This window comes from Lygodium microphyllum, chromosome 22 (genome assembly GCF_053477565.2).
Source record: "Lygodium microphyllum isolate KBCC chromosome 22, Lygodium_microphyllum_v1.1.10, whole genome shotgun sequence".
Classification (NCBI taxonomy): domain Eukaryota; kingdom Viridiplantae; phylum Streptophyta; class Polypodiopsida; order Schizaeales; family Lygodiaceae; genus Lygodium; species Lygodium microphyllum.
This window is the reverse complement of record NC_141156.1, coordinates 101,040,141-101,112,229: the sequence shown is the minus strand read 5'-3', so window position 1 is coordinate 101,112,229 and position 72,089 is coordinate 101,040,141. Positions and strand designations below refer to the sequence as shown.

The 72,089-nt window shown below is 40.0% G+C and overlaps 1 protein-coding gene across 1 annotated transcript; it reads right to left on the bottom strand.

The window, feature by feature from the left end:
• Nucleotides 1-41,964: 41,964 nt before the first annotated feature.
• Nucleotides 41,965-43,787, bottom strand: LOC148017447 ((R)-mandelonitrile beta-glucosyltransferase-like). Its single transcript, XM_087663060.1, has 2 exons — nucleotides 43,174-43,787; nucleotides 41,965-43,032 (listed from the first exon to the last, which is right to left on the bottom strand). Exons 1-2 carry the CDS (start codon nucleotides 43,757-43,759, stop codon nucleotides 42,674-42,676), a joined length of 945 nt encoding a protein of 314 aa, XP_087519186.1. The 5' UTR covers nucleotides 43,760-43,787; the 3' UTR covers nucleotides 41,965-42,673.
• Between the last annotated feature and the right edge of the window lie 28,302 nt (nucleotides 43,788-72,089).

The following is a 72,089-nucleotide window of genomic DNA, read 5'->3' as shown; positions in this document are numbered from 1 at the left end:
GGAGACCAAAATGTTTTCTTACAGGTTTCTTCTTCTTCTTTCTCATACAATACAATGCATATAAAGTGTATATAGGATATAATATAAAGAAAAGTGGCCTATTAAGTCAAATAGTGCATAACTAACTATACTAATCGACTAGTAATATAAATATGCTAGTGAGGGCTGAAATGATGAACGGATTGCCTCTTACCCATCCAACCTCCAATCCTCACTAAGAGAACTAAAGAGGGGCACCACCTAGCCAAAGGGAGGATGGGCTAGGACATCCCTTTTCTCAAAGAGAATTAAGAGAACCAAGACACAAATTTACAAGAGAGAATATATGTGCTAGACACCATATTGGAATATAAGAGAGAGAGATGAGAAGAGAGGGAGACAAGAGGATAAGAGGTAGAAGAAGTTTGCCATTATGCTACATGGAATGAGAAGATGAGAAGAGAGGGAGATAATAGGAGAAGAGGTAGAAGAAGCTTGCCATTATGCTACATAATAAAAGAACTTACTCATAGCTTACCTCAAAGAGATGAGGATATTGTAGAGTGCTCTCATGGACTTGTCATTCTCCCTCCTCCCTCTTTTCTAAAAGAGAATCAAGAGAACCAAGACACAAATTTACAAGAGAGAATACATGTACTAGACACCATATTGGAATATAAGAGAGAGAGATGAGAGGAGAGGGAGACAAGAGGAGAAGAGGTAGAGGAAGCTTGCCTTATGCTAGATAATAAAAGAACTCACTCATAGCTTCCCTCAAAGAGATGAGGGTATTCTAGAATGCTCTCATGGACTTGTCATTGTCATTCTCCCTCTTCTTCTCTTTCTTCATTCTCCATGGGCTCTTTATATAGCCTTCATGAGGGATTAGATTAAGCTAATCTTCTTGATCAACATAATCCTAGATGATGTATGGCATCTTTGAAAATATGGAGCATAGTGAATGGGACAAGTCCCCACCTTGGTCATCATGCAAGAAGCCAAGGGTGGTGGTAGACAAAATAGATAAATGGAGCTAGATTACAAGAGGTGGGTGGCCAAAGCACATTATTATAATATATTTACAAGAAGGATAGAGTAGAAAGTTGGTGTGATGAAAGAGAGAAGAAAATTGCATGTAGCCAGCAGTCTGCGCCTTCGTAACTTCAAATCCGTGAGGAATTTGAAAAAAGTTTCTTCTGCAACTTTGTAGACCAGGTCGAAACCGATCGGCCCTCGCGAGAATTTTCTTGAAATTAGCTTTTTCTTGGGAGTTATTGAGATTATAAAAAAGGCTTCCAAAAGCTGCTTTGACTTTAGTATCCCATATGTATATAAATACATATAAGCATGTGACAAAAGGGGTCCATGCTTGTAAGCTTTTGTGCAAGATCCAAATGACACCATGATGTGGATATTGACTTGTGTGCAAGGGTGAGGTGTCCTCTAATGATGGTGATAGATTCCAAATCTTAGTGATGCAGACGGGGCCCATGTGTAGTTGGAGGCTAGTCCTTTGAAAAAATCTATGCATTCACTCAACTCCTAGGTGTAATCCATTTTCATCTTCACTAAGATAACCATCCCTTTGACCCTTTACATTGACATGCCTTCTAAGAACTTGTTCCTCCCATTTGCTAGAGTTATCATAATCGAGAAGCAATGTAGCATACCTAGTGCTTGAAGAGTAAACCCAGAGTGATATGGTAGGCTCTTGATAGGGGCTTTGGCCAAAATTTTGTGGTAGTAATCCGGGTTGTAAAAAACCCGGATCATTAGCCCTCCCCTTAGGCTAGAGGTATTCATGCCTCTAGCTTGATAATGATGGTCCAATAGAGCAAGGAGGACTGCACCCCCTCATTGGTGGCTCTTCATTGAATGACTGCTCCAAAGTGTTCATATTTCTTTGAAAATAAGGCTTCAGTCGCCATCCATTTACCCTTGTCTTGTGAACCTTCCCATCCATGTCACCTAGCTTATAGCTGCCATTTGGATATCTCCTTATGACCATGAATGGCCCTTCCCACTTGAACACAAGTTTAGCATCCTTTCTGTTATCAAAGCGATTATCATAACGTAGCACAAGTGATCCTTCCCTTATGTGTTTGCTAGCCAGCTTCTTATTAAAGGTCTTCCTCCTCTCTTCAGCCTGCATGGAATAGTGTTGGACTGCTGCTTCTCTATCTAACTCCAGCCTCTCTAGATCCAAGATCCTTTCCTCTAACTTCTTATCTTGATTCTTCTCTTGACTGGCTACTAAAACACGCAAACTGGCCAGTTCCACCTCTATAGGAAGCAAAGCTTCTTGGCCATAGACGAGATGAAATGGAGTATAGCCAAGCGAGGTTCTAAATGAAGTCCTGTAGGCCCAAAGAGCTGCACTCAATTTTTTATCCCAGTGCTTGGGGTGCATGTGTACCTGCTTGGTAATTATCTTACAAATTAGCCCATTTACTTTTTCGACCAAACCATTACACTGTGGATAGTAGGGAGTAGAATGCCTGTGCTTGATTTTTAGCCTTTCCATTAGCTCCCCTACTAGGTTTGCCCTAAAACCAGGACCCTGATCAGAGATAATTTCCAAAGGTGTGCCAAACCTGCAACAAATATTTTCAAACACAAATTTTCCCACTTCTTGGGCTGTGATCCTACTAGTTGCTGAAGCCTCTGCCCACCTCGTCATGTAGTCCACTCCCATTATGATGTATTCCTTGCCAGATTGAGTTCGTGGGAGTGGCCCTATTGCATCAATCCCCCATTTCTCAAATGGGCCATATGTAGTTATGGGATTTTGTTCCTCATGCACTAGCTTCCTTGGTCCGGCCTTTTGGCAATCGTCACAAGTGCGGCACCAATGTTGCACATCTCGATGTAGACTAGGCCACACAAAACCGGCTTGGAGAATCTTTCTGCTGGTTATTTCTTGAGCAAAATGTCCGCCACAAACCCCTTCATGGCAGCTGTTAATCACATCTATAATCTCCTTTGCTGTTGGCACCCTTCTAAGCACTGCATCCTTTCCTTTGCAATACAACACATCATTTATCAAGCGGTATTTAGTGGCCTTAGTAGCTAGCCACCTTTTCTCACTTTTACTCATATGTGTAGGTGCCTCACCTTGCTCAAGAAAATAAAGCACATCTTGTAGTTGAAACTTGCCTTGAAACAAGGGAAGCTTTACGGCAATGATGCCCACCATTGCCTCTTTCAATTTTTCAGCTGCTAGAGCATCTGCGTCGCCATTTGTCCGCCTTGGCACAAAATAGATTTGGGCTTCCTGTAGCTTTCTCATGAGAGTTTTAGCTTCCCTCATTTTCACTGCTAAGTTATCATTTTTACAAGCCCAGATTCCTTTCATTTGCTTAACAATGAGCATAGAATCCCCAAAAACATTAAGCCGAGTGATACCATGTGAGAGACACCACTTCAAACCTAAAAGCAAGGCTTGATATTCTGCTTCATTGTTAGAATGGACATCCTCCAAGCTGATACCTTCTCCATAAAGTTTGTCACCTATGGGACTGAACACCACTATTCCTGCTGCCGCTCTGTCTTTAATACGCTTGTAGGCTCCATCAAAGTAGAGGGCATGGGCATTCTCCACCCGTGGCGGCTCCTCAAGAGGAGGTGTCTCCTCTTTTACCTTTCCCTTCTCATTTTCCTTCTTTTGATGGCATCTATGGGTCAACAAATCAGCTAGGCAAGCTCGAGTAGAATCCTCCACCTTGAAGGTGTAGTCAAACTCTTGGAGTTGTATCACCCACTTAGCGATTCTAGCTGAAACATCCATGTGCTGTAAGGCATAGGGAAAATGCTCTTCTGTCGTGATCACTGTGAATGGCCTAGGGAGAAGATAAGGACGAAACTTCCTTACAGCAAACATTAGAGACAAAACCATCACCTCGACCATCTTGTACCCTCGTTCTGATGCTGTCATTACTCTACTAGAAAAGTAAACTGGTCTCATTAGGCCAGTTTTAGCATCCTTTTGTATTAGTGCTGCCCCTAGAGCATCTTCCCCAAAACTCGGGTTGACAAAAAACTCTTGATCCCAACAAGGCTGTAAAATTATAGGAAGGGTGCTAAGAGCCTTCTTCACCTCGTGAAAGCACCTTTCGCTTTCGTCACTCCACAGGAGCTCCTCGGAGTGGGTTAACTGTTGCAGTGGAAATATTAATTGGGAGAGGAGATGAATGAACCGCCCCATATATCGCACCTTCTGAATGAAAGAGGTTAGTTGCTTCACAGAAGATGGTGATGGCACTGCCAATAGGGCCTTAACTTTGTTTGGATCTGCTTCAATGCCCCTCTCACTTACGACATGCCCTAACAAAGTTACACTACTTTCGCCAATTCGACACTTCTCATGGTTTAATTGCCCCCCCATTTGTGCGAGTCGGTTGAAAGCTTCATCCACCTTCCCTAGATGTAGAGCCTTAGAACTATAAATACAAAAATCATCAATAAAGACCCTGATGGATTTCCCAAAATATGGCTGGAAGACATAATTCATGAATCGTTGGAAGGTAGCTGGGGCATTTGTTAATCCAAATGGCATTACTTTGTAAGCAAAACAACCCCAAGGTGTAATGAAGGTGGTCTTCTGTTGATCTTCCTCAGCTATTCGGATCTGGAAATAACCTGAATACCCATCACAAACAGTGTATCTCTCATGCCCGGCCACCTCGTTGAGTATTTCATCCTGAAAGGGAAGAGGAAAGTGATCTCTCTTAGTTGCAGCATTTAGCGGCTTGTAATCCACACAAATCCTCCATTTTCCATTCTTCTTGGGTATCACCACCACAGGTGAAACCCACTCTGAATCCCCTATTGGATAGATAAAGCCTGCCTTTAAAAGTCGTTGCACCTCAGTGAGTAGAGCGTTTTGTTGAACTACTCCCAATCGTCGTAGTCGCTGCACCACTGGCCGTGCTCCCTCTTTTAGATTAATGTGATGTTGTACTGCTGTCACACCTGTGATGTGTTCATAATCAGAAATAAAAAGTGCAGAGTGTTTTATCACCACTTCCATGTAGGTTGCCTTCTCCTCAACTGATAGATCCTTAGCCAACATTTTTTCTAACCCCTCCTTCTCGACCTTTGGAAGCTGCTGCGGAATTTCACTACTAGAAGGCCCTTTTAATGTAATCCCCATCACTTCTAGAGAGCTTTCTTCCTCCTCATTAGAAGACTCTCCCTCTGTCATAGATGACCAACCCTCGCTGGAACTCCATTCATCAGCGGTGGTTTCTAACACAAGATCCTCCTGTCGGCCCTCCTTCATGTTGTAGATAGTGCTCTTCCATTTTTTATGCAGCCCCTTTTGTGGCCTGAGCTCTAGAGCCCCTGTCTCCCAATCTTGTCTGGCTTTCATTCCCATTAGCCATGGTCGCCCAAGAATGAGCGGATAGCCATCCCCCTTCACTGGCATCACATACATGTCAAGCTCCAATTGCACTCCACACACCTTTACCTTGACTTTCTTTATAACTCCCAAACAATTTACTACCACATTGTTAGCCATTTTGGCCCCAAATTTAGTAGTTTCATTTACCTCTAATCCCAAACGATGCATCAACTTTTCCGTCATGACACAAATCTCTGCACCTCCATCCACATATGTCTTTGACACTCTCTGCCCATTGATTTCGGCTTCCACTAGAGGTACAATATCTTTCATCTTTCTAGCCTGGATTGCATTCACATGTCTATTCTTCATGGGTCTAATGCTTACCATCTTTGACCATTGTCGCCGCACTGTTGGAGATAGATGTAGTAATTGTGGCCATGAAATTTTTGGCCCTTGATTCCTCACATCAGCAAGCAAATCATAAGCTCTAGTACCTTTACCCAAGGGAAAATCATCTGGCTCAATGTGTCGGCGTGAGCGAGCCCTCCTCTTTTTACTGTTGCGTGTCTTTGCAGCCACTGATGACTCTGCCTCCTCTTCCATATTTTCAACCTCCTTTGGTGGTGTAGGCTCCATCTTCTCAATTCTCCGGGCTTTCTTCACCGGCATTGCTTCAACCTCTACTACTTTGTCATTTCCTTTGACATCACTCTCATCTAAACTAATTATCCTAACATCATGATTCTCTGGTGGTTGAACAGGCAAGGGCGGCACCTCTGCAAGTGGTCGAGGATGCTGGAGAACTTGAACCGGTGGTGGAGGCCTTGGATTCAGTGGAACAAACCTTTCCCTAGGTGGTGTCACTTGTTGTCCCCTCCTTCTTGATTGGAACCCATTTCCTGGAAAACGCCTAGGATGAGGGCAAAAGTACATACCATGGCCAGTCTCCCCACAATTATAGCAAACATACTCTCTTTCTTGTCTTCTTGGACCTCGATTGCCTTCATTTATGAGGGGAGGGGGCCGCACTCCTTGCACCAAATTTAATGAAAGGCTTTCGAGTTGATTAGTAATGCGTTGTAGGAGCTCTTGCTGTGGTATCTCTGGTTCAGGTGGGGCCTCTGCTATTTCTCTAGGCCTTTGCATGGTTGGTAAAACCTGTATGGGCTCAACTCCCCCCTTTAACTGGGCTTGATACTTCAATTTTCTATCTTTCTCTCTCGCATAAGTGACTGATTCTTCATAGGATGTGGGAAACTTTCCTTTGACTTTCTCCCTTAGTAGAGGATGGAGTCCGGCTAGAAAACAATCTTTCTTAAGGCAATCAGGTACTCTTTCTCCCTCGGCTAAAGATGTTGTCCATTTATCCCACAATTTTATAAACATGCCTTCATAGGTTTGGTACTCCCCTGCTATGGTTTGGCGAAGATCTAAGAGTTGTCTCCAAATATCTTCAGGTGGCTCTGTATCTTGGTACTTGTGCATGAATGCGGTCTTGAGATTCTCCCAATTACCCCTTGTAGCCTCTAGGAGAGCTTGATACCACACTCGAGCATCACCCTTTAGAACTAAAGGGAAGGCCCGTACTTTGGTTGCTTCGTCATCCCGGCCTGTGACTAGGAAGGCCATTTCTAAGTCATCCAAAAAGTCCAGAGATTTCTCCCCTTTGTGCCCAAAAAAACTTGGAAAAGCCATGATAGGAAGATGTTGGCCTAGCTCAATACAAAATAAAGATGAACACGTCTAGGCCCAAGTCATATCTTATTAAGGGTAGAATAAATGGATTTACAGATGCATTAATCTTAGCAAGACGACGAGGGCCCAATAAGCCCCTTATAATATTTTGAAACCTGATCTTTGTGCTAACGATTATATGCACGGTTTGTCTAGCAAGTGGACGGATAGGTCCGTACAAGTCCCTATGGTTCATGGGATACACTTAGAGTAGAATGAATATGTGCACATTAAAGGAGATGTTATAATCCAAAATAGGGAGTATTATGGGATCAGGTGACAACAAGATCTCTCTCAACCTCTCAGCTCCAAAATAGAAGACCAACCTTTGCTGAAAATGTATCTTTCTACTAATGCACACATCCACCCGAATGTTTTGAACCGATTGAAAGTTGTAGAAAGTAGGAGTAGTCATTTATGCATTAACTACAAATGTACACTACAAACTTTTATGAAGCGTGTCGTTGAAGCTATGGCCTCTTAGATCCCACCATTCGAGAGATGCGAAGGATTTGCTCACCACTAATTAGCGTAGCTTTTGTGTGACCATCATCAGCCTTGTAAAGTTCATAGGCTTTGATAGCTATCTTTTCAATTACTTTGAGTCTTCTTGCTAGTAGCAGTTGAAGCGCATCACCATATGTAGCCTCTCGCCAATACCGCACACCATTGATGTGTAACTCACCCTCCAAAAACTTGTTAATCCCCGAATTTGAAAGCGCCTTCACCACTTGAAGACGAAGCTCCGTAGGGAGTGTCTTTACACTAGACACCAAGCACTCAACACAATGCCTTGACGTAGAGACTTGATGAGAGCAAGATTTCTCATGAAGCAAAGAAGGATGTGTGTAATTAACTTGCTTTACCCGCATACGTGCCGTTTGTCGATAAAGGTCCTTCTTCTCTTGAGCTTCTTTTGGAGACCATTGCGGTACTCTTGAGCGGCGAATCCCTTGAATAGGGTTTGATGAAGATTCCTCCTTAGTGATTTCTTGACAAACACTCGTTGAAGAAGAGGACAACTCCTTAGATGTTTCTTTCTTCATGGAAGTTGTAGAGCATAGCTTGAGAACTCCTCAGCGGGGGCACCAAAAATGAGGGCTGAAATGATGAACGGATTGCCTCTTACCCATCCAACCTCCAATCCTCACTAAGAGAACTAAAGAGGGGCACCACCTAGCCAAAGGGAGGATGGGCTAGGACATCCCTTTTCTCAAAGAGAATTAAGAGAACCAAGACACAAATTTACAAGAGAGAATATATGTGCTAGACACCATATTGGAATATAAGAGAGAGAGATGAGAAGAGAGGGAGACAAGAGGAGAAGAGGTAGAAGAAGTTTGCCATTATGCTACATGGAATGAGAAGATGAGAAGAGAGGGAGATAATAGGAGAAGAGGTAGAAGAAGCTTGCCATTATGCTACATAATAAAAGAACTTACTCATAGCTTACCTCAAAGAGATGAGGATATTGTAGAGTGCTCTCATGGACTTGTTATTCTCCCTCCTCCCTCTTTTCTAAAAGAGAATCAAGAGAACCAAGACACAAATTTACAAGAGAGAATACATGTACTAGACACCATATTGGAATATAAGAGAGAGAGATGAGAGGAGAGGGAGACAAGAGGAGAAGAGGTAGAGGAAGCTTGCCTTATGCTAGATAATAAAAGAACTCACTCATAGCTTCCCTCAAAGAGATGAGGGTATTCTAGAATGCTCTCATGGACTTGTCATTGTCATTCTCCCTCTTCTTCTCTTTCTTCATTCTCCATGGGCTCTTTATATAGCCTTCATGAGGGATTAGATTAAGCTAATCTTCTTGATCAACATAATCCTAGATGATGTATGGCATCTTTGAAAATATGGAGCATAGTGAATGGGACAAGTCCCCACCTTGGTCATCATGCAAGAAGCCAAGGGTGGTGGTAGACAAAATAGATAAATGGAGCTAGATTACAAGAGGTGGGTGGCCAAAGCACATTATTATAATATATTTACAAGAAGGATAGAGTAGAAAGTTGGTGTGATGAAAGAGAGAAGAAAATTGCATGTAGCCAGCAGTCTGCGCCTTCGTAACTTCAAATCCGTGAGGAATTTGAAAAAAGTTTCTTCTGCAACTTTGTAGACCAGGTCGAAACCGATCGGCCCTCGCGAGAATTTTCTTGAAATTAGCTTTTTCTTGGGAGTTATTGAGATTATAAAAAAGGCTTCCAAAAGCTGCTTTGACTTTAGTATCCCATATGTATATAAATACATATAAGCATGTGACAAAAGGGGTCCATGCTTGTAAGCTTTTGTGCAAGATCCAAATGACACCATGATGTGGATATTGACTTGTGTGCAAGGGTGAGGTGTCCTCTAATGATGGTGATAGATTCCAAATCTTAGTGATGCAGACGGGGCCCATGTGTAGTTGGAGGCTAGTCCTTTGAAAAAATCTATGCATTCACTCAACTCCTAGGTGTAATCCATTTTCATCTTCACTAAGATAACCATCCCTTTGACCCTTTACATTGACATGCCTTCTAAGAACTTGTTCCTCCCATTTGCTAGAGTTATCATAATCGAGAAGCAATGTAGCATACCTAGTGCTTGAAGAGTAAACCCAGAGTGATATGGTAGGCTCTTGATAGGGGCTTTGGCCAAAATTTTGTGGTAGTAATCCGGGTTGTAAAAAACCCGGATCACTAGTTGTAGAGTAGATGCAACAAACTAAATATAATAAGTGATAAGCTAGTGGCCATGTCAAGATCATAATGATCACTGATATGCTAAGTGTAGACGTGTAGACTTATCTAGTCAGGCAATCGATCATGAATGTCTACACTTGTTGAGCATGCCATCTCAACATTTAGGGGTAACTTTACACCTCACTGGTTAGATGACATTTTCCATGTTCTTGAGCAAGGTCTATCGAAATGATCAAGTGAGAAAGCTTGACTCACATACCTCTTGATTAAGACTTGAACTTACCAATTAAAAAACATTAATCAATTGTATCATCTAGGGAAAGACAGTCCCCTTAGAATATGTATTTGTGAGCATAAATGTGAGGATGTGTTATAAGAATCACATGGTGGCATTGTTGGATGGCACTTTGACACAACTACCATAGTACAAAAAGTGCTTCAATTCTAGTTGTGGTGGCCCACTCTCTTTTAAGATGTGGCCATATTTGCCAAGCACTATGATGAGTGTTAGAACAGAAAGTTACCATGCAAAAATTTATGAACTCACATCAATATAATCACTTTCCAATCCTTTGAGAAGTGGGTTACCAATTTCATGGGACCCAACATCGCAACTACACAATACTCGCAAATAAAGCTCAATACATCATTGTAGATACGGACTATATGAATAAATGGGCTACAGCCACGACGACCTATAAGAATGATGCATAAATCACTATGTTAACCCCAGTTTGAGATGGACAAAAAGAAGTCCAAGAAAACTCCAAATGCGGACACAAAGGAAGAAGCAGGAAGGGAAATGGTCAAAAGCTCAAGGGCAGTCTCAAAATCTAAGTCAAGGGCAAAAGCACAATGTTAAATGTGAGGTGCCCATAAAACTTTTGTAAAAGAGCACCAGGCTCCCTCTTGTGCAAATTGTAAAGGGTAGACGGGCATAGGTAAAGAGAAAGGGCAACTAGAAGGGAATGGGAAAAGAGGATCTTGCCATAATGGCCAGTCATGTAAAAAAGGGGATGGGTGTCCAAAGGGATAAGGGCTTTGTATATAAACTCAAAAAGTGAATGAGAAGCTCATTCTTTGGTGTGTTGCAAAGCGGACTCTTCTCCTTCTCTTCTTCTTTTCTTCTTGCTTGCTTGTGTGCACTTGAGAGAGGGAGTGTGAGAGTGTGAGGAATCTTAAGCTCATCGACTAATGGATGAAGATACACGTCCATATTTTTAACTTTGTAGCGGCCGGAAACAAGCAAGCTAAGGATGAGATATCCTTTCTTCGTAGAAAGCCATGGAGGGATATTTTAGTTGACAAGGACTATAGGCCACACACTATAAGAAGTTGAATACAAACTGAATGGGTTCACGCCATCCATAGCAAAGCCCAAGTCGAAAATTCCTTGGTTCTCAGGTAAAGCCTGGAAAGGTAGAGGCAATGTGGCTCCATGCGCATGAATCCATTGATATTCATTGAATTCCATCTATGGATCTATTCTGCGCATGCCACGTTGTCAAGCTTGCCATGCCGGAGGCAGAAACATATGGTTTATGTAGGGGATAAGCGGAAAGTGTCTAAGAACTTTTTGAGGGATGGTTTTTCCTTCCAAGTCCTATCGATACCTGTGAGCACCACACTTTGGACATGTCTCCATAGTCTCGTATTCTCCTCGAAATAGTATGCAATCATTGATACATACATGGATGCTGTTGTAGTCCATGCCAAGCTTTCGTAAAACATGTCGCGTATCATCACAAGACTCAGGCATGGTATTTGTAATGGTAATATATGATACTTCAGTAACATGAAAAAAAATCATAAAACACCTTGAAAAATCACAATTGTTTTTTAATGATAGTTTTCAAAAGAAATCAATGAAGCGTACGTACAAGGTACCTAAACAACTCGGTCACACTCACATCACTCCACCCGTATTTTGCTTGCACACTTAGGAGTGCAACCAGTGTCTTCAGGTGAGATACTCGACACCCATTATATAATGGTACGGATGCTTCCTCTCTAAGTGGATCAGATGTCTCGACATCCATTGGCATCAATGCATCCATCATTGCCTCCATCTCAGGCTCCAAGATTGTAGGAAAGTATGTAAGGCTGCATGTCTCCTCTAGTATTGATGATATAGATTGGGTAGTACCTTCTAGGTGGTGGATTGGCTCAGACACTCCATCCATCGCACGCCCATCCATCGCATGCCCATGAACTCTTCCAATTGGCCGCAAAGGGTGCACTCCTCCTTGGGATGAGACCTCACCTCTTTGTAACAAATTTACCAGCCACACCCAATGTTTTTGTATATGATATTCAATTAGTTTGCAAATACAATGCATGATTGATCTGAGATTGATATACACTTTTCTTATTGTTTTATCAAAATCTGAGATTACCTAATCAATGATCTCTGATTGAAACTAGCCAAAGTGTTGTACGTGTTCTATAGACAATCAATGTTTTCGTCTGATTGCCAGCTTACATTGAGAGCAAGGACATGGGGCACGCTTATTAGGATATGCCTCATGATCTTGAATATCATGACCTTCATCATTTTCCATTTGGTCTACAATACAACAAAGAATTTATTTTCGTTATCATTATTTTTTTCTTTCTTAAATTGTTTGAGAAGGGACTTCTTCTCTTGTAACTCAACAAAATTAACATATGTAAAGTCTCCATCTACCCATAAATTAACGTTGTGGAGTGTTTCGTGTCTCGTGGTATTGCACCGGTCCTCATTGGACCTCGTCACCACCACCACCACCATCACCACTACTACTACTACTACTACTACTACTACTACTACTACTACTACTACAAACAAGAAAAGAAGAAGTTAAAGAACAAGATCTTACCCTCTCTTTGTTTTTTATCCATTCATTCTCTTCTCTCCCTCCATCTCTCTCTCTTTCTCTCTTTCTTTATTATGTTGTATGTTTATTCTCTTACTCTCTCGTTCCTTCCTTATTTTTCTCTCTTCCTCTTCCTCTCTCATTTCCTTTAACAAAACATCTCTCTCTCTCTCTCTCTCTCTCTCTCTCTCTCTCTCTCTCTCTCTCTCCGACTACTACTACTACTACTACTACTACTACTACTACTACAAATAAGAAAAGAATAAATTAAAGAACTCCTACTACTACAAATAAGAAAATAAGAAATTAAAGAACTACTACTACTACTACCACTACAAACAAGAAAAGAAGAAATTAAAGAACTACTACTACTACTACTACTACTACTACTACTACTACTACTACTACTACTACTACTACTACTACTACTACTACTACTACTACTACTACTACTACTACTACTACTACTACTACTACTACTACTACTACTACTACTACTACTACTACTACAAGAAAAGAAGAAATTAAAGAACATGATCTTATCCTCTCTTTGTTTTTTATCCATTCATTCTCCTCTCTTCCTCCCTCTCTCTCTCTTTCTCTCTTTCTTTATTATGTTTAATGTTTTTTCCCTCTCTCTCTCGTTCCTTCTTTCTTTTTCTCTCTTCCTCTCCCTCTCTCATTTCCTCTCTTTCTCTCTCAGTACACATCATTTTTAACAAAAACAAGAAAAAGAAAATGAGAAAAAAAAAACCAAGAGGGAACAATGCACTCACTGCAAAGGCTCGAGGATGGATTCGATGGCTCCTCTTCGTGACGGCAGCTCCTCTTCACCCTCCGTACACTTCCTCCTCTTCTTCACAAACAACGGTGGCGGCGGTGAGAAGCTCTCCTTCTCCCTCTTTCTCTCCCTCTCCCTCTCAAATGCAATATGGAGTTCGCTCTCCCTTTCACTCCCTCTTTCATTCGTTCGCACAAAATCCCACACTCGGGTTTTGGCCTGCTTTTTTTCACTTGAGTACCGATGCAAATAGTGATGCAAATAGCAATGCCACTAATTTGCATCCAAATTGGCCATTGCTGTTGCTTGTAGTTTTTACCATATCCCTCTAAATTGGAGCAACATTCTTCATTGAATAAACTCCTTCTAGAAGAAGACCTTCATGGGGTAAGATCATTGGAAGGCCCACACTTATTAACATATATAGTTACTTACATTTGTAAGCTTTCATGCTAGCCATTTGACTTGTATGCACTTGTTGAGCTCCAATACAATTCAAAAAAATTTGATTGGTGCCTTCCTTAAACTATCATGCCAAAAACCACTTCTTTAATAAACCATACCTTTTATCTATACAAAATAAAACCTATTTATATATTTATTTTTAAAAATAAAAAGTATTATAATTTTGTTAAATGGTGATTTCCTCAAATCATCATGCCAAAAATGACTTATTAGTGAACCTAGCCTTTTATATATACAAAATAAAACTCATTTATACGTTAATTTTATTAAAAAAATTAAAATACAAAAAAATAAAAACTGACACATACAAAAGGTGAACATGACATTACAACTAGGAAGCTATCTACTAACACTAAGAAAGGGGGAAACAAGAAACCAAATTATGTAAAAGTAATCAAATAACAATAAAATGAATTATAGCATATGATTACAAAATTGGAATTGCGCTAAGTCTATAATGTCATATTGATGACATTCAAGTTTTTTTTTGTTCGTATAATTGCCATGACTTTTTGTTGAATATACACAAATGACTAGCAACATTTTGATTCCACCCATAAGGCTGAGTGATCATGAATTTCCTACACCAATAGATTATCTTATAAACAAATACAAAATTAACTTTACCATATATCAATCCAATAAGTATGACTTACAATGCATGCCACATGGGGTCTAGAGAATCTCAAAGTTTGATCAAAAACTTTGCTGAGCTAATTAATCACAATGACATGGCCAAGAAACTATCAAACATTGTGGCTTACATCTCTATGTTAAAAGTTTGTGGCAAACCGACTCACTTGACCACATGTCTAACACTACAAGATATAGACATTATACCGACGTTTAAAGCGACGAAAATACAAACAACAAAATTTTTCCCCATCGTCGCAAAAAGCATCGTTATTAACGACGCCATAGAAACGTCGCTATTGGCGTCACTATCAGCATCGCAAATTGGCGTCGCTATCGCCAATAGCGACGCAACTAGTAAATTTGTGACGCGCATAGCGACGGTAATAGCGACGCGAGTAGTAAATTTGCAATGCTAATAGCGACGGTAACAAAGATTAAAATTTTTTTGTGGCAGGCCCTGCCACATATAGCACTATGTGCTGTACGAGAGCCATACAAAATAGTTTCTGCACTACTATATACAAAGCGCTTGCAAACAAAAAGAATGTATACTGAAATCATAAAACTGATACATGAAATAAATACATGATTGCATAAAGAGTGATTGGTACAATCATGACAGGATATCACTAATACATAGAAAATGTCTACATAGATCAGGCGACTAAAAAATAAAGGTGTGTGAGCTCCAAGGATCCAAGGGCGAGCTACAAATCCTCGTCCCCCGAAAGCTCGTCCCGCCACAAAAGAGCATCGAGGGGACTCTGCAGAAAAAGAAACAACATATCAATCCACCATACAATAATGCATTCAAATATCTCATGGTAACTACGGACAAGAAAGATGAGTGACTTAGAGGGCTGCCGCGTCTATACAATCGGTCGATCAATGCATTGAGACCATGCCTCTCTGCATATCGAGTCTCAAGGCATATCGGATCGCGATTTGTAATGAGGTGCTGCAAAGAAAACAAAATGCTAACTGTTAGAAACATGATTGTCAGTACAAAGAATATTTCAAAAAAATAAACAAGCAAAACAAAATAAAAACTTACAAAGTCCTCCAAATATGTCCTGTGGCCGCCACTCCCAAGATGATGGACCACTCCAGACTCGAGTCGTGCCCTCGCCGTCTCGCGCTGCTGACTCCAACGTCCTGGAGAATCTGTAGCTTCCTCCCTTAGTCGGCGCCAATCGCCTGCATCTAACCACTCAGGCTTTGCAGCCCCACTCTTGATTGCCTTGCGTGCGTCGGATCGTCTATGTGATATGTATGCATACATGCAATCCATCATCCAACCCGTAGAGAATCTATCTACTGCGGCTGGCACTGGAAACTCCTTGTGCAAGGATGCTACTATGTAGTCCTTGCTCCCCTCCGATATGTTCTTCCAATGATCCAGGACGTTGTGCCAAAAAACTTGTTGGCACAACTCTCTCATGCGAGCCATCACCCTCCTACCCTCATCATTCATGATGATGGCTCTTGACCTACTATCAACCAGATATCCATAACCCCTAGGAGTCTACCTAAGATGGGTCCTCTCCCATCTGCATCCACGCTCTTGGGCATATCGAGGAGACCCCTCTATATCTAGTGTACCGACGGGGGTAATCTCTCTCGGAGTGGCACCCAAAGGGGTGCCACCTGAGCTGACGGCTGCGCAAAAGCCAGAGTAACTAGAGTAGATGTCCCCACAGGTGTGACAAATCCTGGAGGTGATGCAGCTCCAGCTGAAGGATGAGACAGAGACACCACATCCGTGTCTCCACAGCAGCATCCCCCTGATCTCGATGCACTCCCTCCCTCTGGCCCAAGTCGTGAGCGTCGAGATCGTCTGCTTGAAGCTGAAGCATCCGATCGCACTGAAGTAGATCTAGCAAAGTGCCCTAACGAAGAACGAGACAGCTCTTGGTCTGCCATCTCTCTGAATCTCGCGAGCTGGTCTGGAGACATGCGTGCGAAGATGTCCTACAACTCCTCATCGCTCATCCCTCGACTCATCTTGAAAATGTCACCTGCACAGATTAAAAATGGTGTTAGAATAATCAATTTAAATTATACAAAGCATAGTAATATAAATCATTTTTAAAAAATCTCTCTTAAAATGCATACTTATGTACCTTTATAAGAGATTGATCAACGAATTGAGTAAGTGGATGCTCCAAGTATGAAGTATCCTATGGTCCCATGTTAATCTCCTGACACAACTCCGCATACACTGGAAGATTGATAGACATGTCACCACAAAAGAATGAGTCCGCCTCGTTCTCAAAAAATTCTTGGACTCCTGTATTTTCATCATTGTTAGCTGATGCTGGCTCCAAGCTTTCGACAGCCTCCACCCCTTGTAATATCGACCCCTCTATTTGCATATTATCTTCATCTATGCTCGGAACATCGCTTTGATCATATACTCTCGCACTTCGAGGAGTTAAAGATATAACATACCACCATCGAGGTTGTCGGGGGTTTGGATAGAAGATTACCTGTTCACAAACACGTACAAAGTGAGTTTAAACCATTATGACATAAACCATGTCGTAATACAATTAGCAAGAAAATGACTCCATGCACCTATTCACAATGGGCCCGCAATACAAAGGTGTCGCGCAAATCCGCCCATTTTTTTTCAGAATCTATTTCGAGAAATCTCGATGGACCTCGTCGAACTGTTGCTCCAGCTCCTCCAAGTACCACTTTGAACCACTGCACATCCAATAGTATCATGGAGAAGCTACGGTAATCCACCGTAATAATACTTTGCAAGCTCCCAAAATACTCCATCTCATCCACAACCGTGTTTGGATCCATTGCTCGTTGCCGGCTCTCTTGCTCGAGCCTTGCCATGACACCACAGTCCATTGTGGAGTGCATTTTGTCAATATGCTCCACGCGAAAATGCCATCCGCGCGACTACGCTGCACTATATATTTTGTAATGTACATTGAAACACTCAAATTAGATGTCGCATATAAAATTTAGATACGACAGATTCTAAACCCCTCATCGCAATTGGTCGTCTTTAGAAAATTCAAACCTGAGAGAACGCATCATACCCGTCGGAGTGCAGATAGACTTGATTACTTGCTTCACAATGCACTCTTCTTTAGTGGACAAAACCCAAGGAGCGCGAGGAAGCTGCACGCAACCATCAGCACTCAACTGCAGCCAAAGCACCTCCATCTTACCTACCTCCTTCAAATCCATTCGTGCCCCTATAGTGTCTCTCTTTCCTATGATGTGGTCCCATAGCAAGCTGCCCACATTCTTAAAAATATGCATGAGATCCAACAAGTGGTTGACCTATAAGTAGGTCCAATATGGCAACTCGTAGAAAACTGAGAACCGTCGCATTCCATTTGGATGTGATTCTGCGTAGACCATTTTCAGCTCATACCAGCTTGCGGCGTTCATACGTGTTGGAGGTCATCTAAGGAAACCTTCCCTGAGTTCATGATCCTCCGACAAGAAAGCGGCGTGTCCTTGATATACCATCTTCTTCATGGTTCGTGACCTTCGAGAGTCTATGGCTCACACAATGGACGTGCATGATAACTTGAGGTAACCAGACCTGTTCCGACACCACGACCTAGTGAATACTTGATTGAATGAGATAAAATATAGATATTACTAACAAGAACGGAGGCATGCTCACCTGAGCACTCTCCCAATCCCGAAAAGTCATGCATTGTCCACATGAGAATGGCTCGAATATTGGCTGACCATCGACTATCGCGCCTGCTCATATCTTGCACAGTGACCCCCTCCTCCCACAAAATCTTAAGTTCACGAAGATACACGTCCATATTTTTTACTTTGTAGCGGCCTAGGACAAGCAAGCTAAGGATGAGATGTCCTTTCTTCGTAGAAAGCCATGGAGGGATGTTGTAGTTAACAAGGACTATAGGCAACACACTGTAAGAAGTTGAGCGCAGACCGAATGGGTTCATGCCATCCATTGCGAGACCGAGCCAAAGATTCCTTGGCTCTCGCGCAAAGCCTGGGAAGGTAGAGTCAATGTGGATCCATGCGCGCGAATCCGCTGATATTCATTGAACTCCATCCGTGGATCTATTCTGCACATGCCACGTTGTCAAGCTCGCCATGCCGAACATACGAAACATGTGGTTTATGCAGGGGATGAGCGGAAAGTGTCTGAGAACTTTTTGAGGGATGGTTTGCCCTTGCAAGTCCTGTCGATACCTGTGAGCACCACACTTTGGACATGTCTCCATAGTCTCGTATTCTTCTCGAAACAGTATGCAATCGTTGATACATGCATGGATGTTATTGTAGTCCATGCCAAGCTTTCGTAAAACATGTCATGCATCATCACGAGACTCAGGCATGGTATTTGCAGGTGGTAATATATGATATTTCAATAACGTGAAAAAAATCATAAAACACCTTGAAAAAGCACAAATGTTTGTAATAATAGTGTCAAAAAAAAAATCAATGAAGCCTATGTGCAAGGTACCTGAATAACTCGGTCACACTCGTATCGCTCCACCCGTATTTTGCTTGCACACTTAAGAGTGCAAGCAATGACTTCAACCAAGATACTCCGCACCCATCATATAATGGTATGGATGCTTCCTCTCTAAGTAGATCATATGTCTTGACATCCATGGAAATCAATGCATCGATCATTGCCTCCATCTCAGGCTCCAAGATTGTAGGTAGGTTTGGAAGGTTGTCTGTCTCCTCTGGCATTGACGGTATAGATTGGCCTTGCGAGTGGTGGATTGGCTCCTGTACTCCATCCATCGCACGCCCACGAACTCTTTTAATTGGCCGCAAAGGGTGCACTCCCCCTTGGGACGAGACATCACCTCCCTAGATAGAAAATTTGCCAACAAGACCCAATCTTATTGTGTATGGTTTTCAATTAGCTTGCGAGTACAATGCATGATTAATATTAACTTCAAAATACCATTTGCTAAAAATCCACAATCGCTTGATCAATGATCTCAGATTGAAACTCGCCAAATCGTCGTACGTTTTCTATAGACAATCGGCATTTTCGTCTAATTGCCAACTTGCATATCACAATTAGATCCCCTACTTGGACATTATGAAGGATATGACCAATTTTAAGCCATCTTAAAGAGTCACCAATGTACCTGGCCCATGGTAAAGCACATTGCATACCATTATCGATAAGTCTATTATCGTGCATCTTAAATCTCCTAATTAGACTTTATAAAGTGTATGACTAATTTTTAGCCCTCTTAAGGAGTCGATGTAATGGTACCCATAAAAAAAAGCAAAGTGCATACCATTACCATAATCATGGATATGCTATCGTTCCAATATATACACACACAGGTGGACTACATCTTGAGTAGACAAAAGCTATCCATTTGAGTAGACATACATTTCCATAAAGCTATCCATTTGAGTATACATCTCTTTCTCTTTCTCTCCCTCTCTCTCCCTCTCCCTCTCTTTCTCTCGCATTTCCTCTCCCTCTCACAATATATCCTAACACTCTCCAAAAGCAAAAGGGAGAGGGAGAGAGAGAATGCACTCTCCCTCCCTCTCCCTCTCTTTCTCTTTCTCTCCTTCTCTCATTTCCTCCCCCTCCCTCTCCCTCTCCCTCTCTTTCTCTTTCTTTCCCTCTCTCTCCCTCTCCCTCTCCCTCTCCCTCTCTTTCTCTCTTTCTCTCTCATTTCCTCTCCTAAACAAGCAAAAGAGAAAGTGATTTAAACCTTAAACAAGCAAAAGGGAGAGGGAGAGGGAGAGAGAGAATGCACTCTCCCTCCCTCTCCCTCTCTCTCCCTCTCCCTCTCTCTCTCTCTTATTTCCTCTCCTAAACAAGAAAAATAGAAAGTGATTTAAACCTTAAACAAGCAAAAGGGAGAGGGAGAGAGAGAATGCACTCTCCCTCCCTCTCCCTCTCTCATTTCCTCCCCCTTCCTCTCCCTCTCCCTCTCTTTCTCTCTCATTTCCTCTCCTAAACAAGCAAAAGAGAAAGTGATTTAAACCTTAAACAAGAAAAAGAAGGAGAGAGGGAGACTCACAGTTGAGATATGGCGAGTGTGGGGCGGCTCCTCTTTGCGATGAAGGCTCCTCCTCTCCTTCCCGAACAACGGCGGCGGTGGCGGCGGCAAGTTTTCTTCCTCTCCTTCTCTCACGATGGTCGCTCTCTCCCTCACTCTCGCTCTCAAAACACAAAATGCAAAAATGTGAAATAAAGTCGCGCTCGGTTTCGGCCCACTTTTTTCCCTGTGGACCGTCGCTATTTGCGTCGCAAATAGCGACGCAAATACCCGCCGTGGCTACTAGCTCAAATCCTTGTAGTGTAAGATTCATTCATGATTATGAACCTAATTGTAAAACCAAGATTGCTAGTAGGTGAAGGGAAAACAAATAGTTAGCAAATTGATACTTACACCATAGCTTGTAGACCTTCCCTTAGGAATACAACATAAAGAAGGGGACTATAAAGCACCCATGAGAACTGCTATAGTTTTACAAAAATGGAAAAAACCACCTAATATCACTCAACATGGTTTATAATCAAGTGCCATTGAAAAGGAAGAGTTGCACATAGTTGTCCAAATCTTTCACCATATATTCACTTACAACAAACCTCACTCTTCCATATCATAGATCTTAAAGCATCTCATGGAAGTTATACTCACAGAAGAGATTGTGTCTAGAGATCTGAACAACCTTTAGATAGAGGGACTTCATGAGACTATCATCAAGGCCAAGAAAGTACTCACTCAGGTTCCTATTATGAGCTCCTCAAAGTTGATGGGAATGGCTACTAGCTTTGTGGCTGCAATCACTAAATTAATCAATGTATGATCAAGGATGTCAACTAAAGCATCACCTACCATAGGAATTATCACACCAACATGGAAGGCCATCACTCTAGGAGATACAACAAAAGAATTGTCACACTCAAGAGAATGTAGGAAACAAGCTAGAGAGAAAGGAAATCACCAAAGATAAGCTAGGGAGAAAGAAAAGGAGAAAAGACAAGCTAAGGAGAAAGTAAATAAGCAAAGAGAACAAGGTAAGAAAAGAGAGTAAGATAAATGGAAAAGAAAAAGTCAAACTTCTAGCATAGAACAAAGTAGTCAAAACATTAGGGGAGTTTTTAGGTCTCAAAAGTGCCTTTTAGGATGTAGAGAGAGTGTGTGCTTTAGACCAATGGAAGAAAAGCCTCTATAATAAAATTTCATTTTAAAAAAATATTTTACAAAATTTTATAAATATAATATTATTACTCATTTTTATTATGAACAACTATTTGTAGGCTCTTATAATTGTGGTTATGGCATCCTTTACATTAATTGGCATAGGGTCTCAACCACTTTACATAAATGACATATCTGAGATTGTATGGTATGACAATTGAATATAAATTGAAATCACCAAAAAACTTAGTGCTTGTCTTTTTTTCTCATTTTTTTAATTATTCTCATCTCTCTTCCTTGTTTGTGATAGCTTGTTCCTCTCTTTCCCTCTCTCTTTGCCATAGATATAAAATTTCAACCTTTAACAAGGTGACCAAGCTCCCAAATCAGATCCATGTTGATGTTTAATTCATTCCGAACATACGGAGGATGCATTCCTACTATCATTAGCAAAGGCAGATAGATCACTATGTAGCAAGAAAAACATAAGAAAAGAAAAATATGTAATGGCTCATTCGTCTATGTTTGGAAGGGTAGAGTTAGAGGTTTCAAACTTAATGCAATTGATATTGTGCATGGTTCATTGAGAGAAAAAATTTCCAAAGGAAGAAAACTGACATAGCTTGCAAAGAATGGAATATTACTTTATGATTATTCTTGTATTATCCCAATGTAGCATTGTGTTAGTAGCATGCAAATGAAAGACTCATGAGAGACCCATATTTTTGAATATAAAAAGGGGAACCAATGTAAGTTGTAAATTTTGAGAATAAATTGTTGTATAAAACATTGTAACAAGATTTTATCTCCCTTGCATGGAAATTGTATTGGTATTGAGTAGTAGTTAAGGCTAGAAATGTTTAAATATATCAACGTTAGAGTATGTCTACACACATGTAAGAAGGGAAGACCACTCATTTGTCTAAAAAGAGAGTTGGATGCCAAAGGGGGATAGGGAAACCCTAACCCAAATTTTCTTGTATAAAAAGAATAAAAGTGAATGAAAATGGATATTCATGTGTATGCAAACTTTGTGTACTTGACTTCTTGTCTTCTATTGAGAGAGAGAGAGAGAGAGAGAGAGAGAGAGAGAGAGAGAGAGAGTTTCAAAGAGTTTCCGTGTGTGTGTGTGTGTGTGTGTGTGTGGGACCATGTGGGTGAAGCCTCCATCTTTTTCTTAAGCACTCTCTCATACTTATGCTCATGCTCCTTTCTTGCATGCTAAGGCCACATAGGGTTGAGAACAAGAGGAGCATACTCTTGGATCTTGGAGTGTTGCAAAGTGCATCCTTCATGCTTGAGTTGCATCTTTCATTCTTGAGGGAAGATCATGAAAGCTTGCCATAAATAGATCTTGGTATGCATGAGATGTATGAGAGACTAGCTGATAGATAGCCATCATACTTTGTGGTTGAACCTCTTGAATGAATAAGAGGGTGTCAAAGTCTCATTGTGCTAAGCTCGTGGAGCACAACATTTTGGTTACATTGTAGGGACCAAGGACACACCAACCATGGGGTTGCTCGCATGCCTTATGTAGTAGAATAGGGGTGCATAAATACTAACTTCAAAACACTAGGCGTAATAGCTAGGACCCATGTTTGAATGATTGCAAAAGGGAAAAAAAATATTTGCTGTTAAGACGAATTTAGCAAGACTCATTGTGTTTATATGAATATGACCATTATAATGCATAAATTATTATCAATAGAAGGAATGAAAGATAGAGTTGTATGAGCATTGGAATTGCTTAACTCAATTTACATGTGAATCCAAAAAGTACTTGTTGAAAGATATATATATGTATTATGTGTGAAAGGGACAAGTTGAGCAATTTGACATGTTAAAAAATGTATAGCATGATTTCATGGTAAGGGTTTTAAAGAAAATATTAGCATACAAAGTGAGACACCCAAAAGAGCACATGGTGAATGGTTTTTGTATCAGTAATTGTCAACTAAGCTTGGTGTATCTTATTTGGTTAATATAAACTACTTTTCTTTGTCTAAATAATTCTAGATTTATTAAATAAATGTGTAGTGCACATGCATGTGATAATAATGTGATGTGCTAATATCTATTTACATGGGATAGCACATATTATATTTTCATACAATAGCATAATGGAACTCCATTATATAAACACATGATATATTTAGTTGTCATGACCAAGAACTAATGAGCCGCTTTACATGGATGGCTACTAGCTATGTATCATTGAAAAGGTTGATTAGACATGCCTCTACCACCATCTACAAGGGCTACATTATTATAATGGTCCACCTCCATGTTATTGGACCATCTTTCCCTTGATCCCTATCCAAGGCTCATGCCCACATTGTATTCACTTGATCTCTCATTGCAAGGCTACAGTACCTAGTCTCCATCTTCTATTTTTCGTTTATGAAGACCTACATGGAGTCTCAAAGGGTGTTGCACCTATTATAGCTAGTTCCTGAGGCGACATTGTTGTGCACAAGGTCTTGATGGGGTTACATTGAGATGTTTGCTTAGTGCATGCCATGTAAGGAGTGAAGAATGGAGAAGAGGAGGAAGTTGAGGAGGAAAGAGTGAAAGTGATAGATGAAAATGAGAAGGTTGGACTTTTAGCCCTTTAAAAACCTAAAATCGACTATGTATAATGTCATATACATAGTTCATTGTATGATTATAAAGCTATCACCTTTTATAATAATGCAACAAAACTTAATGTGCACACTTGTTAGGTGCCAAAGAGCATATATTTTAACTCTATCATGCAATAGGTGATATGAAAGAAAGCAAGGCACTAAATTTTTTTACAATAGTGTGAGTTTTGGTAACATGGAGTCAAGTCCCACTTAGCTCTAACATCTACTTGTAAATGCAAGGTCAAATTTGATGGACAATAGAATCATCTAGGTGCCCAAGAGGCAAAAGGGGCTGGAGCTCTTTAAGCCTATATATAAAGTCAAAAAGTTAATGAAAGAGATCGTTTGAGTGTGTGCCAACTTCTAAGTGAGTTCTCTTCTACCTACATTCTATTTCTTGAAGCTCTTATGTGTGCCATTGAAAGAGGGACTGCACATTTGATTTGAGAGCTTGCAAAAGAATGTTGTGCAACTCAGGTCATGGTCCATGCTCTACCATACTCCTCCATGAAGCATCCATCTCTATTAAATCGTACCTGCATGTTCTACTCAACCATTTGACCAACAGATAACAAATTCTTGGTGATTGATGGAACATGCAAGACATCATGCAATTTCTTTTTTTTGGCCATCAAGCATAACCAAAGAAACAATCCATCTGTGTGCTATGTCATGTTGAGAATCATCCCAAGTGCATATATACCCCTTAGCACTTGTTTTGAGCTCATCAAACCACTCACCATCTGGTGTCATGTGGTTTGAGGCACCATAGTCTATATACCAGATATCATCAAACTTTCCTTGTTGCTTTCCCTTGTTTTGTACATAAGTCATAGCAAATAGTCTCTCATCAATCTCAGGCTTTGCATGACTAGATGATGCATAGTGACCCTATTGTCTACCCTTACGATCAACCTACTTATTGTAGCACTCTTTTTCAATGTGGCCATGCTTGCCACAATAATTGGCAATCGTTATCCTTGTTTTCATTTTCATGATAGACTGAGTGTGCTAGGATCATGTGCCCCTAGATTGAGATCTCCCTCTCACAAGGGAGTATCCATTACCTCTACCAAGAAAATCCCTATTGACTCTGCCCATGCTGAGATGTATGCTATTGAGTTCCCTTAACACGACTGGAACCTTTCCCACGATGACTAGGGCCTCACTGATTAGAGTAAAAAATTGCATCTCTATTTTCAGAGATACTCAAGCTTGTAGTCAAACCCAATTTCACTTATTCATAGATAAGCAAGAGTACCAATTCATTAAAGTCACGTATTTCAACCTTGACTAAAATTGGCGTATCAAAAGACTTGTATTCAAGTCCTAGACCATTCAGGGTCACAGCCACCAAACCCTCATCATCTACCTTAGTCCCAATGGACACTAGTAGAGCTGATTTGCAATAGTCTTTATCTCAGTCACATAGTCCTAAATGGACTATCCTTTCCTTTCCATCATGTTAAACTTCTACCTCAACTATATCTTTCTAGCACTAGTGGTAGGAGTAGGTACATGTTGAATGCATGATGTAAAACTCTAGGGAAAAGATAGAGTGGTTGAGAAATGAACATGATAAGGGATCTCCCTTATGGATAGAACTAAGAGATAACATTTGAGTTTGAATCCAAGTGTAATCACTCAATTGTGGTAGGAGGCACTCAAATGTCTACAAGCTAAAGAGAAAATAGTTAAAAATCGAAAAAGAAAGTAAGTAAATGACATGAGAAATCTCTCTTTGAGAGGATTGAATGTTAGGGGGTGACCTGAGTAGGTGGGAATGTCATGATAACTACCTAGAGAGAGAGAGAGAGAGAGAGAGAGAGAAAGAGAGAGAGAGAGAGAGAGAGAGAGAGAGAGAGAGAGAGAGAGAGAGAGAGGGAGAGAGAGAGAGAATGCATGTGAGAGAGTGACTGCCTAAGTTGTAGAAGACCTAGTGATAGTGCACCTTGAAAAGGGAGGCTCAAGTGCCCATCAATAACTGCACTCAAATCAAATGAGAGGTGTATCTAAGTGCACATCCAAGTGTGCAATTGATCCTAGCATAGAGTAAGAATGGTAATCTCTAAGGGTGAAGCATTTTGAGAAGAGAACATAGGAGAGAGAGAGAGAGAGAGGGAGCCTAGAGAGGAAGATTAAAACAAGGCATAGGGGGCTTACTTGTGAGCCTAAGTTGGACCACCATGTGGAACCTCCATAGAGCATGATAGCATATGGATGCTTTTCTTCTCTCTAATTAGATCACAATAGTGAATGGTGTGAGAGGAAAAAAAGGCATAAGAGAGTAGAAGCAGCAGGTTAAGTAAGAGAGAGTAAGAGAGTGTGTGTCAAAGGAGAAAGGGAATTGCATCCAATGTGACTATTCAATAGTTTCCAAGACCATCCAAGTGTGAATCCGATCCAAGAGCCACTTAGAAGAGACATTCAAGGCACAACACAATAATCTAAGTGTGTGTTAGTCAAAGCAATATCGGATCTAAGTCCCTCAAGAGTTGATAGCCATCTAAGTCACTCACACTACAACATAAACGAGGCATAGACGTGCATGTTAGATGCGCAAAGTCGGGCGCGTCTATAAGTGCGTGTAAATAGACGCAAATTTTGCGTCTATATATCCGCGCAAATAGATGCCAATATAGACGCGCCAGCAGACACACAATTATTTAACCACCTAAAATTGCAATTCACATAATTAAAAACCAAAGTTAATAATTATTTAACCACCTGAAATTGATTCTTGAGCATGCACGTGTGCGCATGATAAAAACTATAGAATTAAGAATACACATTGAATCATTGAATTAAAACAATAGAGTTAATAATTACTTTTTCATTGCTCTCTAATGAATGGCAGTTCCTCCAGTTGACAAGGCTGATATAAGTAATTAGCGGCAAGCGATAGAAACCTTACAATTAGTAGCAAGCATTGCAATATGTATCTCGTAATTTCTCTACTTGAAGATGATAAAAAATACTTCCTTTTTATTATGGAAAATTCAATTTAGCTTTAAACTTGACTATTGATTCTTGAGTATGCACGTGTGCGCATGATAAAAACCATAGAATTAGGAATACACATTGAATCATTAAGCAAATAAAGTATGTTACAATGAATGATCCATCTCATCTTCAATGAGATCAGCCCTTGCTAAACTATCTACTTCTAGGTCTATGTTACCAAGAGGTAACGAAACAAATAAGTCTATTCCACTATCAGATGTGTTTCTATATTGCTCAATAACTTCATCAATATCATCGACAATCACATTATTTTCTTCTTTTGCATTTCCTTGAACATCCTCGCGAGGTTCATCTTGTACTATATCATGCATATCATCCTTTATGGTGTCATCATGCACATCATCATTAATTGTTGGATTGTCATCTGCTATCTCCATGTCGGTAATATTACCATATATTGGTTTTGAACGATTAGATATAGGGATGACATACCACCATCGGTTATTGTATACCATTGGATGATACACAACCTGCATTTGAAAAAAAAAGCAAGAAACTTAAATAGTTATTATATTGTGTATATGTATCACATGTATACATATTAAAAAATTAGCCTTTGCATATATACCTGCTCGCATTGTTGAGGTAGTACTAATGTGTCATTCTTGTTTTGGTAAAATTTTGTAGAGTCAATGATTACAAAACCACTTGGATGACGTTTGATTATGCAATGCTCACCATTTGTTACCACATCTTTAAACCACTTCACATCCAGTACATATATAAAGAATCGTCTGAAGTCAAGCTTCAGAATATCTTGGATCAAGGCACAATAACCTTCCATGGTACCATTGGCATCCTCGAAGTGAGCAAGGACACCACAATCTTGGGTATTTCTCTTTTCATCTATACGTTGAGTTCGAAGATGTTTACCCTCACACCAAAGTGCATTGAATAATGTGCACTAGTAGTAAAAGATAAAATATCAAACATGTCAATTATTTATATAAAATAAAACTCATAGAAACAAATTAATTGATAGTATGTCTCACCTTTGATAAGCAACCTCATGCATATTCCCACTCTTCTTGAGATATATTAATTTCCTCCTCTTTTTCCATTCTCTCCATTTCCTCATGTAACCAATCTATATCAATAGGACGTGGGAGCGCATTTAGATAATCTGAAAATGACACATTACATCCATATCTAGTGTGAAATTATTATCTTTCGCTTTTTCTTCTTGCCCTTTCTTCATTATATAGTGCCACCCATTTGCTCATTACATCATTATTGAGCACACAAAAACTATTTAACTTACGAAGTTCTTCTTTTGTTAGCACTTTACTCATTCCTTTTCCTTGAGATACTATAGAGGTCATCCTCAAGTCTTCATCATCTTTCCATAGTCGTGGTTAAGAGGGATCCACTTTAGCAAGATATTCAGAGATATAAACAAGGGATGATTGCACTAACCAACCCTCAACCATGCTTCCCTCAGGCCGTGCTTTTTGCCTCACAAAATCTTTCAAGGTTTTCATGAAGCGCTCAAGAAAAAACATCCATCTTACATGAACTGCCCCACAAAGTGCGATCTCATCAATCAAATGTACGAGTAAATGTAATTGACTAGTCAAAATGGATCGAGGAAAAATTTCCTCCACTAAACAAACCACCTCAACAGATAATACTCGAGCATCTTGCAATGTGTTTGGATCAATTTCCTTCAAGCTCACGTATCTGTCAAGATGTATTTGAGAATTATTTATTTTTGTGTAGAAATTCAAAGATATATAATGAAAAAATACAATATACACACCTCACAAGCTCTCCCATCTTGTAAATGGTATCACGTACATCTTTGGATACACAATGGGATATGCTAATAGGAAGTACGAACTGAGTGTAAACAATATTCATAGATCAAATGATTAGTTGAGAAAAAAGTCATCATACCCCAAAGTTTACACATAGTTACTCCACTAATTACTATATTCATGGTTAGAGATACCCTTACTTGAATCATTTTGTGCCAATCGTGGGACTTCAAACCAGATAGTTGCTCCACACCTCTTTTCTTTTTCTTTATGAAGGCTCCCTTGAGACATCTCATATATCCTGTGGGTGTTCGAAAGCTATATATTTGTTCCTTCACTATTTTTTCCTTGTTCTTTGACAACATCCAAGGTGCATGGGGTAGCTCAATCTTTCCTCTGGGTCCAATGCATGGCCAGGCTCGTCTCATGCGACCAATGTTACGTAAATCCTCCCTTACATTAACTAAATCACGAGCCCCTATCAAGTGATCCCATAATGTAGATACAACATTTTTGAATATGTGCATGGGGTCCAACAAGTGATTGATCTTGAGTTCAGTCTAGTACGGAAGACAAAAAAATATAGAGAACCTAACAAACAAACAATATATTATGTAAACAATTCATCATGCTAAATACTTTAAAGTCAATCGAGAGAAATGCACTTCTTACCGAGTGGAGGGTGCCTGTCGACATTAATCCATGCCGAGTGGAGGGTGGTTGTCGGCATTAATCCATCTCTCCTTCCAATCTCGAATGGTTAGAGATTGTGGAGTCATTCCATTAGTAGGGAGAACATATTTGGGATGGTCAATAGGAAGGAATCGATGATGATTGTCGTAGATAACCTTCTTTAAACGTGCCGGCCTAGAGGAAACTAGAGAGGGACCGCAAATAGGACATGCATGATATCCTGATGTGGTTAAACCTGAAAAAACAAGTGAATTAATAAAATGCAATTGATTCAAGTCTTGAATTTCAAATATAGAGTTATATATATGTACCTGAACACTCTCCATATCCTGGAAAGTCATGCATGGTCCACAACAACATGGCCTTCAATGTGAAAACTCTAGAGGATGCAGATGCACTTGTATCTTGCACCTCAATACCTTCCCATAACATTTCTAACTCTTCAATCAAAGGCTCTAAGTAAATGTCCATGTTTTTTACCTTTTGCTTTCCAGGAATCAGAAGGGACAACATTACATGTCCCTTTTTAATTGCCATGGATGGAGGAATATTATAGTTCACCAATACCACTGGCCATACACTGTATGATGTGCTTTTGATGCCAAATGGATTGATTCCATCCATACCTAAACCAAATCTCAAATTTCTTGGCTCTTCTTTGAAAACGGGCCACAAATATCTATATGTTGCCATGCCGGTGTGTCTGCAGGGATCCTCCATTTTCCATCAATTGAACGATGACTAGCATGCCATGACATGAACTTTCCAATAGACTTACACTTGAACATAAGTTTTATACGTGGAACAATCGAAAAATGTCACAAAACCTTACGAGGCACATCCATTGACTTCATCTCCACTTCGTATCTTGATTCGCCACAAACAGGATACTCTCGTGCGAACTCATGAATCCCACGAAATAAGACACAATCATTGACACATGCATGGATCTTGACATAATCAAGGCCTCCCAGAGATGTCAAGTAATGTCTTGCTTGCTCTCTCTTAGTTGGCAATTTGTTTCCTTTTGGAAGCATTTGTGATAATAACCTACATATATTTTTAAAAGTGAGTTAAAAACCCACCAACATATATTTGTGTCTGATTTCAAAATAGAACAATTAATATTATGATTCATAAGCCAAACTGAATTGATACCTACTTCAATAACGCATCCAAACTGACATTACTCCATCCATAAATTGTTTGTAAGTTAAGTATCTCGAGGGACGCACGAAGAACGGAGTACGTACAACCTTCATAGAACGGAGTAGATGATGCTACATATAGTGGATCATCTGGCTTCGTAGAGTGACCTTCTCCCTGAATCGGTTGCGAAAATAGATGGTGTACCATGTTGTCCAAAATCTCATCTTCTACGACTTGATGGGGCATTTCATGAGGGCTACTATCCTGGTCGTCAGTCTCTACTCTTCTTGAAGACTTTGCCTCCTCGCGTCGACATTTTGCAGACTTTTGACGCCCGAGAGGGAACATCTGAGGATGTGGCAACGCATCTTGCTCAACCACAAAAGGGAGTTTCATGTACGTTGATATATTATTCCCGTAACATAGACTAGCAATCTTAGTGGTAAAAAAAAACAATGAATACAGGTGATTTTTCTCGGTCCTATTCTCCATACAAGCTGAGGTGTGACATTGCAATTTGACGTGCTCGAAAAATACACCCTTGACAATGATCACACATGCATTTAATTGTTTGTCGTAGCCATGCATCTCGATTATGAAGATGCAATGTTTCATCCTCACTTGAGGATGTGCTCATTGACTCATCAGCATGCACCGCACTAGGTGATGATGATGACATGACTAAACCTAATTCATGACAACATCAAAATATTTGTCATTCATATGTTTACATAAGATCTCAATTTTAAATACACAAAAATCATCATAAAAATATTAAAACTTATAATAAGAATTCACTATCAAAACTTAAGTTTTATCAGTTTGTGTTTATCAGTTTTCTGATAAGAATGTTTGTGTTTATCAATTTTATGATAAGAATGTTTGTGTTTATCAGTTTTCTTGTTTATGAGAAGCATTAGCACTTAAGTTTTATGCTCAATGTCTAAAGAAAGCTCTTTGAAAATTTAGATAATATATGATTTTTGGTATGTAAACAAATTTGTCTTTTTCATGTGTTTTTTTTGCAGATGTCGTATCCTCGTTCATCTAGCAATGACCCGGATTTGGATCGCATGAATGATACGTTGGCCTCGTTTGGTAGGGGGGTCAATGCATTTTTTGGAGGTTTTCCTAGTAGGGAAGACTTCATAGGAGAGATGACCAGACACCTTGGCCGCTCTCCCATAGCGGACGAGGTGTTCAGTGTCACGTCTGGAATGCCTCTAACGTCTTTGCCTGGCACTACTTCCCAAACTCCACATGCAGGTACTCCATATGCAGGTACTCCACATACAGCACCTATATGTGCATCTGCTGAAGCACAAGCATTTGCAGAAGCACGTGCATCCAGCGAGGCAGAGGGTAGTCGACAGAGAGGGAGGAGGGAGAGTCGAGGGGGAGGATGAGGCTTGTGTGGGGGTTACCTAGGAGGTGGCGAGCGATCACCCTCACCAATAGATCACGTAGAGGAGGTTGTACGCCAGTACTATAGAGTTACAGATGTTGGTGGCATCTTCCATGATGATGAAGGAAGGGATGTAATGGCGTACATGAGGAGCGTCGTGCATGCGACATATAAAGATTGTTTCATTGCCTTCAAAAATCAGAAAAGCGGCTTGTGGCAGGAGGTGTTGAGGGCAGTCCATAGGAGGTACCCAAATCCTGAGGGTCAGCGATTCTCGGATGATTGAGGACGCACAAAAGTGAGGGATATGCTTCACAACAAAAGATCCCACCTCATGACACGCACCAGGGACTCATTGCGGAGGCAGGAGGAGGGGTGTGGAGTCTATAGCCAACCACCTATGTGCCACTGCACAGAGTGGAAGAAAGCCAAGAAGAAAGCAGCAGAGAAAGTGAAGAGTCGCCAGCACGCAGAGGCGCGATGGATCCAAATGGAAACCATGGGATCGTCGCATTACGGATCGGGCGGCAGAGAGTCATGGGAGGCAAAGTTTGTAAGTATATTTTGATTTCTAGTTTTTTAAAATTTATATTTCTTTCAATTCTTTATATAATTTGTTCTAATATATTGTGACTCATAATTGTTTGTATATATCATAATTGTTTTGCAGACTACTATCGTTGGTAGGATACCTACTCCTAGAGAGGTAGGTTACCATCGAGACCATAACCGCGTAGCCACATGGCTTCACTTCTATGAGGAGGGTCTCATCACTAAGGACCAATACAACTGGGCCATGAGGATTCGACAGCCAGAGGAGGTATGTTTTTCTTACTTTTCTATTAAAAGTATAGTTAATTATAACTTTTTCTCCACCATGTCTATGTAAGCAACCTTGATCTTTTGTGTGTGTAGGCGAACCCGGATGTGGAGCATAGCGAGGAGGGGGATAGCGACGCTAGTAGCCATGGTGGTACTAGTGAAGATGTTTCTTCTTGAGATTTGTAGAGGAGCACCATACCTCCTTATGAGGCCTTGTTTTCTTATATATGTATGATCCATCTTTGAGCCTACTGCTTGCGGCCACACTTTAGGTCGCAAGCACTTAAACTTCCCATGTAAATGCTTTTGATCTATAATGAATACATGGACTTTTATTTTCAATTCTCGTGCCCGTAAGATACATTGTCTTTTTCCCAAATGCACAATCTGATGTATGGGAGGGGGAGAAAAAAACCAGAGTGCAACCACATGCTCTCTGGTTTTTTTTTTCCAGTTCTGTTTTGCGCGTCTATCCGCGCATCTAAATTGCAGAAAATCAGCGTTCATACGCGCGTCTACAGTGCAAAGTACACGCGCTTATACACGCACTCCATAATTCAAATTTTAAAAAGAAATTAAATATCTTTTTTTTAATGAGATTTTTTATTTTCCGTTCGCGTCTACCATTGCTTGTAAAAGCGCGTCTATATGCCCATCTAACTGCCAAATAGACGCACTAATAGATGTGTAAAATAAATTAAATAAATAGCAATTTTTGAAATTATGTGTATATATTCGCGCGTGTATATGTGCGTTTATTGCGCGTCTATTTTTGCGTGTAAATTCATTCATACATGCGATTATAGACGCGAAATGGTAGACAAGCAAATAGACGGGTGGATAGATGCACCCGTAAGATTTTCTCTATATTCAAAAATCGCATCTAAAAGTGCATCTATGAGGCCTTTTTGTTGTAGTGTCAACTCAACAACTCAAACTCGATTCGACCCCAAGCAACATCATTCAAGAGGCCATCCATTTGAGTGGATGGCACCACTCGAGTGGAATACCATTCAAGTGAATACCATTTGAGTGAGAGAGCACCATTTGAGGGAACAAACCCATCTTAGACTAAGAAGAATACATGCCATCCAAGTGGTCATGGGGCATTCATGTCAAGACACCATTTGAGTGAGAAAGCATACTGGCTATCTAAGTGTGCTAGGTGCCACTCAAGTGAATGCACCATCAAAGTGTGAAAGCAAATGCACTATTCGAGCAAGATTTCCACTCAAGTGTGAGAGGCCATGGAGTGGGAATGTTACTTGAGCATAAGAGGCCATCTAACTTCAAGTTGAGCCATTTGAGTTGAGTATGAAAGGGTCTGAGAAAAAATACACTCAAATAAGAGTAATATCATTCAAGTGAGAGGTGGTGAGAGGCACTATTCAAGTCTAAGTGAGAGACTCAAACCACACTCGCAACACTCAGTCAAGTCCTTTGAGTACAAAAAAGCACTTGAGTGTGAGAGTGGCTGTGTGGTTCAAGTGGGAAGAGAATCAAGCAAGAGGAAAATTCAATGTGTTTTTTTTTAGTAGGAGGAGGACTCGAATAACTCGAGAGGGAGCATACTACTCAAGCACAATAAGCCATCTGAGTCTGAGTCATTGCTTATGAGTGTGAATCAACCCATCTAAGTCAGAGGCACTACCTTGCAAATTGACAAGTCACTCGATCTAAGTATAAACAAAAGGGGTACTCAAACGCAAGTCAGTGACTTGAAGTGAGGGTTCAAATCGTTAAAGGGTGGATGAGAAGGTGTGTCCATTGCACAAAGAGCTAGAGAGTGATTGATCAAGCCCTTGTGAGAATGCATAGGGAGCCAGAGCTTTGACCTTCACTAAACCACATGCTCTGAACAAACAATAAAGCATCACCTAGCCCAAGAGGGGTTCAATCCTGAGTGCGATGGGGGGGGATCACTCAAGTGTAAGACATCAAGAAGTAGATTATCCATCGCACCTTCCTAGGGAGATTGCCATCTCACTCCACCATATTTGAGGCACAAAGGATGGTGAGTAGCTAACATTCAAGCCCTACATGTTTGAGTCTAAGTGGGCGCATCATCTCCATTTGAGTGTTGAAGCACCGTTAATTGTGCGAGCAATTATAGTCATCAACTAAAGCATCATTGACTCTCCTTAGTGCATCCCATCAAGCGTGAGAAGGAGCCAAACACTAGATGCAAATCCAGCACCAAGTGAGAAACCCACTACAAGATATAGGCCTTATATTGATGTTAAAAGTGACAAAAATGTTAATAAATAAATGTTTCCCTATCGTCGCAAAAAGTGTCGTTATTGGCGACGGCATAGAACAATCGATATTAATGCCGTTATCAATGTCGCTATTTGCGTTGCTGATACTGACGCAAATAATGACTCTTTGCGACGCTGATAACGATGCTAATAACAATGCGTGCAGTAAATTTGCGACGCTAATAGCAACGGTAACAAGGGAAAAAAATTTGTGGCAGGGCAGCAAGCTGCCCTGCCACATATAGCACTATGTGATTTATTTGGGCCATACAAAATAGTTTCATAAATGTGTACAATGCTCGTGTAAATAAAGACAACGTGTACTTAAATCATAACACTGATACGTAAAATAAATACATGATCACATAATGAAAGCGACCGATACAATCATGGCAAGATATCACTATTACATAGAAAATGTCTACACAGATCACATGACCAAAAAAGAAGGGTGTGTGAGCTCCAAGGATCCAAGGGCGAGCTATAGATCATCGCCATCTGAAACCTCATCCCACTGCAAAGGAGCATCGAACAGACTCTGCAAAAAAAGAAACAACTACACATCAGTCCACTATACAATAATACATTCTAATTAAACATGGTAACTACGGACAAGAAAGATGAGTGACTTATAGGGCCGCTGCATCCATACAATCGGTCGATCAATGCAGTGAGACTATGTCTCTCTGCATAGTGAGTCTCAAGGCCAGTCGGATCCTGATTTGTAATGGATTGCTACAAAGAAAACAAAATACAATTGTTAAAAACACAATTGTCAGTACAAAGGATATTGCAAAAAAATAAGCAAGTAAAACAAAATAAAAACTTACAAAAGCCTCCAGATATGTCCTGTGGTCGCTACTCCCAAGATGATGGACCACTCCGGCCTCTAGTCGTGCCCTCGCCGCCTCGTACTGCTATCTCCAACGAATCTATAGCCTCCTCCCTGAGTCGGCGCCAGTCGTCTGTGTCTAGCCACTCGGGCTTTGCAGCCCCACTCTTGAGTGCCTTGCGTGCGTCCAATCGTCTGTGTGATATATATGCACGCATGCACTACTTTATCATCCAACCCGTAGAAAACCTATCTGCTACGGCTGGTATCGGAAACTTCTCATGCACGGATGCTACTATGTAGTCCTTGCTCCCCTCTGGTATGTTATTCCTATGTTCCAAGACATTGTACCGAAAAACTTGTTGGCACAACTCTCCCATGCGAGCCATCACCCTCCTCCCCTCATCATTCATGATTATGGCTCTTGACCTATCATCTATAAGGTAGGCATACCCCTCTAGGGTGTGCCTAAGATGGGTCCCCTCCCACGTGCGATTACACTCCTGGGCATATCCTGGAGACCCTTGTACATCTGGTGTACCGACCAGGATAGTATCTATCGGAGTAGCACCCATAGGGGTGCCACCTGCGGACAGCTAAGCAAAAGCCGGAGTGAGTGGAGTAGATGTCCCCACAGGTGTGACAAATCTCGAAGGTGATGCAACTCCAGTAGAACGACGAGACGAAAACATCGCGTCCGTGCCTCCACAGCACAACCACCTGAGCCACGCTCTCTGAAACCGCCACGAGAGTGAGGAGTAGCACATGTATCCCAACTCGATCATGAGCTTACTGCATCCGGATCTTTGCAACATCCCCTTGAACCACTCCCTCCGTCTGGCCCAAGTCTAGAGCGTCAACGTCATCTACTCGAAACTGAAGCGTCAGATCACACCCAAGTAGATCTAATAGAGCGGCCTAACGGTATTCGAGACAACTCCTGGTTTGACATGTTTCTGAATCTCACCATCTGATCTTGAGACATGCGCATGAAGATCTCCTTTAGCTCCTCATCGCTCATCCCTTGACTCAAAGCCAATGGGACTCCCATTTTGAATAATTTTTGTGGCCTATTCGCTCGCTAGGTAAGGTTGTTTCTATGGTTGCGAGTATGGGAGTCTCCCCTCGATAGTCGGCAATGCATGACATCGTGACCGAATCTACTACAATTCGTGCAAGGTCGAGACCTCCAGTCCTGACACTCGACTGGTAGGTGGTTTTTGCCACAATACACGCATTAGACATGAAGGAATGTAGGTTCTCTCATCATTTCTTGTAATTTGGCTAGCTCTATCTTCGTCTCTGCTAGCTCCTAACTTGCGTCCATGCCCTTTCCTTTATCCTGAGGAACTAGGCCTAATCTTTCACTTGACATTGAAACTCTCTCAAAGTTTATAGCATTTGTCTCCTCTTGAGTCGAGCTCTTGGAGCTTCTCTTTTTGAGCTATAGTCTTCCACTTTGATTGCCTTTAAAGACCCTAGCTAGCATCTCACTGCAAGCTTGAATTACATGTCAAGGCCTTGTAGAGTTCCTCGCTTCATATCCCATTGATGAAGACTATGAAGATTGTTCTTTTGGTAGGTTGCTCACTAGTTGGGATCCTCTTAAAGAGACTCCACATGTGGGTGACGTAGTCTCTAATGTCCTCCTTGTCTTTTTGCTTGACATTCATCAACCGCACTAGGAGGTTATCGGACTACCTAGGCTTAGAGAGTCTCTTAATGAAGAGACTCTTGAGGTTGTTGAAGTCAATCTACTCAGTAGTGTCCAGACTCATGTACCAATCCTACCCTTATCTCCTAAGCATAGAGCAAAAGCTTGTCAGTGCAAAGTAATATTGGTGAGGCCGTTGGCCTCGTAGACTTGCTCAAACTGCTCCACAAAGCTATATGGGTCATCATTCAGTTGGCACTTGACTGGCTATTTAGCCATGACAAGGATTCTTGATTAGCTCTTAGAGCCCTTTTTGGCCCCCAATCCTATAAGCAATGAGGTTGCCATTGCAACAATGCTCTACTTGGTGGAAGCGTTGTCTAACAGTCGCTTCATAAGAAGCCTGCTCAGCATGAGATCTTCTTCTAGCCCTCTTTCCCTTTCTGTGTCAAATCCTATCCTATTTCGGCTTGCTAAGGCTAGCACAAAGAGAGAGAGAGAGAGAGAGAGAGAGAGAGAGAGAGAGAGAGAGAGAAAGTAATTATGAACATAGTTTATGGATTGTCAAAATTATGTGATGTTATCGGCTTGATGTGTGAGGATAGTATGCATGCCATGATAGGTTCAATGTGAATAGAAATCACCATTATATGTGTTTGTCTTTGAGAAACTTTGAGAAATGGTCATAAGGCTTTTTGGAGATATAGTTTAGGCTTAATCTCATTAATATTGGTATTTTGCTCCATATACATTAGTGAGTGCTATATTCCCGTATATTGTATTTCCGTGCATTCAACATTGCATTAGTCTAAGTTGTCAAAGCTTTCAAAGTTTGAATTATGTTTCTTATATCAACCTCCTAGGAACTCTCTTGCCACATGAAATGTGCTTTCAAACATCAATATGAAACACTAGGAGAACATTGATGTGAAGCACTGGGAGAATCTAGGCATATACTGGCACCTAGTCTTTCTATTACCACCAATAGTTATTGGCCATTTAGAAATTAGCTACCTACAATCACTAAAGTCTGGCTCAACATTGGCATGATGTCATGGCCCTAAGCTCACAAGCATGAAGGAAGAAGATTTTTTGCTTGCTTTTCTATGATAGGGCTTCTTTTAAGAGAAGGGAGAGTAAACACACCTATGTCTTTCTTGTTTTCTTTCTTTCTTATCTTTAGATGTGAAAAATACCTTAATAGTCTCTAAGGCCCTTTCATGACTTCCTTTCTAAGACCTCTCTCATCCCCCCCTGCTTGAAACCTTACAAAATCTCCAAATGCCAAATGCCACCATTTCTTTTATTTCCAATGTAATGATATGGTTTTGTGAATTTCCAAAAAATTATTTTCAAGTTTTAATAGTTTTAAAATCCTTTAAAAAATGTTTTTTGGGTGGATACATAGCAATCCTATCTTAGCCTATGTCTACCAATCACATGAAATATTTTTTTTCAAATTGGAAATTGCAATCTAATTAAGTGATCTCATGCTATGATGCAGTGAGCACAAGTGATCTCATGCTCAAAACATCCTTTGATCCTAAGAAGAGAACCAAAATGTTTGACTTTATGCATGCAACACAAGGGATTTAGGATGTACTCTTTTTATTTTCTTGACTTCGATGCACTATAGTCATACGGCCCGCCTCTCCCATGGCTGGGTAGTGCCCTACTCAATATAGATTTATGATCTACTATTCCTTGCAAGAAACATAGATGCAACCAATATACAAGTCATATCAAAGAAGAACTTACCTTCATTGAAGTTGTTCGCCAAGGCATGCTACTTGCTTCACAATCCACCTGATACTCCTCATGCCATCCATGATCTTGCCACCTCTTCATGTACCTGTACAAAGGAGAAGAGAGAAGAATGGATGAGGATAGCAAAAGAAGCTTCACACATGTGCCTCTCTCTCTCTCTCTCTCTCTCTCTCTCTCTCTCTCTCTCTCTCTCTCTCTCTCTCTCTCTCTCTCTCTCTCTCTCTCTCTCTCTCTCTCTCTCTCTCTCTCTCTCTCTCTCTCTCTCTCTCTCTCTCTCTCTCTCTCACCATGATGGCATGGATGGAATAAGAAAGAGAGAAGGGGTTTCACTTGCCAAGTCTCTCACTTCATTTTACTCTCACTCTCTTTCTCTCCTTCCCCGAGCTTTAGGGCTTCCACTAGCGCACGTTATGGCCTCATGACTCATCCTCCTGCATTTTCATGCTTTCCTTAAGTTTTACAAGCCATATCGAGATGAAATAAAATAGAGAACCTTGCCTTCTTCACAGGAATCAATTGATCTTAATACAAATTTCATGTGAGTGAACCCAACTCTTGGATTAACTTTACAAAATTATAAAGACACTACTTTGTTGCAATTTGTAGATAATGGTGCTTAAAAACTTGTAGCAAAATCCAAAAAATACAATTAATTCCCATTTAATGGTAACACATTGTGCTCTTGCTCGACATCTATCTTGTCACTGCTGGTAGTTGACACATTGGTGCATGTAGATATATCAATATGGGCATTGAAATAGAAGTTAACTTTCACAAGTTTGAACAATGATATCAAAATGCAAGTAGATAATTTGGCAATGATGTCAATCTAGATATAATTACTGTACATCTCGTCTCCTTCTTATCAAATCACTTTGTAAATGTACATGCATTGATTAAGAATATATATTGTAATGAAGTGTATGTTTCAAATATATTATAGATTTAAATTCAAGTACATGGCAAGTCATGGTTGATAATAATCAATATATAGTTGTCTATATTCTTGGCAAAGCTACATATCTAAATTTTCATATATAATTGTGTCAAGTTGATCTTGAACTCGATTGCTGTAAATGCACCCATAAACATCCTCACATAATAAATTCATTATTTGTCAATTCCCTAGACAATAGTCCACCTCATTTTGCATCAAATAAAATGTAAGAGACCTATATAGATAGATATGCCCATAAAAGCATATCTATGAACTATATATATGCTTACTTTTTGGTGTAGTGCCTTGGCAACATGATTGTCATCTATGGGTGGTCATCTCTCATCTCCTTATCGGTAGAGGTCAATAAAGGTTTGCATATGTTAGAATCTTTTATCAAGATAATGGAGGAGAGACTAGACAAATTGTTCAAGGATTGATCCATAAATCACTACAAGGCCTAATGGTAAGGTTAGCATATCCAATTCCATCATTCAAGGGTCTTCTCATGGAAAAAGGATAGAAGGTAGTGTCTTTATTTCATATTTGTTAATGCCAAGGACGTAGTGTTTTTGTTCATTTGTTTCTAATACTTAGAAATTAATGCATTTTAATAGAAGCAATGAGTAGAACATCATCAAATCTTGTTAAAACCCCTCACTTGATTGTAACATTGGCAAAGTAGTTCATATTGTACTCTTGTAGCTTTGCATTGAACTTGCCCAAAAGCTGAAATACACTTTCTAACGTAGAATTGGAAAGTTGCAAGGTTGGGGTTCAAATTATACTCTTAAAACTGTTATTGAAGTTTCATAATACTTGAGGATGCTTTTTAAAGTAAACATTGACACCCACTATAGTTTACAAGAATATTTGATCATGGCTTCTATAGTTTACAAGAATATTTGATAATGGCTTCTATTGATATTCAATCAAAAAGATTATAAGGTGCTATGAATGTTATTTGTCCTTTACACTTAGCACACAATGCAACTAACTTTTGTCTTGATCATAAACACAAAAAGATGAACATTGTATAGTGCCATCACATGCGATATCTACTTTCTATAAGACACTTAAGAATTATAAATAATCCAGTATGTGGTCCTACACATTCATTCTTTGCATTGTTTGGAGATGATGCTAAGTTGGTTATGATGTGTATTGTGTTGACAATATGAAGTTGTTCATACCTATTTGTAGATAATTTAGCACCATCCAACAAAGTCTTTCACAATGACACATGACTTTTTAGACATTCTAAATAAACAAGTGAACTATATACCAACATTTTTATACTGCAATTCCATGATTACATTGTTTTTTATACAATAATTGGGTGATTGTACATATTGCTCATCATTTTTAATCGAGACTAAATTGTTACAATCCTACACTGTATATTTATGTTTAGAACTTCAAATAAATAGTTGAAAGTAGACTTGCATGTTTTTAAAGGGAGCTTTCACAAGGAAGGTCATTATTTCCTTGCATTGTGGCATTGAAATTAACAAAGCTTGTCCATTGTGCGAGCTTCCATACCATCTACCTCAACAATCAAGAGCTCCTAAGTGCTTGTAGTTCCTTGGTCTAAATCTATGTCAACATCATATCACTAATAACCTTGCATGAAAGCCTCAAGTTGCTGGTAAGATGAGCCACCATGTTGCATAGCTACTTGGGCAGAGAGACTTAAGCCAATAGCTCAATCTCGCATATCCTTATCTTCCATGACATCATTGATTAAAACTTGGATATCATTAGCTTGCATTTTTGACATAGGGATCCCCTTCCCAACTCTCCAATGTTGCTCTACAACCACCCTATTTGCAAAATTGATCTATAAAAACTGGACAACAAACCATGGGCAATCCCATTGCTATGGACTCAAGCACTGAATTCCAACCACAGTGGGTTACAAATGCACCAATGGCTGGATGTTCCAAAACCCTCACTTGTGAAGCCCATGGGACCATGAGTCCTCTCCCTTGAGTCCTTAACTTAAAATCCTTCATAAACCCTTCTAGGTGTTGATGTTGCTTTTCACATCGAATAACCCAAAGAAAGGGCTTTGCACTTGCCTCAATTCCCAAGGCAAGCTGCTCTAGTAGCTGTTCTTGCAAGAGGACCTTGCTACCGAAAGCAACGTACACAACAGATGTCGATCCTGCCTGTCCAGCCATGAAAAGCAAGCAGCGTCTAGTTCGTTCTTGAGGCTTTCAGAGAGACCATAAAACAGCGGTCCAACTCTGAGAACAGGACATGTCAAGGTCAGTGCGGAGAGTGCTTCTTTCTCCAGGTCGTCGAAGGTATTGACGATAACGCAATCAGCGGTTTGCAGTGCCTCGACGTGGGTCGTCAGGTGAGGTCTTAGAAAGCCGGTGGAGAAAAAGGCGGCTGCATGATCCTGGAAGAATGGCAGGCCGGGCATGTTTAGCTCCTGCGATTGACACGCCACGGGACCTGCGCTGACATCAATCATCTATGAGCTCGAATTCCAATCACTTAGGTTAAAGCCTGATACTCAATATTAGGCTATAATCTGATACTGATCAAGTCTCATCGATGAACCCAAATTCCAGGACACAGATCAGGGGCTTATACCTTCTGGTAATTCGAGATCTTCTGCAGCGTAGATGGAGGTACACAGCCATGTGGCGCTAGAAGCCCAGAGGACGACCCACCTGACGTCGCACTTGCGGGCCACATCCCGGGTCCATGGCAAGAAGGAATCTGCGATGAGGCAGGAAACCCTAGGTACTGATGCGCCGCCATTATTAACGTCGCCCTGGTCGACGTTGCAGCTCCTGATGAAGCTCTCGAGGTCGGCGGCCTGCAGTACGTCGAGGGGGCCTCGGTCAAAGACAGCTAGCTTGGGGTCGAAGACGGGGCCTTGCAGGGACGCCTCCACGTCCCGTCGATCGGGGGGCAGCAGGCCGTGATCGGGCATCGCCACGAAGCGAAGGCCGTCGACGTGCTGCAGCTTGTTGGTGTGATAATTGGCGGTAGCGGCATCACAGAACTCTGCCAGTCCGTCGTGATTCCTTTCTATGCATACGAAGGCGACCATGGCTCCCCTTGAGGCGAGGCGCAGGGCGAGGTGCAGCATGGGGTTGAGATGGCCTTGATCAGGGAAGGGAACCATGACGGCACGCAAAGAGCAGTTTTTCGATACTTTCTCCTTCTCCATTGATTGATTGAGAGAGAGAGAGAGAGAGAGAGAGGAGGGGGAGAGGAAGCGGAGGTGGAGGTGGCGATACGTGGACGTGGAGTTGGAGGGAGAGATGGGGAGCTCTTTCTCGAATTTTATGGAACTTCTATTAAATAGAGCTATGACGAGACGCTTTGTCTAATAGATATGATAAGAGCACTGACTTTTCGGCATTTGGATCTTCTAACCACCTCAAAGTTATGTTGTAACTTGTGAGTGAAAGGAAAATGTGTTGAGAGATATTTAATCTTTCATTTGTATCGTGCAATCTTGTTTGATGTTAACGTTGAAGATTTATACCTAGAGTTTTCACCCTAGAAAAAAAAGAAGATATCCTAGTGGCTATTCCACTTTATTCAAGGCAATGTTCTAGAAACATTCTTTGGTTAACTCATGGAGACATCTTTCTCATCAACCTACATTGGGAAGGGATTAGGATATTTATAACTAGGTAGATAAGTGCCACATATACTCAAAGATAAATGCAATTTTCTTCCCCTTGGATCATATGAAAGCCTTTACTCACTTGTGCTTATTTCAATGTTAGTATGAAAACTAGTGTTGTCAATAGGTCAAGCCTAGTAACTATGATTTTTATCATTGCCTTTAAAAGAAAAAAACAATTATTTGATACTAAAGATAGGTTTCCTATGAATCAAGCAAGTGAGCTATATGATATTTTTAATATCTCGGTTTTCATATCAGCCTGAAACAACACACCCTTTACACACTCTAGTAGCCCCTTATTATCAATGATAATGCATCATCGAAAAGCTCAAGAGGGTGTGCCTCTATGGCTTCTTTCTTTTTGGGTAGCACATAGACTTTCCTTTGTGCACAACACGATCTTGCACTTCACACACAAGATTATACTATATATATATATACCTTGAGTTAAGATAGTAATATAGTTATTTCTGCATAGAGATGTAGCTACACTTTAAAAGGATTGTGCATGCATGCACGTGGTATGCATGTGTATATGTTCTAGTCTAGATTCGTATTTTCCAAAGGTAATGGCAAAGCTGGGCACATAATCATTGGGGATTAGTTTTAATTTTTGAATATATTTTGTAGGAGGGAGTAGTTTGGTTCAATTTTACGCATGTGCCTCAAAATCATAATGATTACCCAATGGCTGAGGTTTAAGTAAATATTTCAATAAGAAGTCTCGGGAGGGGATTCATCACTTCGTACCACTCATGAGAAATACAAAGCATAAGATCAACAAGACAAATGACTTGCACAAACAAAAGTAGAGCTAACACAATGAACTTGCAATTTGGATGTAAATCACCAATGCCATAATGTGGGTAAAAATTTCCATTGCTCCCTATCGTAAAGTGCACATGCGCACTAATTCCAACGAAGTTTTCATGGTAGTAAGGTCTTTGCTTTCAATTGCTAATTGAAACAAATCATAGCCAAATTACAAGTCACCCAAGGAACATATTGTGCTTCCAACAAAAGTTTTTGAAAACTCATCAACCAAGACTTGCTCCCACATTCATGATAGTCACTTTGTTAACTGGTTGCATATCCTATATAAACCTCAAGGCCCCATTTTTGTTAGCATGATGAACCATCTGTTCGAGTAGGGAGCTAAGGAAGGCTCAAGAATTCCCATATTTATCTTTTCATTTAAAATGTCAATCAACTTTTGCAAATGGACTTTTGGCACTGGAATTGGCTGCAAGTTCCATGATACATGTGGAATGGTAAATATCACCATATGAGCAATTGTACCTGGATCTACATAGCCAATTTTATGCGGCTAAAATGCAAAAGCCCTACCATTCCTAGACAATGTCTCCTCAAAACATCACTTCTCTAAAATAGACTTGTTCTCAATGACCTCTCTGATAAATTGGTAACACACCTCAATGTGCTTTGTCTTTGCATGGAAGACCGGCTTGGCTAACTAAATAGCACTCATACATTCCTAATACATTGTAGAACATCATATTAGAGAATTTGAAAATTTTTCGAGTCTCAATTTTAAGTAAGTGATAAATATTTGATCACACGGCTAAATCTTGATCCATATTTGAAAGTGGAATTTGGGAAGGTAGCTTATATAGTATTTAGAGTAGCCTCAACCTTTAAGTAAGACAATAAGATTTGACCATGTATCAAATGATAAAGGTATTGGGGTTTCCCAAAGTGCATGGAAATTCCCAAATTCCCTAATATAGTGTTGTAGGGACCACATCAATAATACTAAGGTTTGTGACTAGAGAGCTTAACCAGAGAGTCTCCTTGCAAGCCTCAGTGGCTATAACATACTCTATCTATGTCGATAGAGCCATGCATTTTTACACCTTGAATATCCAAGAAATAGTATCTCCAGCAAAGGTGAAGACATAGCGAGAGGTAGACTTCCTACTATCTAAATGTCCTATGCAATGAGAGTTAGTGAATCCCATGACTCATGTATCTTGGCGATCATAACTTATGCACATATCTACAATGCCTTTAAGGTAGTTTATGATACCCTTCATGGCATCCCAATACTGTCTTTTAGGTGTACTCATATAGCATGCCACAACTCCCACTATAAATGCTATGTCAAGACGAGTGGCTATCATTATATATATCAAATTTCCCATTGCAATGGATAAATAGGGGAACTTAACCATCTCAGTCTTTTTCTCACTAGATTGCAGACAATTGACGTGATTAACCTTCACATGAGATGGTAAAGATAGCCAATAGGCTTAACATCCTACATATAAAATCATTCAAGGACCTTTTGGATGCACTCCTTTTGCAATGATAAGTAAAGGAGCCCCTTAGAGCGATGGCATCTGATACACATTCCAAGAATATGTGAGGCCTATCCCATGTCCTTCATCTCAAAGCTCTTCTTGAGCTGACTTTTTAAAGCATCCAACTCATCATGAGTGCTCTCGACAATCAACATTTCATCTCACATAGAGTATCAAAATCATATGGCTACCATCATGAGTCCCCTTTATGTATAAACACGAATCCATATCACTATAGATATATCCCTATGAATGCATGAAAGCCTCTGATACCATAGCTTAGGTGCTTGCTTAAGGCCATAAAGGCTCTTTCTTAACTTGCACACTAATTATTCCTTGTTTTTTTCCTCAAAACCCTTAGGTAGTATATAAATCTCATAATGTAAATGTCCATGTAAGAAAGCCATCTTGGCATCCATTTAATAGAGGTCTAGATCTAGTTGTACAACTAAAGCCAAAACCAAGCGTAGGATAGCCACATTGACAATAGGAGAGAAGTGTAATATTTCCACACAATAAAAGTTAGTTGGGTGGTTCGAAAGTTAGCTAGTCAATTAATAAGTTAGTAAGATTACTAACTAAAGTCTAACTAAGGTAAAAACTAACTAATATTAATTATTAATAATTTTTATTTAATTTAAAATATTTTATTTAGAAAAATCAAGAGTCGTAAATTCGATATTTTTCTCGTATTGGCAAGGACTGTAGCCACCCTTCACGTAAATTACAACGTGAACGAAACTTACGAGTTATATTAATCACTAGGATAATGTGTATAGTTTGGATGGTCTAAAAATATTAGATTTTGGGTAAAACTAGTATATTTTAGATACTTTAGATATTATCCTAAAAAAAGATAAGGAGATTTTTTAGAACTAGATGTCATTTAAAAGAAAAGACAAGTGATATTTTAGTTAGTTTGGAGATTTTATAAAAAGAAAAAGTTAAAGAGAGGATTTGCAAAATCGCGCGCACCACGATCGCAGTACACAGGCAGTGGAGAGCACTTTGAAACAGAGAAAAGAAGAAGGAGTGAACTGAGAGCTTTCTAATCAAGTGTCTTGGGGTTTTACCCCCCTTTCGGAGCCAATGGAACCATCAGATTTATGATCTGAGCATCAGATCACTGATCTTTCCAAGATCCCCCTCCACAAAGAGCTCCACTTCTCAACCACAAGCCCTCTTCTCTAATTCACTATAAATATGAGGCATGGGAGAGGCATAAGAAGGCATAAGGAGACCCCAAGAGGCTACGAGAGAGAGGTAGAGAGAAGGATACCCCTCCAAGAGATTGTGAGGAAGAGCTTGAAAGAGAGCTTGAGAGAGAGAGAGAGAGAGAGAAGAGTCACCTCAAGAGGCTGCAAGGAAGAGAATTAGCTCAATTCCCTCTATCTCGATCCTTGACTTAACCATATTCTCTTACGCTCTCCCATCTTCAATCGATTCCACCTTCTTAATCTCTTGAGTCTACTTGCAGACGATGGCCTCCAAGCGAAGAATGTCGCGTGCGGATGACAATCCTGCAATCAGCAACAAGGCTTCGGACAAAGGTATCACTGTCAATCCAACTGCGGTTCCGGTCGTAAGTAATGTATTTTCAAATTTATAGATGCTTGCTTTGATTCTCGTATGAGATACGTTAGGCCCCATACTACGATGCACGAGTATAGGTCATGGGAAAGGATAAATTTCATCTCACCTACTCGAAAGAGGGAGTTTGTGAAGTGCATATATCAAGGGAAGATAATTGCACCTAGTTACATATGACTTATTTGCTAGTAGAGCAATTACAAGGAAGAATTAGCCAAGCATTATGAATGGCATAATCGCCAAAAGAACGACATTAAAAGATTGTGCACACAAGTGCTAGATTAAAGTATAGTCAAGGGTTACAAATAACATAATTACTAAAAGAATATGACATTGAGAATCATGAATAGAAAGTACTAATTTAAAGTTTAGATACTTTAAAAGTACTTAGCCTAAGAGCCCAAATATTAAGAAAAACTAGATTCTAGCTCAATGCACGGCCTATTGGAGTCTAATTACTTGAGATCATGTCGCACTTATCTTATCAAGTATTTACACGATATGCCTATAACATGTTTGATATATGAGGATAATTTTCTAGTTGCCTCATGACTTGACTAAGAGCTAGTACAATAAATTAATCATAAGGGTTAAAACTAAGATGTCTTGAGTTCCGTCCGATAACGATAACTTTTTCCAATCCAAATCCAAGGTTGGGTTATTAAGCAAGGTAAGTGACCTATAGAACTTACATCATGAATAGTGTTTGAACCCTTAACATATGCCCTAGCTGAAGGAAGGAAGTGTTAAGAATCATTTTTGCATAGTATTGCTCTTAGATCCCAAGGGGGAGAGCAAATATACGATGGAAATGTTATATTGTCTATTCTTGCATTGGTTGGAAAGAATGCAATTGGTTTTGTTGATTGATCGAACAACATCCTAAATGTTTTTACATTCAACTGGTTGTTAGTTGTTGTTTAGATGATTATTCCAAGTGCTTGTGAGTTATGGTAAATGCATAGCAAGGGTCTGTGTGATGACAAGTCGCCATGGGAATAAAGGAATGTTTTCTTGGAAAATGATATTAGGGTTGAATGCATTGTTTGTGCTTGATTCTTAAAGGATTTAATTAAGGAAGGATATATTGCACGGGTGGATCACCTCCATAGTCGCACCACGTATTAATCCAAGAGGGCACTGCTCGATTCATGGGCCGAAGGTTGAGTGGTGAAAAGGCCAACCACGGGAATGATGTTTCGCTCCTAGACAGCTTGCGGGTCAGTTGGAGCTCTGGACACCCCTTGCTAGGTCTAGAATGGAGTTGAAGACCTCTGTGGCCCCCAACATCTGGGCATGTTGGGAGATCCTATTCTAGATAAAGGATTGAGTTTGTGGTACCATGTGAATTGGACCAGTTACTTCTGCAGGGAAAAAGGGATACTTCTGTTGGACAGAAGCGATACATAATTTCTCCTGTATGGGCAGGAGACAAAGATTAACTTGAAGATAAGTTAAGGAACTTGTTTGTTAATAGATTACTTTGATATGTTTTCGTGTCTGTGCTATAAGTTATGTGAACAAACCCTGTTCCCTAAAAGGCTTAATTAATGAAGCTGGCCTTAAGTGTCACACATAAATGTGGTAGGACCTAATTAGAAAACTAAAGCTATTAAGGGAAGCGGGTGGGCGAAACCCCCGACGGGTCTGTCCTACGGCAGGGTGGTCCCAGTGAACTGGGAGGCTTCTCATAAGTTTTTAAAGTTATTCGACCTTTAGGTATTGATAGGTTAGAACCCGATTCATGCCGTTTTAGGGGACCGGAATGGGACTATACCCTATGGGCAAAGAGTTTGAGCAGCGCATCCCTCTCATTTCCCATTCTCTTTGAACCAAGTGCGGCATGGGTCTGCTTTGGATTGGGTATCTCTGCGTAAGGTAGGATGTCCATAGCCTGACGCTAGAATGCTAACAGGAGACCTTGACAACTAGGAACCTGAATTTCAGGTCAATCCTAGTGGGTTCGGTCGTGAACGTTCCGTTGTGAGGCAGATTCGGCAAACCCTAGGCAACAAAACTCGGAACATTCCTTGGGAGTGCCGGGCAGTGACGCTAAGATTTGTTTCTCGATAGACCGCTAAAAGAGTGCCTAGGAAGCCGATGGGCAGGCACCTCACAAGAAGACTACATTGAAGTTAACATCATGCTCTTGCTTAAAATCCTTAGCAAATATCAAGATCAAAAAACGGCTCAACACTAGCTATAAGGCTCTAGCAAGCTCCTACACTCTCCAAACAACCCCACATAACCTCGTGGCCAAGAGTGTCTAGATGATACAAAATGGCTTATCTAACTAATGCATTCATAAACATAAGTTTTGAACTGTAGTCCAATGGTCTACCCATCCTAACTCCAAGCATAGGGAGCTTCCTATACATAGATGACTACTTCAGCTGATTTATATATACAAAGTGAGAGCTGAGTTTTAGAGCCATATTTTCATGCAAACATGAAATGGTTGCGGATTGATGAGCTGGAGTTTTTCTAGATGGAGTTTGATGCTAGGAACCCAATGCAAGTTCGGTTTGTCAATTGGAGTCTATTTTCACCCCCCATGTAATCCTCGTAAGGTTTGGTTTTATGAAGAAGCAATGTGATTTGGGAGCTGAAAAGTGCATGATGGTGGCCAAGTTTATAGATTTTGACGTCATGAAGTCAGCCGGATAGATCCAAGTTAATTTGCCCCCTCTTGTGTGAACACAAGAGTTGGAATGAGTAGATTTCAATGTCATGAAGCCAATTGGCCAGATGGATCTCAAGTCCAAGCTCATTTGCCCCTTGCCAAAATGGAAGAAACCACTTAGGCACTACAAGGATACAGGAGTATAGCGATGGCCATTTCTGATGCAAATTAGTGGCATCGCATTTGTGACGCAAATAGCAATGGTACTCAGGCGAAAAAAAGCGGGCCGAAATCCGAAAGCGTCATTTTGCGCGAACGAACGAAAGAGGAAGCGAAAGGGAGAGAAAATTGCATCTTGCGTTTGAGAGGGAGAGGGAGAGAAAGAGGGAGAAGGAGAGCTTCTCACCGCCATTTGCGAAGAAGAGGGGGAAGTGTACGGAGGGCAAAGAGGATCCGCCATCGTGAAGAGGAGCCACCGAATCTATCCTCGGGCCTTTGCGGTGAGTGTATTGTTCCTTCTTGCTTTGTTTTTGTTTTTTCTCCTTTTCTTTTGCTTGTTTTTGTTAAAAATCATGTGTATTGAGAGAGAAAGAGAGGAAATGAGAGAGGGAGAGGAAATGAGAAAAAGAAAGAAGGAACGAGAGAGAGAGAGAGAGAGGGAAAAAACATTAAACATACTAGAGAAAGAGAAAGAGAGAGAGAGAGAGAGGGAGGGAGAGAGGAGAATGAATGAATAAAAAACAAAGAGAGAGTAAGATCATATTCTTTAATTTCTTCTTTTCTTATTTGTAGTAGTGGTGGTAGTGGTAGTAGTTCTTTAATTTTTTCTTTTCTTGTTTGTAGTGGTAGTAGTAGTAGTTATTTAATGTATTCTTTTCTTATTTTTTGTAGAAGTAGTGGTAGTAGTAGTAGTAGTAGTTTTATTTCTTCTTCTTTTTTCTTTTTTGTTATTGTTGTGGTAGTGGTAGCAGTAGTGGTAGCGGTAGTGGTAGCGGTTTAATTTCTTCTTTTCTTGTTTATTGTTATTGTGGTAGTTGTAGTCGTGGTCGTAGTCATCGTAGTCATGATCACAGTAGTAGCAATAGTAGCAGCTGCTTAGTAGTAGTAGTAGTAGTAGTAGTAGTAGTAGTAGTAGTTTTCTTGTTTGTTGTTGTTGTAATAGTAGTAGTTTTTTTTCTTTTCTTATTTGTAGTTGTAGTAGTAGTAGTAGTAGTTTTTCCTTCTTTTCTTATTTGTTGTTATTGTAGTAGTAGTGGTAGTAGTTGTTTTTTTTTTTCTTCTTCTTTTCTTGTTTAGTGTAGTGGTAGTAGTAGTGGTGGTGGTGGTGGTGGTGGTGGTGGTGGTGGTGGTGGTGGTGGTGGTGGTGGTGGTGGTGGTGGTGGTAGTAGTAGTAGTAGTGGTAGTGGTAGTGGTAGTGGTAGTGGTAGTGGTAGTGGTAGTGGTAGTAGTAGTAGTAGTAGTCTTGTTTATTAAAGGAAATGAGAGAGGGAGAGGAAGAGAAAAAGAAAGAAGGAATAAGAGAGAGGGAATAAACATACAATATAATAAAGAAAGAGAGAAAGAAAGAGAGAGGGAGGGAGGGAGAGAAGAGAATGAATGGATAAAAAACAAAGAGAGGGTAAGATCTTGTCCTTTAACTTCTTCTTTTCTTGTTTGTAATAGTAGTAGTGGTGGTGATGGTGGTGGTGGTGAGGTCCGGTGCAATAACACGAGACGAGAAACACTCCGACATATGTTAATTTGTGGGTGGGTGGAGACTTTACATAGGTTAATTTTTTCAAGTTACAAGAGAAAAAATCCCTTCTCAAACAGTTTAAGAAAGAAAAAAAGAATGATTAAAAAAAACAAATTGTTCATCGTAACGTAGACCAAATGGAAAACAATGAAGGTCGTGATGTTCAAGATCGTGAGACGTATCTTAATCAGTGTGTCCCATGCCCTTGCTCTCAATGTAAGTTGGCAATTAGACGAAAACGTTGATTGTCTATAGAACACGTATGACGCTTCGGCGAGTTTCAATCAGAGATAATTGATCACGCGATCTCTAATTTTGAGCAAAAGGTAAGAAAAGTGTATATCAATCATGCGTTGTATTCGCAAACCAATTGAATATCATATACAAAAACATTGGGTGTAGTTGGAAAAAAAATTATCTAGCATTAGGGGAGTTTTGAGGTCTCGAAAATGCCCTGTAAGAGATCCTAGAGAGAGAAAACAATTTACGAAATAAAATCATTTTATAGAATTTTTAAAAGGTTTATATTTTGGTAAGTTAAAATATCAAAATTCGTTAATAAGTCATTGTCGTGATATTCTCGTGGTCACATCAAACCTAGAAATCTAGGTCGCCATAAAGTTGGCAAGGTTGTCATAATGAAGATCTTACCTCTCCTCATTAAAGTGAAAAGTAATATTCAATTTGAATTTTGGCGGATACTCGATTGCCTCCCTCCATCGTTTCTCCATCGTTTCTCTCTTCTTTTTTTCTCCTCCTTATTAGTCTCTTCTTTGTTTTCGTTCTTGCTTCTAATCATATCCTTAGCTATGGATCAATCACCCAATGATCTCTGTAACTCAGCTATGGATCAATCATCTAATGATCTCTGTAGCTCTCATAAAAGACCTCTCTATCATCTTCATATTGAGTTGGACAGTGAGTATGAACCGATAAGAAAGAGAACAAAATCTATCACGGTTACAGAGTCTATGAAACATATACTGAGGTTTGAAGGAAAGAAGAATATTGATCTTTGGTTAGATGGAAAGCTATATCCCAAAGATCCTAGCAGAAATAGCACTCCTCCTTTCTATAATAGCTCGTCATTAATGAGGTTTATTGGCGATGGCTACAATGGATTTTTAGGTTATACACTTAATCTTGTTGCAGAAAAGGATATCCTTGGACTAGAGAATCATCTTTTGATGAAACACAATATAGAGTTGTTGCAGAAGCTAGAGGATTGTCAACAAAAAATTCATTCATTGGAAAAGCGTATCAAAGCTTATCAACAAAAGAAAACTTTATTAGGCCTTCGAAATCGACAAAGAGCTCTTAAAAATATTGAGAATCTCAAACGAGGAGGAGGAGGCTGTGGTAAAAGAATCCAAGCAGCAATGTATATTTTTTTTCACTTGAAAAATCTTAAATATGGCTTTATTTAAACTACTTACATTGATTTGTGATGTTAATTTTGCTTAGATCTCTTCTACAACCAAATGCAAGTGAAAGAGATTCTTTAAAAGCAGCTCAGTTTTATTATCATATTCTTCCTTCAGTGGTTTCAAAGGATATTTTGGAGAAGAAGAAATTTAAAAAGGCAAAGAAACAATGCTTGGAGTCATTTGTGAAGGATCATTCTTTGGATTCTGAGTTAGTACAGAAGACACTGGATAGTATTGGTATCAGTCGAGATGCTTATATGCAACTTTTCCAACTTTTACAATCAAATATGAAGCAAGGACAGGTACACAATTGCATACTTCCGAAACCATTTGTGGTTAGGACTATCAGACAGAGAGTTAATAACAAAGTGATGGAGATTCTAGGTGAGCCTTTTCATATCAAGGCTAGCTTCAAGGGCAAGAAAAAGGAGGTTACATTCAATGAATTTAACAATATTTTCCTTGACTTGCCCACCCTACAATGCTTAATGATCAAATTTTATGACTTGTCAGTAGTTGAGGCACAGGGAGTGGCTAGATTTGTGATTAAACTTGATGAAAGTGAGATTCTGAAATGTAAAAAATTGGAGAGAATCTCTATCACCTTGATGAATAGAGCACTTTCGTCAAGTCATTGCAATCACTCAACATCATTTAGTGTTCAATCTGAATATAACATCTGGTGGCTAGGAGCATTTGAGGTAGATACTGAGAATTTTGATATACTATATTGGGTTTTTCATCAAACATCAATACCTAATGTTATTCAAAGGCAACAAGCAGGAGAAGAGCTATTTGTTGAAGGATTAGGGAACTACAGGATTGAGTGGCACATAGCTGGTGACCTAAAGACACTCAAATGTATGTATAATGTATCAAAGGGAGCTAACTCGAGATCTCCTTGCTTATACTGCATGTCACCAGCTGTAGAGTTAAACTCAAGCAATTGGAATAGAGCTCCCTCTAGGCACAATAAGGATCCACAGTTTAAACCAGTCTTGGACATTCCTTTAGCGAATGCCCATATTTGTACACTTCATGCACTTTGCAGGATAATCGAAAAGCTTGTTCATCTCTATATAGGATTTGCATGGAAGTTGAAGCCATTATCAACTAGAACAGATGCTATAACAAAGGTTGAAAAAGTTCTCTCTGCAATTGGTTTGCATGGTGGCAATGTTGTTATTGAACCAGATCTTCAAAAGTCTAAGGATGGTAATTGTGTCCCAAAAAAACCATCTATTGGTGGAGTGAAGGCTAGAAGGTTTCTAGGCTTTCATGGGAGACTTGGCAAGATAAACTCGAGAAATGGTGGCTCAACTATTAAATTTAATCAGTGGAAATCCCTACATAATGCAGTTAAGGATCACACTGATAATGGACAAGCTCGAAATAGAAAAGCTAAAGTTTGGGAAACACTAGACAAAGTGTTTTTTTATTGTGATAAGACTGAATGGAATGACGATGATCTCAAAGACTTTAAAAACCAATTGAACCTTTTCAAAAAGGCGATGACAGAAGCTTGGGGTGATCAACACTTTACTCACTATATGGTAAGAAGTTTGTATATGTTTGTTTCTTCATTGTCGAACTCATATAATGTTTTTTAATAACTTTCCTTATTTGTTGACTATGCAGCATATTCTATACAACCATGCTCCATACTTTATTAAACAATATGGATCTCTATCTATCTGGTCAACCCAAGGTATGGAAAAATCACATTATCAAGCAAGAACAAAATATTTCAGACATACAAGACATGGAGGTGGAAGACACAAAGCCAACAGTTTATTAGAGGTCTTTCAATGGTTCTATCGACAAATTTGGCATAAATTCAAGCTTAAAGATACAACCACATCAAGCAATACATCATCTTTAGCAAGGACTATACAAATTGTTACCCAAAGAAGAAAAGATAGATATTTAAATTCTTGCGCAAAGCAAAGATTTACAGAATGGTTACAAACCAAACAAAGAGTTGGGAAAAGATGGGTTTCAAGAAACCCTTAATCTTTGGCATCTTCTAGTCTGATTGTGTTGCAGAAGAGTCCTTAGTTTCAGGCACCTCAACAGGGCCTTCAGTGGAGTCCTTGGTTTCAGGTAGCTCGACAGGGCCTCTAGAGGAATCTTTTGTTTCATCCCACTCAATAAGACCTCTGTATTTCAAAAACTCTTGTTTTCGATAGCCCGGAAGAAGCTTCAAATTCTTACTATCTCCTACATAAGAGAGCAAATAGGAGCCAAGAACTCCAAAATATCCAGCTCTAGAACCACTGTATCCAGGCATAAAGCCAAAAACTCTTATGGCTTCTTCCTTCTCCACCAAAATGATCTTGTCCAAACCTCTGCTGAAAACTTGAGATCCAATAACCTTTGAGATAGCTCTCAAAGCCATCATTGGTAGACTTGGAGAGCTTGACAATCTACTATGATATATTACAATTGTTTGATTGTTTAAGTTTCCAATATAATGGCCAAGGCTTTGATTTTTTCCAAGCTTCATTGGCCTAGAGCCCTTGGCCCTTCCAAGAAAGTTGTCCAGATCTTCAATCTCAATCTATAGAACAAAGCACAACAGTACAAGATATAAGATATTTATCTATAATGCATAATAAAGTCTAACATAAACTCAATGGGTAACTTCGAATTATATTTCATACCTTAGGGTGTTCATCTTCTTCAAGAAGACTATCATCATAAAGATTTATTGAACTCTTGGGCTTCTCATCTGATGGTGACTTCAATCTCTCTTCATACCCTACATCATCAATATGAAGTTTCTTCTGGACTTGCAAGAACTCTTCTTCTGTAGGTAGCCCCCCCTTTTCGTATTCTATGATCTGATTAATACATGTATGTAAGGCTATAGAGCTATCTTGGAAATTCTCTCCCTCAACATCAAGACTTGCTAGTGGTTCTTGTTCATAACCTATAAAATTCATGTCATTTTTGCCCCAACCTGCAAGGATTGCTAAGCAATAATCTTCTCTAAGATCAAAAAGATGTTGAATATCATTTAGCAACACATATCTCTTCTTGTTGATAAGATAAGTGGGAAATGTTGGAACACAGGCAAGAGGACCTTCTTCATCAACCTGTGCACTTGGCTCAATCTCCTTTTCTTCCACCATTGTGATATTGTCACTCTTGAATAAACCTACATCAAAACCTTGGACAAGTTGATTCTCAACATCTTCTTGGAACATCTCCTCCTTCTCTTCGACCTCCTTATCCATACTTGCAATATCCTCTAGCTTTCTCTGTTGGTCTATATCTGGAGAAGAATTTTCCATGTACTGAAGATACACAATAAATCCAACGTCCTTGTGGATTAGAAGGCATTGGTGTTGATACCTGTGGAAAGGGCAACATGTTTCTTTCTTTCTGAATTCCTCATCAATGAGGTTGAACCTGCCGAGCAAAGTTGACCTGGATGTATTGGTGGCTCCCATGACATCACTATAATGAACAAATCCATTGACTTCCAAACCTTGCACATGTCTATCATAAAAACATCTGTACTCCTTAAGTTTATCATCAAGATCCTCTAATAACTCCTTCAAATCAAAAGGAACATTGAAAATTTCCCTGATATAGCAAAACTTGGAAGAATTTCCAGTGATGTGTAAAAAATCAAAGAGCCTATCATCAGATGTCTCAATTATCTCCTCCTCATCCATTCCTTCCAGAGATAGCTTCCTCTTTGTCATTTTGACCAGAAAATTATTTATCCCTGAAAAAAAAAAGCAGAAAAGAACCAATATCCAATAAAACAAGATGATATCATGGAAAGAGGCCCCAACATTGATTTTCCAAGACAAAAAAAATCAAAACAGGAGAATTTTTTTAGTTGACCGGTGAAACGCGAAAATTCAAGTGTGTAAGGCAAATGCCTGTGAAGGAATCGCGTTTCATCAGACACTAGCTTGAAGACAAAAATTATTCTAAAATGTGGCCGGTGAAACGCGATACTAAGAAAAATATCATCAACAGAGACATTGTCTCGCGTTTTACTTGTCAAAAATTGCAAATGAAGAAAAGAAACATGAACAATAAATAAATTCTATGGAAACACACAAATTGATGATATAATCATTTTTGGAAAAGATATGCTGCATTTGAAAGATAGAAAGCACATAACATCTTTAATTGTTTAAGTGTTATAAAACATTCTTTCTATATTAATCAAATTTATTTTGTTAAAATGCTTGTAATAAAAAAAATTGTTACCTATCAAAGATTGTTGAACTGCTCTCCACACAGGATGCAAGGACCTTGAAGGGAAGTCGAGACGAAATTTTGGCAGAGAAGAAAACAATGTCGGAGAAATGGGTTTGAAATGCTTTTATATCGACCGTTAAGCATGTGGTGATAGTTCCAACGAAAAAGTTTGTGTAATAATGGAAATACACGTGTGTGACTTAACACAGCGTAATAAACTCCTCAGAAGACGTGCGCATTCTCTTTTTCCAAAAATACGTTTTACGTGTGTTAAATAACCCTTTTCCAAGTAAATAAAAAATTCCGATAAGCGAGGGTACGTCACACGTGTGTTATTAACACTTTGCGAAGAACGTTGAGTCCATGCAAATTCACCGCCTTCAGCTTTCATCGCATTTCATCGCTACTCCATCTTTGTTTTTGGTGTTCCTTCCAGTCTCCACGCATTTCCTTCTAATCTCCAAGCATTTCACTGCTTCCCCAACAAAGCAAACCTTCAAGCATATTGTCATCTTTAGGCTGAAATTGTGAAGAACAAGCTAAGAAGAAGGTATGGTTTCTGCATCTTGCTTTTCAATAACAAGCTCCATTCAATGCATTGTTTTGATATTTTTCCTTAATCCTTTATGTTATTATTAGCTCATGACCACTACAAAAGAATTTTTTCCACAGTGAAAGCATTCCTTAATATAGTGGATATTTAAGAAAATCTTACTGTGATCTGCATGAGCTATCTGAAATCCATGCTGCTGTAAATAATTACTTATCTGAGAATTCCATGCTCTCGGTGACTGTTTCTTTCCTCCCTAATTCTATGGATATTTTAAGTAATCTTAAAAGCTTTCCTTGGTCAATTTTTATGCTATTCATGAGCTGTCCGGTGAAACGCGAAAATAAGGTACTTCAAGCAGGTTTCCTGGCTTAAATTCGCGTTTCACTGGACACAATGGACAACAAGTCCGGTGAAACGCGAAAAGAAGCAGCTGCAAGGAGGCGCCTTGCTTGACACTCGCGTTTCACTAGACAGCTCGAGAAAAATTCAGCTGATACGAGAAAACGCCATGCAGCATAGATAACTCTTGTCTGGGACTTGCGTTTTGCTTTACATGCTGGAGAATAAGTAACATATGTTTTTTTGGCAGATGGCTAGGACTAAGGCAACAGCAAGAAAAGAGAAGATTGATCCTAGGGATTTAGCATCAAAGATTCATCAGTCTTCAAAGCCTCAGAAGCTCTCTAGAAAGTCAAAGCCAAGGAGAAGATTTTCTCAAAATGTCAGGTGTCTAAGGGAGATTAGGAAGGCAGTAAATGCTCTTGACAATGCAATTCCAAAGTTGTCTTTTCAGAGGCTTGTCAGGGAAATTTGTGACAGATATAGTTTGGATAGTTTCAGATGGACAAGAACAGCTCTTAATTGTATACAAGAAGCCACAGAGGATTTTCTAATTGAGTTTTTCCAAGATGCCTACATTTGTGCTGCTCATGCTCATAGGCTCACACTCATGGACAAGGACATGGTAATTCTTAGGAGGCTAAGATATAGATTTTCAAAGGTCCTTGAGCCAATTCCCCTCACTGATATGAAGACATTTAATATCCTTAATGTGCCCCCAGCTAGAAGAAAGAAAGATGATTCTGGTGTCAGGGTTGAGGATGTCACCCATGAGAAGGATACAAGGCAACATGAAAAAGAGGAGAAGGCTAAAGAGGAACAAGCAGATAAATGGAGAGAGTATAGGAGGCAAAGGGTTGAAGAAAGGGAAATAGAGCAACTAGAGTCCTTTGAAAATGAGCTAGCCACCCTTCTTGAAGCAACTAATCCAAAAGGATTCAGTGTGTTTTGTTTCTTACCTGGTGACTTAGGCAAAAGAACTGAGGTTATCTCCTTTGATGCTGCATGTGTTCAGATTCTTAAGGATAAAAGAAGAGAAGTAAATGACAGTCTTATTCTTGCTGGCCTAAGGTATGTCCATCCATAATTACTTATACTTTTTGATATTTTTTTAGCAATAAGATTTTTCTTGTTTATACTCACTATTTCTATGCCTTTTCTAGGTGTATAATGCATGAGTTTCCTTTGGATATACAACAAAAAATTGAGGTTTTTGATCCATCTATCTCATTCTTTATGAGGAATGAGCTTGATGCAAGTTTTATTGAGCACTGGCTCAATTTGATTGACTTCGATACTTTGGAGCTGCTTATAATTCCATATAATGAAAAGTAAGTGATTCAATATTCTATTAGAGTTTTTGAGATTTTATCCTACTAATTTGTTGAGATATGATTGCTTTTAGTTCTCATTGGAGCTTGATTGCAATAGACCTTGTGGATAAGCAATGCTTTTTAATCAACTCTATGAAAGGAAGCCATGGAAATGCTAAATTGTAAGTTATATTATCCAAGGGCTCCTTGATATTTCAATTCTTTTTTTTGTAAGTACTCTAAATTTCAACATATTTTATATACAGAGGTGCCAAAAGATTAATTGAAGAGCTAGAGAAAAGACCCCCTATGCCATCTGATTTGCTTGCAACAATGCAATATAGACAAGTTGCAGTAAGTTATTCATTAAAATAATTGAAACATGAGTTTGTTCTATGAACTACCATTCGTCCTCTTTATAGTTTTACTTTGTGTTGGTGGTTGCAGTGTCCCCATCAGGATGATAGCCATTCTTGTGGCTGGAGGGTGATTGCAAATGCTAGAAGAATGGTTAACTTTGTTTATCTTAATGATGATAAACATGTAAAGGTAATATGAAAGATGCTAAACTTTAAGATAGATATTAATTGAAAATAGTCCATTGATGATAAAAATATAGTCTATTGTAAGAACAATAATGAACTAAAACTCTTTTTTCTATAAATGTGTGACAGTTTTCGAAGGATTGCTATACATCTGAGCATATTTGGTACATCAGAGCAAAGCTCTTGAAGTATATGATAATCAATTGTATACAACCAACAACAGAGATTGGTGGGGATTTGCACCATGAAGGAGATGTGGTGCCTATAACCACGGAAGGCAAATCCACAGCTTCAACACCTTCTATACCCAAGACATCAAAGAAAGACAAAAGGACTCCTAGAAAGGATAGTTCTCCAAAAAAGAAATAGCTTTGCCATATCGCCTTGTAGGCCTTCATATATAGAAATTTGCCCTTCAGCCCTTGTATATCTCATAGAGATGGCAGATAGACATCTGCTACAAAATTTGTACATGTATTTTATATTGATAGTAAAGATATCTTTTCTTGAATGTCATTGCAGTGTATTTTATTTTCTCTCCTTTTCGATATCTGCAAAAAATAAATTACAAATGTTTGTTAGTTAGAAAGTGAGATCTTGATATACATCTAAGTAGATATAATATGATGTGAAAACTTACTCGTTTCTTGTCAAGTTGGAATACAAAGGAGCATGGTAGTTCAATGTCTTCATTTTGTAAATCCATCCTCACTTGATGTAGCGTACATGATTTTCTGATCTTTAAGATTGCAATAATATACTCGTTGAACCAAATATCAAGATCCACAATAGGATCCTTGCTGAAATCATTAAGATTCTGGTCTAAAGCAACTAGACTACTACCAACAAAATGCCATCGACTATAGTAAAAGCTAAGGATAAAATTTTGAGTAGCAATCATATATTTACAAGCTATAGAGTCTTGATCTATCTTACATATAATTTTTCCTTCTGTCCTTGTATCCCATCCTTCATCAACAAATTGTATGATATGATCATATGTTAGTCTCTTCACTGAAAGCATGGTTTTTGTTATTCTTATCTCCATATTAGAGAAGAAATCAATAAATATATTAATAGGCATAAATAAAGTAACTTTGCTTAGCCTACTTGAGATATTAGATTTTAGTGCTTTCTGGATCTCAGAAAATATCTTACATCTATAGCCCTCACTAGTAGCTGGACTTGGCAAAGGCCACTCAAAGCTTGAAAAATCTGGCAAAGGAAGGAGTTTTATTGATCCCCATTGGCAACACCGCATAGGAATAACATAAGAATGGTCATAAAAGAATATTCCATTCTCTGCAAGCTCTGTCTTCTTTCTACCTCTATACATTTCTTCTCCAATTGAACCATGTATAACATCAATAACATCAATAATAGATTCCACTGGTTGCCATTCCTCAAGATTAGAGGGATAGACATCTACAAGACAAACAAATATTATAATGGAAAAACCTAAACCATGTTTAAGAAAGGAAAAACTTTAAGAATCAAATTCTTACAATTTGGTCTATGCATTGGAAGCTTTGAAGATCCAGGTTTCAAACACAGCTCTCTATGCATGAACACATGTTGCACTAGTACCTCTTTGATACTATTCTTATTTGCTCCAAGCTTAAAATCTCGGATTCTGCCCTTCCAAGCAGAGATAAACGAGCTCTCATGTCTTTGCCTTTTTCCACGTTTTGCTTGTTGCATGGTGATCCAACTACCTTTGCTAATGATAGTAGGAATCCATCTTCCATCAGTTTGGAATGAGTTAAACACTGATATGGATGTGATTTGGGAGCTTGGACGCCTTGTTGAAGGTCGAATTTCTGTATCCATGGTAGAAGAGAGAGATACATGCACACACAGAGAGAGAGAGAGAGAGAGAGAGAGAGATAGAGAGAGAGAGAGAGAGAGAGAGAGGACTAGGCTATCATAACGGAGGGAAAAACAATAGAGGAATAAAAGAAACGAGGGAAAAAACTGAGCGCCATACTTTTCACCAATTTGAATTTCGATTACATCAGTCATTATCATTAATCTAGAAACATCATTAAATAAAAGTAGCCGAGACTCTATGCCATTAATGCAAAATATGTCATAATCACGAATATAAGAGACTAAAAATACATAATAAAAATACAAATTCGTAATATTATCATATTTATATATTTTTGTAAAATGATTTTTTATTTTTTTTAAATTAGAAGTTCCGTTACGGAGGCTTTGCTCTTATTGGTCTAGAGCACTCTCTCTCCACATCCTAAAAGGCATTTTCGAGACCTCAAAACTCCCCTAATGGGAGGTGATATCTCGTCCCAAGGGGGAGTGCACCCTTTGCAGCCAGTTAGAAGAGTTTCTGAGTGTGTGATGGATGGAGTGCATGAGCCAATCCACCACTTGGAAGGTACTACCCAATCTAAACCATCAATACTAGAGGAGACAATCAGCCTTCCATACTTTCTTACAATCTTGGAGCTTGAGATGGAGGCAATGATCGATGCATTGATGCCCATGGATGTCGAGACATCTGATCCACTTACATAGTAAGCATCCATACCATTATAAGATGGGTGTCGAGTATCTTACTTGAAGATACTACTTGCACTTCTAAGTGTGCAAGCAAAATACGAGTGGAGTGATGCGAGTGTGACCAAGTTATTAAGGTACCTTGTACGTACGCTTCATTGATTTCTTTTCAGCACTATCATAAAAAACATTTGTGTGTTTTCAAGGTTTTTTATGATTTTTTTTTTCAAGTTATTGAAGTATCATATATTACCACTTGTAAATACCATACCTAAGTCTCGTGATGATGTGCAACATGTTTTACGAAAGCTTGGCATGGACTACAACAGCATCCATGCATGTATCAATGATTGCATATTGTTTCGAGGAGAATAGGAGACTATGGAATCATGTCCAAAGTGTGGTATTCACATGTATTGACAAGACTTGTAAGGGCAAACCATGCCTCAAAAAGTTCTTAAACACTTTCTGCTTATTCCCCTCATAAACCACATGTTTCGTACGTCCGGCATGGTGAGCTTGACAACATGACATGCGCAAAATAGATCCACAAATGGAGTTTAGTTAATATTAGCAGATTCACGTGCATATAGCCACATTGACTCTACCTTTTCAGGCTTTGCTCAAGAGCCAAGGAATCTTTGGATCGGTCTTGCTATGGATGGTGTGAACCCATTTGGTCTACGCTCAACTTCTTACAATGTGTGGCCTATAGTCCTTGTCAACTATAATATCCCTCCATGGCTTTCTATCAAGAAAGGACATCTCATCCTTAGCTTGCTCGTTCTCAGCCACTATAAAGTAAAAAATATAAACGTGTATCTTTGTCCATTAGTTGATGAGCTTAAGATTTTGTAGGAGGTGGGGGTCACTATGGAAGATATGAGCAAGCACAATAGTTGACAGTCTGCCAATATTCAAGCCATTCGCATGTGGACCATGCATGACTTTCCGGGATTCGGAGAGTGCTCAGATAAGTAGACTTCCATTCTTGTTGGTAATATCTATCATAGCTCGTTCAAGTTTGTATTCACTGGATAGAGGTGTTGGGACAGGTCTGGTTAACTCAAGTTATCATGCATGTCCATTGTGTGGGTCATAGTTAGACTGCCAAAGGTCACGAACCATGAAGAAGATGGTATATCAAGGACACTCTACTTTCTTGCCAGAGGGTCATGAGCTCACGAAAGGTTTTCTTGGATGACCTCCAACACGTATGAATGCCCAAAGCTGGTACAAGTTGAAAATGGTTCACACGGAGTCACATCCAAATGGAATGCGACAGTTCTTAGTTTTCTATGAGTTGTTGTATTGGATCCACTTACAGATCAACCACTTGTTGGATCCCTTGCATATTTTCAAGAACGTGGGTAGCTTACTATGGGACCATTGCATAGGAAAGAGAGACATTGTAGGGGCAGGAATGAATTTGAAGGAGGTAGGCAAGATGGAAGCGTTTTGGCCGCAGTCAAGTGCTGATGGTCACTTGCAGCTACCTCGCGCTCCTTGGGTTTTTCCCACTAAAGAAGAGCGCATTGTGAAGCAAATAGTCAAGTCTATCCACACTCTGATGGATATGATGCATTCTCTCAGGTCCGCGTTTTCTAAAGACGACCAATTATCAGGGCTAAAATCCCATGATTGGCATAAGATATATCAGGTTTGTACTACGAATGGATTATAAGTGGCATGCGTATTTTGCTATTTGGAGTGTAGTCGTTGTTCATAATGCTTCCTCGTTTGTGGCAGTTCTTACTACCGATTGCGATTGCATGATACCTTACTCAGAAATACGTGGGGCGATTTACAGGTTGTCAACTTTAGTGCAATGGATCTCACAGAAGGAGATTAAGACACCCTCTATTGAATCTGCAAGGCGGGGAGTAGTGGAGATGGTCTATCTCTTTGAGAAATACCTGCCTACTAGTATGCTCTTGATACAAATCCACCTTCTTATGCATCTTGTAGATGAAATGGAGATTGCTGGACTTGTCCATACGCGATGGATATTCTTCTTGGAGTGCTTCATGAAAACCCTGTGATGGAACCTAGAACGGGCCGGCACTGGCTCGTGCACTAGCCGGACCTCTATCTCACGCGCTCAACAACCCCACGGCCTCACGGCCAGGAGCGTTGATGACACATACATTGCCTTCCTAGACATCTTGCGTTTGTATTACGTCATTTGTAGTCCACTCTTCTCTCACCCACTGCTCCTCAGAGGGAGTCCCTTACACATTGCCTAATGGCACAAAGCACAGACATAGGGGGTCCTCCAACCGCTGAATGCCACCACCCCTCTGCGACTCTCCTACACCTTGGGGATTGGCCCCTCGATGCGTCGCTCAACATATAAACATTTCGTACAAAATCCACTCAAGGTACCATTTAATCGTATACAGGAATGTACCATTGTCCTTACTTCTCTTTCCCTTAGACCGCACGACTAGCCTATGGCTTAGGGTGTCCTGTCTCTCACTCAACGTGGGTCAAGGTCCTAATGAAAGCAATTGCTGTGCATCCAGGATTTCTGATACCTTTAAATATTTCCATGATTTATGCATATTGTGGATGCCAAGTGCTCAAACAATTATAAAATCAATATTATGCACATGTGGAAAACATCCTTTCAATGATTTTCAACTACCGTTCTTATGCGGCGTCGCACGAACCTAGCACCGAGGAAACCCTCGTGCTACTACACTCTCATTCTATAATTATTCACCGACCTATATGGCATGCAAACAAAAACCAGAAATCTTTTCATCATTTTACTCCACATTTAGACACATTTTAACCACTCTACCCTCCCATTGATCAAATGTTGCATTGTTGTATAGATTTATAAGGCATTTTGCCATCATTTTATGTGTAAAGAGCGAGAAAAACACACTAGAACAAGAAGATGGGGATGAACTGAGGAAAATCCTCATGCTTCAGTCCCCGCAAACATTGTTCTTAATTTTCATTAATTTTCCCTACCCAAAATGCATTTTTCCCCTATTTTTTGTGGTTTTTCTCTATTTTCCCTTTTTTTGCATTCTTTTATTACTAAAAATTTAAAATAGGTTATGGGCTGTGGCCCTTAGTTCCTTCTTGCAACAAAAATAAAAATTTAGTTGGTGTTCCTATTTATTCTTCCATTTTTATGTCCAAAAACATCATTTTCCCTTGATTTTTCATATTTTACGTGTTTTAGTGTATTATTTTGAGTCACAAGATGTATATTTTTCTGATTTTTTTATTATGAACAGCAAGTACTCATGGGAAACAACAACATAAATAAATTTTAGCCCACATGAACAACATTTTATCAATCAAAAGCCATGAAATCTCAAATTTCCTTTGAAAAAATTGAATTACCGCTTATTTGTGTGTTTCGGGTTTCATGTCCATGGCTGCAAATCTGAAAATCCGCATCACTTCATGCTCATGACGATCACAAATCACCATTTCTAGCCCGTGGAGCAATCCGATCGATGCCGAACAAGCCTCCACCATTCTTTCTTCTTCTTTTCTCTTCCCACATGAACTCCCCCTTAGAGGAGAGAGAGGGAGGAGAGAGAAAGACTGATTTTCTCTCTCCCTCTACAGGCTGCCATTCCTCGCATGGAGCGGAGCGATATGGAGCGCGGAGTGAGAGTAGTTGCCTGCTGTAGTTGCTGCCATGGCTTGCTTTCAAGCCCTCATCATGATTTGGGGGGGGGGCGTTTTTTTCGGCACCTCCTGCAGCACGCCGCCCCCCCCCCCCCCCCCCCCCCCCCCCCTCCTCAATCACGTTTTTTGGAAGGGGGGGTGCCCCTTCACAAAGGCACCCCTTCACTTCTCATTTTTGGGCACCTCCCAATTTTTGACCGGGCCCTTTTCCCGGCTCTCTCACATACGATATCTGAATCGCGATCTGAAAATTTTTGTGAGCTCCTCTCGGCATCGCGCACTGACTGATAGCTCCACTGACCGCCACAGGCGCATGGACAAATTACTAAAAATCCGCAAGTGTTTCCTGGGCGTCCTTAGAGCACTTTGGTGCTTAAAATTGTCCTAGGTCGAGCTGCCGCCTTTGACATTGGATATTTTTCCCTTGATATTCATAATTTTTAAGCAATTCCCGGCACCAAAATTCCGCTCTCATTGGCAACCACGGGATAGGGCGGCTCAGCCCGTCGAATCCACGAACATATCTACACATAAACAACCAAAGAAGCATCAAACTGATCCAAAACAAATATATAATAAAACTCAGCACAATGCTCCCCCTACCCCTGGATAGAACCAAGGCATGACATCCACAAGGAGTAGGCCTAGCATCATCTAATAGAAGATCCGAAGTGAGGCACTAACCAACTGCTCCAACATAGCCAAACTAAAAAACCTACCAAAGAGGTTGCCCTAAGTGGGAGTCTGAACTACTTACCAACTAAAGACAACACAACTAGGAGCTCCTACAAGGCGAGGACTCCTATAGCCTGATCAAGGAGTATTTTCTTTCAGTACATTTCTTCTTTTAGGATGTTTATTTTATGAACATACTTGGGCATGCAAAAAGGAGGGAGCTGAGCGTAGCAAACGACCAGGTCCTGTCTCACCATCAATAGATATATCAGGACAAGGGCCACAATTAAAGAAGAGGTCTTCTTCATATGCAAGATTAGCCAATGAATCGGCAAATTGATTCCAGTTTCGTGGAATCAGTTGAAAAGACACTCTATCAAATTCGTCTAGCAGGGCTATGGCAGTATGATGGTGCATGCAAAGGATGGGGTTTCGTACCATGTACGTCCCATTGAGTTGATTTAAAACCAACTCAAAGTCCCCTTTTACCAATAACTGGCGAATACCACCCTTCTTTGCAATATTCAAACTCATAATCAGGGCTTTGTATTCGGCCATATTATTGGTAAAATTCACCCCGAGATAAGCAGTTAACTTCATGACAATGCGTCGTCGGGGGTCTCGGATGACAACTCCTACACTTCCTTTTTTGCATGCACCCCTGGATGCCCCATCAAAGTACAAGGTGTACGTCCATAAAGGGTTTACATATCCCGCCATCCGGAACTCTACTCGTAATTATGGTAATCGAAATTTAGCATATTCAACGAGTGGACTGTAGGCTCCATCCCTCCATCATCATTGAATTCAACAAGGATGCTCGTCAAAATTTGTAGGCAGTGATGGCAGAAGACCTTGATCTCCCAAATAAATGTCCCGCCTTCTTGCTCAATCACCTTATATCCTTTGCTCCCAAATGAGCTTTCCCTGATGATACCTCTGTTCTAAATATGGGTGTTCTAAATAAGGGATCAGATGACCCATCAACCTCTATCACAATGTCCTTGCAGATATTTGATCGATCTCGCCTAGACCTGCAAGGCAGTCATAGTATTAGTGCAATCAGAAATAATAAGGTTTAATCTTATTAAGATTAACCTTATTTTTAAATTCTACCCCCTCAAGGTCAGCTAACAAGACTGTGGACTTATTCTTTCCTAGTCTAACGATCCTATAGGGCCCGTCCCATTTGGGCTCTAGCTTGCTTGGAAACAATTCACGTCGTGCGTCATAATACAGAACAAGCTGTCCTTTCTTGAGGGTGTATTTCTTGGCTTTGAGGTCGTGGAGCTGCTTCATTCGGCGCTTCGACACTTCTTGGTGCAATAAGCTCTGCAGCTTAAGCTCATCTAAATGTGCCAATGTCGTCAAGCGCTCAAAAAGTGTGTCTTCATCACTCAAAGAATGATTGATAGCAAACCGAATAGTCGGCAGCTCAATCTCTAAAGGCAAGACACACTCCTCCCCATATACTAACTTGAACGGGGTATAGCCAGTGGCTCATTTGAAAGTCGTATTATAGGCCCACACTGCTACGTATAACTTTTTGTCCCAATCCTGTTTCTTTTCCGACACAATTTTGAACAGGATGCCCACAAGCTGCTTGTTGGTGCTTTCAACTTGCCCATTGGCTTGCGGGTTATATGGGGTTGTCTTGTTATGCTTGATTTGCCAAGTCTCTGTCAAGCTTTTGATCACCTTATTCAGGAAATGGGTTTCGCGGTCCAACACTAATTCTTTCGGCGGACCAAAACGGCATATTATCTGTTCTAAAAGGAAACTAGCAGTTTCTTTAGCATCATCTTTCCTTGTTGCACGTGCTTCTGACCACTTTGTGAAGTAGTCAGTTGCTACAATGATGTACCTCTTTTGCGCAGTCGACGACGGAGCAATAGGACCCACAAAGTCTATTCCCCACTTCTCGAATGGTAGTATCGCCATAATAGGGGTGAGTGGTCGTTTCCTATTCTCTCGACTATCATGTCGTTGACAAATATCACATCTCTTAACATACGCAAACGCATCCTGGAAGATGGCAAACCACCAATAACCTGTTCTTAAAGCCTTTTGTGCTGTAAGCCGTCCAGCAAAATGGCCACCGCAAGCAGAATCATGGCACTCTTCCAAAATGAATGGCACCTCATCAGGCATCACACATCGGCGATAGATGTCATCAACCCCTTGCCGATATAATGTACTTGCGATCAAGGCAAACTTTAACGCTTGCTGCTTAATTTTCCTTCTCTCAGCTTTAGATAATTCGGATCCTGCCTCTCCCGTCGATAAATAATGCGTTATTGCAGCGTACCAGGAGGGAATAGATGCCGTATCTATTTTAAATAACAACATGTCACTACCTTCAACCACAGATTCTTTTGGCTCCCCAAAGTCCACAAGACATTCCACGATGCCTTGCAACCTTGGTGGCTTACTACGGATTTCATAATCAAATTCCTGCAAAGTGATTAAACACTTTGCTAGAAGCTGAGGCGGATGTAGCTTATTCATCAATAATCGAAGTCCCTCCGCCTTCGTGTAAAGCACGACTTTCTCATAGAGAATATAATGCCTAAATTTCTTGGTCCCAAAGACCATCGCTAGACACAACTTCTCCATGTAAGTATAATTGATCTCTGAAATGCCCAATTTCCGACTAGCAAAGGCTATCGGATGATACCACTTCTCTTCCCAAATTTGGGCTAAACAGCAGCTGATACTATACATGGTGGCTGCTGAGAATATATAGAACACCTCACCTCTTTTAGGTGCTTTTAAAACGGGTGCTCTTGCTAGCTCTTGTTTCACATCCTCGAATGCTACCTTACGAGGGTCACCCCATACAAACGAACAGCTAAAGGATAATAAATTCGTAAGCGACAACGTTCTTTCTGCCAAGGCATTTATGAATCTACGGTAGTAACCAACCGAAGACAGAAAGCTATGAACTTCCTTCGTAGTGCGTGGTGGACCCATGGCAACTATAACTTTGATCTTCTCGAGGTCTGTCGCAATTCCTACCAAACTGACCACATGACCCAGCAATAGCCCATAAGGTACTCCAAAAACACACTTCCGTGGGTTTAGGGTGATGCAAAATTGTCTACAGCGCTCGAAACATTTTCTTAAAATGATCAACTGCCTTCCTCTCACGGTGGTAGCCCCTAAGTCATCAATAAACACCTTCAACTCTTCAGGGGATATGTCACCGAATGTCTTATCTACTGTTCGTTGCCACGAACTAGGTGCATTGCATAAACCAAAGGCCATCACATGGTATGCAAAAGTACCAAATACAGTAATAAAAGTTGTTTTCAACTTGTCCTCTTCTGCAATTTCCATCTGGTTATATCCTGCAAAGCAATCCATAAACGAATATTTCCCTACCCGCTAATCGATCCAAAATCTGGTCAATAAATGGCAACGGGTAGTAGTCCTTAACTGTCTACTTATTCAGCTCCCTAAAGTCTACACATAATCGGATTTGATTATTCTTCTTCTTTCTAATCACAACTGGCGAACACCATTCCGTGTGTTGCACAGGAAAAATCAAACCCGCTTTCCGAAGCTTCTGTAACTCTTCAAATAGCCCATCCCTCAGTTCGAAAGGCATACACCTTACTTTCTGTCATACAGGACGACTACCCTCTTTCAACGGAATTGTATGAACAGCCAGACTAGGAGGAATGCCTCTCAGCTCATCATAACTCCAGGCAAAGATATCACGGAATTCCTGAATCAAGGCCACATAGTCCTCCCTTTTTGCTGTGCTAAGCATAGAACCTAATTTGATTGGCCATGAATCATCAGGCGTACCAAGGTCTAGCTCGATAACATCTGCATCTCTTATATGATCTTGGCCCTCTATCGGCTCGTTCAAAGTGATCTAATAGATGTCTTCCGTGGTGGATCCCTCTTTGGACTCATCACTCGATGATGTCTCACTGGCAGATAAATCTTCTAATGTCTCCAATTCTGTAGAAGATAGAGGAGCTCTCTCACTCTGTGGGGACTCAGGATAAGCATCAACCACCACACACTGGGCACCTCTGCCGAATATTAGTCGACCGACGGGTATATCTACTTGGCAGTCCACTTGCAAGATCCAAGGTCGTCCGTGTAATACTTGGTAACTTGGCCGGCCTGCAAAACGAATCACCCTAAAGTCCAACAGGCATTCTACATTTGCAACAGTGACATGGACCTTAGTAATGCAGCCCTCTGGCTGTCTCAAACTATCATCCGCCATTCTGAGAATTGTGGAGGTATCTTTCTAGATCGCAAGACCCAACCTTTCCATCAGTTCAGAACTCATAATGTTAACAGATGATCCTATGTCGACA

What these genes read in the sequence shown, in the direction of transcription:
- LOC148017447 (XM_087663060.1), bottom strand. Translation starts at nt 43,759, where the DNA reads ATGGAGAAGGAGAAAGTATCGAAAAACTGCTCTTTGCGTGCCGTCATG. An exon ending in AGATCTCGAATTACCAGAAG is followed by an intron (nt 43,033 to 43,173) that starts GTATAAGCCCCT and finishes ATGTCAGCGCAG; the next exon opens with GTCCCGTGGCGTGTCAATCG.